Here is a 72,089-nt window from a genome sequence, read left to right on the forward strand (position 1 = left end):
GACACTCACCAACATTCATGCTCAGGTCAGTATTCGAAACCGGAACCCATGGCGTTGCAGGGCGATATGCTACCCACACAGTCAATTTGAGTGTTTTACTAAAGAGTTATTAATCTTCACGTAGGTTGCCATTCTTTAAGAATGATAAAATCCTTATTTTTGAAGCTTATTCAATGCACTTTTCTGCCACCTTAAAGGAATATAGTACTGAGTACTTACTCAGTTCATCGCATATTTAAATATACTAATAAATAGTAATTTATAATATTTTGGTACTTTGGTATTCGGTAGAAAGGTTGTTTTCGAAAATATCTCTTCTATCAAAGAACGTTTACGATATGGTATACAAAATTTGGAAGAATTACATCTGTTTAAAATTTATTGTAGAATATTCACGTCATTATTCGTGTGGTTAGTTTTGCTGCTGTCTAGGTGTCTACGATGAAAATTAGTATTATGTAGCCACGAAACTATTGCTCATATCTAGGCAACGAAAGCAATCTACACGGAAATTCACATGAATTGCTCTAAAAAGAATCAAAAGCAATTCTATTTCTTCAGAATTTCGAATATCATAACCGTTTTTCGAATGGGTATTGGAGGCTAGGTCGAAAACGGTTTCGCGACTCTGGTGCCTCAGAACAAAAACTCAGTGCATTCTTAATACAGATCCTTGAAAATATTTTAACTGTTTTCTGTTACCTGTAGAGGTACGCACTTGAGAATTATTGGAGAGGGCAAAGAAGTTACCAAAGGGTAATTCTCATTTTAAACCCACCGCTTAATCGTAGAACTAATTAAGTTAGGCAGAAGCAACAAGGAGAAAAATGCTAAAAAAGAGAGAGAGAGAATCCATTAGCTTAATGGGCGTCATTCATTATTCTCTTATCTTAAGTGCGTGTTCTCTGGAAGGCAACGCATCACTATCTAATTTCACTTTGGTTTTACAAATTCTTTTCTTCATAACAAGAGGCTCCTTCTGTTTCTTTCTGGATTTAGTTTCTTGTTTCCACCTTAGTCTCCCCTTCTCGATACCTCTCTGTCTTCTTCAGAGAGAGAAACAAAATTTTTGAGTAATCTTTTCTTTTAGAAAGTCTCAATATTGATTCTCCTGTCCTTGTGTTGTAATTACGTTCAGGGACTGTCCTGCTCTTTACTCACAGCGTTATATTTCCTTACGCCTTATCTATAATGGCTTCTTACTTTTCTACCAGTTTTTAATAGCCACGTGTGACTATGGATCCCTTAACCCTAGCGTTATCTACCTAAGTTCTGATTAATGAGATACTTAAGAAAACGCTGCAAAGTAGCCCCTTCACCAATTCCTTCCAACGGAAATATTCCACGTTCCTGAACCTTGCGTTTCAAACACCTTTTAGGGTTGGTTCTATGTGGTGTAACCTTCTGATCTCATTACAAAATAGTCATATTGTAAAGTTTAACAGTGTGTGATGTCAGAAAATGCATTTGATTGGTTAATAATACGCCATGAACGTGCTGTTGAGGAATGTCTTTGCCTGCGTGTCCTCCCGCTTCGCCTATCCTATTTCGCCCTATTGCGTTTTCACCTCCCCCCATACAATTTCAAATGACTTATGTGACACTAACTTTCTAAGGCGAAACGGGACATCCCATTTCGCCTTAGAAAGTTAGTGTTACATAAGTCATTTGAAATTGTATTGGGGGTGAAAACGCAATAAGGCGAAACGGGATAAGGCGAAACGGGATAAGGCGAAACGGGCCGTATGCAAGATTTAACTTCACGTTGTTACCACATAACGAGAGATAGGGATGCATGTAACACTCATGCAGATATTATTCTTTGCTCTTTGTCTATGTTTTAGATGTTATTTTCACTAAAGGATATTTAAGTCTTATTATAACAAAAAATCTTTCCAACGGAAAACTTAGCTGGGGGGGGGGGGGGAGTTTCATGGCAAGGTTGTTTTGGTGGTAGGAAATTCCCCCCATCCCCCTCCGGAATTTCGCACACTGACCCGTTTGATCACCAAGGCTATCGTGGTATTGAAGCTAGGCGTCCAATTCTAGACTTGCAATATTATGGCCCAAAGGATTGGGGAAAAAATCAACTCACCTATAGATCTCCTGACCCGACATTCAATACAGCCGCCCACAAAGACTAAACATTGTCTCATCTATCTTTGGAGCAGGCGAACGAAAACAAGTCTCTGAGCAAGTAGTGACGCGAGACGGCTCCGCCAATGAACACGTGAGAGGGAACGGGATTACGTGGAGTTACCAGCTTTCGTAGCAGCGTGTACTGCTTCGCTCTGGCTACTCGATTCCTTCCCCTTCTCTGGCGCTATGCGCGGCCCTGCTCCCGAGATACTTGGGACAGGGTATAGGTGCTTATATTTTACATTCAATTCTCAGAAATATTCAGTTAGTACTTTATTCCGGAAATTAACAAACAAAGCTTTCAAATTTCCTTTAATTGCATCATACCAGCACCATTGTACAGCCATGTAAAAATCTATGTTTAGAAAATTATATATTTATAATGAAAAATTCTCTCTGGCTATTAACCAGGTGAGTTGTGAAAATAATTCCAAGCTTTCGAGAGCTAACGTCACTCTCATCTTCAGGGAAGAAGTGGTAATTATGTTAATCATGTTAATTAACATTTAACCTCGGTGGTGTAAAAATAACACAAATAAATCAACACAAAGTTTAACACCACTGGGGTTAAACGTTGAATAGCATGTGTGGTAGACCTCCTGGAAACACTGTCCGTGTCGCTTTAAGTGTTTTAAAGTGCACGCCAAATTTGAAAGCATATGGGTTGACCACATCAATAAACCACCAAATGTAGCTAATTGGCCTAAACAAAGTATTCAAAGTCAAAGAGCATTTTAAAATATTAATGTTAATCCTAAACCACAACAAAAAGTGATTTGCGGACAGAGCTTGACCCAAAAGTATGCAAATTTGGTTTTGGTTAACTTTATATACGAGATTTGTTTTTAATTTCAATTAAAAACTCTTGGGTGCGTCAGCACTGAGGCCAATTTGCACCCGTCACACTATACGGGGTCCATCCCCTTATCATAACAAAATAAGAGCGTGTATGAAAACAAATTTCCTTACCTTGGTTAAAAGCTGAAGCTAAAAAGGGCGCTCAGCACAAATAAGGACAAAACATAGGACGACACAGTATTTTACTTGCCATAGGCCAGTCGCCAGAGCATCGTTAGGTGTACTACGTGGAAGCGAGGTTGTTATATACGAGATGAAAGGGGAATGGGCCTAATAAGTAAAGCACAATAAAATTGTTATCCTGCCAAGAATCGAACCAGGTAGCACTTGCTTTAGGCTATTTTAAGTCGCTTTTATTCCTTTTGAGTTAATCGCGGCAATGAACATAAATTGTGATTTGGTGAAATTGGTAGAATAGAAACATAGTGAAACACAAACGTCTTGTAAGGATTCGAACTCTGAACCTTCACGCTTCTCAAAGTATAGATTAGTTAACGAAAAGATATATAATTTGTGATGTCATGTAGTTCCCTTATCAAAGAGAAGATATATTATGGAATTACACAACGATTATATTTAACTTATAATATACACATCCTAAATGTGGTATTTTGTAAACTTTTCTCACATCTTAAGTCTCCTATTATGCCTAGCCATACCGCTGAATATCCTCTGTGGAAACACATTGAACAGTGGCTCTGTTCCGTGGGCCCATTTTAAACTGTCCACATGGTTCATTCCCAAATAGCCGATCTGAACATAACGTTGTTGACATCTTTGAATTGGTCTCCCGGTGTCGTAGTGGAAACTTTAGACTGTGGGCCCAATGCAGATAACCCTATCTGTTCTTGACTTCAGACTACTCAAACATCATTGAAACACTTTCTCTCAATATGCTTAGAAATTTCAATGTTCAGGGAGTGTAACGCACACAAATGTCAACCTCACTTCCACGGGAACTGCTTTTTGAAGGTCAACGAAGCTCTGGCGTCTGAACCTGCGGCCAGGATAATCCTCTGTAGGGCTACGTGTGTGTTGTCCTGTGTTTTATGCTTATATGTGCTGATTGCCCCTTTAGAGCATAAGATTTTAACCCAGGTAAAACTATTTTAGTCCTCAGACACGCGTTTATTTTAGTGATGGTAAGGTGCTGAGCCCCGTATAATGTGCCGGGTACAAAGTAGCCTAAGTGCTGACGCAGCCACAATTTTCGATTCAATCAATCAATTATAATCTCAAACCTTAATTCTAATTCGGCGTAAATAGCAATGAGAAATTGATGGAAAAATGAAAGAAATAAGACATTTTTTTCGAAAAATATCAAATGCGTCATTTTTCTAAACAATTTCGTTGGGTGAAATATATAGAAAAAAAGAAAAACTGGTCCACACAAATGTTTCTTGAATATTCTACACAAAATGTAATTTCTCAGACGTTTCTAGAAAAGCTAAGAGAGGCTAGAGCCAATATGAATCTTAATGACTACTTTACGAGGTCAACTTTAAGTAAACCTAGCCTTACATTTGCCTAAATTTACACGGGCATGATGAAAACGTGTCTACTATAGAAGTGATGGTTAAGGCAGTAACCATGAAGACTGGTGATATAGAACGCTGAGCAAGAAGATGGTGAGATATGCAAGTGGGAGGAAGTAGTGAGGAAGGTAGAAGAATTCTTTAAAAGTCTAATAACTTGTGCAAAATGAAATCTACAACACCCTCCGGAGCTCTCGAAATAGCTTAAATTAAAGCTAGGTGAAAGTTCTCAGGAATGGGAATTCCAGGCTGGGCTCGGATCGCGTATCTGGAACGGGTCCAGGAAGTTCTCAAAAGGGAAGGGTTCTGGAGCGTGAAGACCCTTTGGCTCTCAACACACTGCTTTTTTTACCCATCTCCCCCGCCTTTCCCTTCCTCGGCTTGAGAAATCTTATAGGATTGTTTGCTGAAAATCTCTCTCCTAAACTCATACTTAAAGCGCCATTCCGTGAGTGGAATGACCAACTGGGAGATCGTGAAAGTAAACATACAACCATGCACGATATATATAACAGGCATAATTCACAACGCAATGTTAAATTTCGAGCGTGTTGTGCAAACTTCCATAGTCATATATTTCTTTTTTCTTTCAATCTGCAAGAAATGTAGCTGTAAATCATTATGAACCATGGGCGTACTATTGCAGCTAAGGACGAAGAATGAGTTTTCTTTTCAGACAGCACTCATTCTAATCTGTTAATTTTACTAGCATTTCTTCACTTCTTAACAACCACCAGGTACTTTTCTGTATCTATGATGAGCATCTCTATTACTTTCAATGTTGTGGAAAACTGAACTTACAGAAACAATCTTATGTCATTTACATTCCTAAACCAAGAAGGTTTATTGCCGCAGCAACATATGTTGTCCATCTACCCCTACCCTGGGCAAGATCGATCCACTCCTCATCATATATATTTCATTCGGGTCCATCTTAGTATCATTCCATCGGCGTCTTGGTCTTCCCACAGGAATATTACCATCAGGTTTTCCAACAAGGATCTTATGAACTCTTATATTCTCTCCAATGCGTGCTAAATGACACTCCCATTTCAGTATTTGATGTAATTCTTCTGATAACATCAAGGAATGAATATAGATTATGTATTTCAGTAATACATAACTTCCTCCATTCCCCTGTTGCTTCATTTATTTTAGGATCAGATGTCTAACTTATGAGTTTTTGAAAACAAAATCTTATGTCCCTCTTATAATGTAAGTGACCACGTTTCACATCCAGATTTGTCATTTATCAACTAATTCCGTGGTGGTGGTATTTTTATATAATTCCATTTCAAACTTTCAATTTTTTTGGACGAAAATCTGACAAAATATAATGATTTCCATCAAGTACCAAGAGAATTGTATTTGGTACATGACGCCGCCACCAAATTATGATTGATTGGAAACAAAATGGTCGAAAGCTTTATGTGGCGCCAATGATAGCAATAATTGATCGATTGATTTCGTTAATTTTACTTTGCTCTTCTGCAACTTTTATCTAATCGCGAAGATGATGATGAGTGATGAGTTGATGTGAAACTCACAAAGAACACCATTGGCCAGGTCGCGATTTGAACTCGGAACCCTTGGTACCATAGCGCGCTGTGTTAACCACTCTGTCACGGAGGTCGGCAATAACAACAAGGTTATCAATGTAGTGTTGTCATGTAAAAAATGCTCAAATGACGCCGTTAGATATTCTTCTACATTTACAGAGGTTGATTGAGAAAGAGAAGAAAGAGAGAGAGAAAGAGAGTGATTGATTGTCCTCTACTTGATTTCTGCTTCCTCTCCAACCTCCTCCTCCCATTTTCACAGCCCTCTTCACCACCTTTCCATATTCTTAAAGTCTTTCCCTAGGGTCTTTTTTGCATCTTCACATCAGACACTACTTTGACCTTTCTTGTTCTGACAATTCTCTTTGCAAGTCCGAAGCATCATAGTTTGCTCTATTTAGAATTTTCCTGTATTATTTTAACGTGTCTTCACCGAGTATCGAACAGGGTCCCCATTGATTTCAAGGCGACAATGTTTCCACTATGTCATGGAGGAGAGAATTGAGAAAGCAGCAACTTGAAGATTCCAAGAATCTATCTCAAATCTTTCGTTTCTTACCATAAGAAGATGACGAAGAAAAACACAGCCGAGAGGAGCTAAATATAGCATGACGAGAAGGAGGGAGAAAAAACAAGCGATGGAAAGGGTAAGTTTAGAAGATAAGGGCGTGACAGGATTCAAACTTTGAGGACATGTTCTGCAGCAAAACCACCACCAACTGTGTCGACATCGCAGTGATGTTACTCTCCTCCGGGAAACTGTCACTTAATTCAGTTTTCGAAAGTTATGGTCTCGACTGGCTTCTAGCCAATGGGAGGTATGAAATGTCCCTTTCTCTCTTTATCTCTTACGATCCTCTTGTCTTCTTTTTACGCCATTTATTTGTTTCTGGTGCAAGAGTTGAATGTCTCGTAGCCTTCAAAACCAATTATTAAATTGCAATTAAGCAAGTGTCGTAATCTTGTATTTCGTAGTTTTGGCGTTATTGGTATTTCATTTTTGTATTTCTTTACTATTATAGTATTATATCATACTAAATCTTATTAAATTATTCTAACAAAAAATCCAACAGAAACTATGTGTGGCAATTCTCATAAACAAAACCAATACAGGAATATTGTGAGAAATTATAAAGTTTCATCGATAACTATAAAACATGTGAGCAGGAAGTGTAAGTGGCGCTGGCAGGAGTTTGGGGTGGGGTATGAGCGTCGAAAGTCAAAGTTTATGTCTGCATCTAGAAGATACCCTTGGTCGTCAGGGACCTAGCTCTGCAAGTGAAAGCTAATTTAACACTACTGTTACCAACATTTTACTCAATTATAATAATATGATAACATTTGAACACAAATTAAGGAATTGCGGTATGATTTGTCCTTATATGTGTATACTACGTAAATTCTGTACTGTAAGAAATACAATTTATTAAAAAAAAACTTGAAAATTGGTCGCAAGGATATATGTTTCATCTTTCTTTAATAATAAAATTGTTATTGATACAGTTACACAGTTTGAGAGTTCATCGACAAAATGAATTTCAAGCTATTAGTTATACTTTTATAAAAATGGTGAACAAAAGGTCAATGTTTGTCTTATTGTTACATTCTAGGAAGATTATTCTTCCCATTACTGTTGCAATTTCAGTGTGGTGGCCGCCATATTAGATTGACGCAGTCATTGATTTTAGTGACTTTTGGTATGTTGTCAGTACTGAAAGTACCATTTCCGCCAATTTCAGCTTTACAATATCTTGCGTGGACAAACATTATGCCATAGATTTGTTTGAAGAAAAAATACGTTTGATCATCATAATGAAACTAATTTCATTAGTTACTGTAATGAAGTTGTAAAACATCGCAAGATCCTCATGAATACGCATACTTGCTAGAGATTGACATTACTGTAAGTTTACACAAAATGTTGTAAAATTTAAAATCACATCTTAGTCAAGAAAGTCTCGGAAATGTGATAATTTGAACCAATTTTACCAATTGGTAACGTTGCTGCCACCTTGCGAGAGAGAAATAATAATTTGACGTTCACCGGAAAAGTCCTCAAACCAAAATAATACAGGATGTCCAAATAAAACCTCCCTGATATTCGATTTAGAGCATCGCGGTGTGCAGCATCATGTTAAGCAACTTTTTTTTAATTAGCAACGATGGCGATAGCACAAGAGAACACAGTGTGTAGTGTAGTATGTGGAAACGAAATCGCCAATTTCAGTCCAAATGCATTTCAGACGTGCATTTGAAAGGAAGGCACCAGACTTAAAGACAATTAAGGCTTGTTATGACAAGTTCCTAGCCAGTGGGAGTGTTAACGGACAGCCAGGTTCTAGCAGAAAACGCACATATGATGAAACGGCAGAGGTAGAGGTGATCAGAGAGGCTTTCGAGAGAAGTCCGTCAAAGTCAATTCGCAGAGCGTCATGAGAGTTGAACATCCCACGCTCAACAGTTAACAAGGTGCTGCATAAGCGTCTTCGTCTGTATGCATACAAAGTGCAACTTCTTCAGGTACTCATCTAAAAGACAGACCATAACGTGAACAGTTTGCTATTGAGATGCTGGACCGAATCGAACAAATCCCGACTACCTGAGGAAAGTTATTTTTAGTGACGAAGCAACCTTCCACGCATCTCAGAAGGTCGATCGACGCAATGATCGCATCTGGGGTTTCGCGATATTAAATATCGACTAGATATTTTGCAGGTTATGAAAAGAACACACGTACAGCCAAGTGCGCTAACCTCGAAAAAAATCTTGAGTTGCTTTACATGATGCTGCAAATAGCAAAGCTCTATGTTGAATAGTTGCTACACAATTATAATTTGAAATCATGGAGGTTTGATGTCAAACCGTGCAATGCTATTATCATAATATTTGGCTTAAAAATTCTTATTATGCCAAGCACTTCTGCCTGCATGTTATGACTATCCTAAGCCACTATCGGAATGAGATTGTAATAGGTAAGAATACAATTTCTTGTTTTATATCAACGAATCTATTGTACGTCATGGGACGATAGGTGCAAGATATTATGTTACTTGCATTCCACATTCAAAGTATTAAGCTGCATTAGCGGACTGTTTTCCTAATACAGACTTGAGCAAAGTGCGTGCACTGGTGGAGGCCACCTCAAGTCAGAAACCAGCAGAGCAGGAGTGGGGGAGCCACTTACTGTATTTGTATTTTTGTTATTTCGCGCCACTTTTCTGCAAAAGTTAGGCTAATCGCGAAAATGAGGATGAGTGACGATACGATGAAATTAATGAACACCCATGCACTTGCCGGGATTTGAACACGGTAACTTCGGTGGCGAGATCAGAAGTCGACCACTTAACTCGCCAGCCCACAGAGCTGACTGTAGTAGAGGGGCGAGAGGCGCTTACATCGAGAGGGAAGGCATACTGTGGGGGAAAGGCTCTCTCCATTTCATGGATCCACCTCTTATTTATTCTGTCGTGATTACAATGGCACTGTCGTTCACGAATCAGATGACAAAGAGGCATTCACTGCACTAACGCGATCGACGAAGCCTCCTGCCTCGCTCACTACGTACTTGTCGCATATCTTCCAAAGCTACAGTACTCCTGCTCTGCAGTCCACACGTGCATAAGAGAGCATAATTACAAATAGTAGGTTGAGCTGGCCTCACATAGTGTCTACCTACAAGATCCGTGACGAAATAAAGAAAAGATAGAATTTAAAAACAGAAGCCAAATGACCCGACCTCCGAGCACAGCGGGTTACGACGCCAGGGGTACCTGATTCTAATCGCGGCCTGGGCATAATTCTTTGAGTGTCGCACCATCAATTTAATCATATTATCACTCGTCCTCATCGACGCGATTAGAAAAAAGTTGCAGAAAAACGACGCCAGAAAACCAAAATCAAATCAAGAAGCTAAATTTGAAAGGAACAGACTGTCATGACTGTCAGATAAATTGTGAGATATGATTCTTAAAATGAATGCGATCTAATGCAATGTACAAAGGGTGCCTTAATTATTTTACTAATGCTGTTTTATTAAAATTAGAGTACTAAGTCACGCAATTTAAATTAAAAATTTTCTTTACTTGATGCATGTTTATATATGGTTATATTTACGGATTCATTGTATGGTGTGGGTTGCCTCAGAGATTCCAAAATCATCTTTACATATTAATATGAGACGAATCAACATCATCTCTTTGGTGAATGTCTAAAGGCATCCTTCGAAATCAATAATTACCAAATACTATGTAAAGCAGGCCTACACAAACCCGTCGTATGAGTTTGGATTGCTGAGCGAGCAGCTGTACTGTAACGTATAAAAGGGAGTGAGCGAATACAGTATACCCTTCGAATTGAATTATTCTATTCATAATGTTTATAGCAACCTATTTGTTCGTGCAGTGATTCGTAGGTAACAGTACAGTGTTGCATTGCAATAATAACAGAAGAAACTGAAAGTGCTTCCGTGAAAAGGAGGGTGTTTTTATCCATTCCTACTGTGTCACTTGCTTGTCTTTGGGGTGCAGTGTGCAGGAAGTAACCTCAAATATATTTAGTCCCTCTTATAAGTTTTACAGTCCTAGTTATCCCTAATACATTAAGCCAATGTCGAAACCTTGCACAAGAGGTGCTGCTACCTGGGGGTCGAGACTGAAGACTACGACAAATAATGTGCTACGAAGACTGCAGCACACGAAAAGTTCATCAGAGAATTTCATGAGCCCTACGACTGGAATTCCTTCTCACCAAGATAATTCCAGGAAGACAACTCTCGCAGTCACGCGAACATTTCTTCCAGCATCTCAGATTACGTTCCTCTGGAAGCGTTTCGAGTGGAGCATCATGGGAAAGGAACAAATTACATTTCTAAGATTTGTATGACGTAAATACTTCTATGGCACAATAAGCCGCAAGCCAATTAAGTACAATCCCCCCCGCGGAGTTTGAGGAACCTCTTCAGCCTTTTATTGCTGTTCATTTGGATTCTCCGGATAAAGAATATAGAGACAGAGAGAGATGAAACCGGAGGAGGAGGAGGCTGTTAATGTTCTTATACTATCCACATTTTTGCGAGGAGGAAACTGAAGTTTAGCATCAAGCACAGAAGAGCTGTTTCAGGTTATACGTCCTGCAAGAGGTCTTAGCGCTGCGGGTTGTAGTAATACGAGATCATCTCCTCAGAATCTTAGTTTGGAGAGTCACGTATCAACTAAAATACTAATTTCTTTAGAAGGCTAATCAGAAAGAATGAGCGAAGTTACAATGGACGTGTCTGTTTATTTTACCTGCAATTCATCATAATAGTATCTGAAAAGGTAACGTGTGGCATATTGTGCACCCTAATATCTCTGTGATATGCTACAACTGATATCAGTTGCTTTTCTTTCCTTTAGCTGCTGTTACAAATCCTACATGGAAATCGCTACTGGAATGTGGCTTATGGCAAGACATGAGACAAATGTTCCGCAGTTACTTTCTTGAAGAATGTAATGTGGCAGAACGAGCTAAAGTACAGGGTGAAGCAGTCAAACAAGAAAATTTGAAAAATTCACAAAAAATATAGAGAGCAGATATTAGTTATTTTTTAACATTAATGTACTGTACATGAGTGGAAATTACTAGTGTACCTGAAAAATGTTCATTTGTTGAATATGGTGTTAGTAAGATGGAGTCCTTGGTGGTGCACACATTGTCGGAGTCTCAGAGTAAATCCGCCCATGACGCTTCCTAGCATATCCAACGGAATGTTGTGGATCTCTTGCCGAATTCTCTCCTTCTTGGAGGGTTGTCCTTCAATACTTTGGATTTGAGGTAAGCCCACAGAAATAGGTCAGGAGACAGCAAGTCGGGTTAACGGGCAGGCCACGGAATATCGCCGAATCTGCTGATGAGACGACCATGAAATGAAAGTCTAAGCACATCAATAGACACTCTGGCAGTATGGCTAGTTGCACCATCTTGCTCGAAGAGTGTTTGTTCTCTCGCAACGTCATGGGCGAATTTACTCTGAGACTCCGACAATGTGTGCAAAACCAAGGACGCCATCTTACTGACATTTACAATATTGGAGTGACTGAATACCTCGACTGGGAATCTAACTGTCCCACGTTCGAGTCATTGTAACATTATTTGTAATAGCAGTGTAAAGTAGCTACATTGTTCTGCATCTGGATTTTACTAAAAAAATTAGAGAAATAATAGAATTGTTTCATGTTCAAAGGGATACTTTTACGTATAAAATCGTGAATTATGATACTCTAACGATAATTGTACACTGCTTCCAAGACATTGACAAATATTAATGAAATAACTATTTATATTTGTGATAATTTAGGACATACTAATTTTATCCCTTTAACCACTCTAATTCAATGCAAAAATATATACGCAAATATCGAATGAAAAGTTTTCATCATGTGCAATTTTCCATTAAATGTTTGCGCCAATTCGTACTACCTTCGTTTTCTTTGTTACAAACAAGTATTCTTTGCACATTCCATGTAGGAGGAGTGTTGCGTCTACATTTCACATTGGTTAGCTCCTCCTAGCTATTCTCAAGAACGAAATTTTGTAGGATAGTGGTTACCGTTGTAGATTGTCAACCTGGTGGTCGTAGGTTCAAACCTCTCCGGTATCAGAAAATTTTCGTACGTTTTAGACATATCCCATTGTGTTCATTGTCCACGCAGTGTGAAACGGAATTATTCTGTTTGGAATTAACGATGGGGGGAGGAGAAATGTTAAATAACAAAACCTCCATTTCAACGAACTGAGATGTGGAGAAAAATTGGATAATTCTTATAAATATGAAAATTACATTCATGTTTTTAGTGGTATATTCGCAGGTAGAATCAAAGATCTTACGTGGCAGATTTTATCTCGCTCTTAACTCAGCCAAAAGGCATTTCGCATTTGGCTCTAATTAATGTAATACATTTTCCAATTCATTTTAAAATATTATTGAATGTTTCATGTCGATATTTTGTTCAATGCATCAATTCTTGACGCTTAGAAGATATTTTCTACAAATACCTCATCTCTCCTCTCGTCTCCTTTCTCTTCTCTCCTTCTTCTCTCCCTTGTTCTCCTCTGCTTATATGTCATATCGCCTTCCCTCCTGTTCTCGCCTTTTGTCTCCACCCCATTCTTCTCCACTCCCTCTTCTTCCTCCTCTCCTGTCATAGATTTCCGACTCCACTGCACTCTTCTCCTCTTCTTTTCGTTCTTCTCATGTTCTCTCTTTTACTCTACTCTCAACTCCTTTCTTCTCGTCTCCTTCTCTCCTCTCAAACTTCCTCTTCTTCTCTCCTCTCATCTCTTTCCCTCCTCTCTTCCCCTCTTTGCTCCATTTTCCTCATCTCTCCTCACATCTTTTCACTTTCTCCTTATTACTTCTCCTATCCACATCTGTTCTATCTTTTCTTCCCGCGTTTACTTTTCCTCTTCCCCTTTCGCTCTCTCTTTTCCTCTCTCATTTGTTGTCCCTTTTCGTTTACTCTCTCCTCTTTTCCTTTGTGTAGACTCATCAGCGATGAAATACTAGAAAATCGATTTTCTTTCTTTCAGAAAGTATTTATTATTTGCGACAAATGTAATATTGATATTTTTCAGAGTTTTATGCAATAATACTTGGTTTTATTCCTTTTGCGTATTTCATAAATATCTATTGTGCATATGGCAACCCTAAAACTGAGCCTAACTCTACACGCAACCCACCAAAGCCTTACGTAAATTGGGTTGCCTAGTTTAAAATGTCGTTGTCCTAAAACTTTTGAGAGACACTGTACATTAGCTAAAAGGGAATTGCCTGCTAAGAGACGCACTTGAAGGAATGGTTACGAGAGAAGGTATCCTGGAAGAAAGTAGATAGATAACATTACATTAAGTGGATCCTATGCTGTCGTACAGAATTTACAGGATTCGTGTTGGAAAACCTGATGGTAAGAGACCTGTAGGAAGGTCAAGACGAAGATGGATGCATAACGTTGAGATTGGCCTAACAGAAATCCATAAGGATGGAAAATATTGGATTGATCTTGCCAACGATAGGGATAGATGGAAAGCTTGTCTTGCTGCAGCCATAAACCTTCAGGTTTAAGAAGGCTAGAGAGTTAGTTAGCTATGATGTCATGAAGTGTAAAGCGCCAGATCAGAAAGCCTGAGGTTTACATTGAAAGAAACCTGCCAGTAATGGAATAGAATGATGGATGAATTAATGAATCTTTAAGATTTACCGTAGCATAGATATGATTGTTTAAAGTATTGTTGTACCGTTATGTCTACGCTAGAGATACTGTTTGGAAATAGATCGAAAAATATTCATTAAAGAAGTATTTCCATAATTTTGAGGATCCTCCTACACAGTTGAATAGACGGACGAGGTATCACTCTTGGAGAGAAATCTTAGTTGATGCAAGAGCCCCGTGTTGACTGTTCAGGACAATACCAAGTGGGTGGAGGGGAGGCAAAAAAGAGATGGGGATGGAAGAAACCAGCTCTTCTGGCATTCGATTCCGATGTCGTCCCTATCAGAATTTCCATCTCGTAGTGGGAACCGCATTAAAATTCCATTACATCCTCCCCGATGGAATCGACGCTCCTTCTCCGTCAATAATTCCGCCGACAACCCAATCTTCACACTGCTGGAATCGAGATGGCGAATTCTTAGTGGAATGTTGCTGCTTCTCTGCAAGGCCGCAAAAGTATGCTGTTGTTATTGTGAAAGATTTTCTTTTCGAAATAAGTTTTTTTTGGCACCAGGGGATCGGAGCAACGATGTTCATATTTCTTCATACCTTGCACGTTAGGTGCTTTCGTGAGAGTTCTACCTTATGGGGAAGTGCTTTATTGGTATAAATGGAGTTGATGATTTTTTTTTAAAGTGTGAAAACGTAACATATTGTATACTGTAGTAACAGTGGTTGCCAAAATAGTACAACTTTTAATATCTTGTGTTTGCTTCTATAAATACAAGAGTATTTACAAATATTTATTCATCCACGGTTTCCTACCATAGCGTAGTTGTTAATATTGTCGCCTCTATAATCAAGGGAATCATTCTGGATAGGTGTGCACTGTGGATGGAAATCTTTCTCTGTTGACACCTCTCCCTCTCTGTGTGCACACAACTATCTATTTTCTCTCTCAAACTAATTCTCACCCGACACCCCCTCTCTCTGTGAATATGTGCAAGTGCGAGTATGTTCGTTGTGTGTGTTGATGTATGTTACTCTGTGTAATCTCTCTCTCTCTCTCTCTCGTCTCTTTATGCTGTTCTGTACTTTTCTTTTCTGGCTCCGTGTATAATTTCCGAGAGTTACTGCCCTCTCTTTGTCTTTCTCCCCCTGTTTCTGTATATGCCTTTCCCTCTCTCTGTCCTTGACTGTCTCTCTTCTATATATCTCTGTCTTCTCTCTCTCTCTCTCTCTCTCTATCCTTGTATATTTCTCTCTCTATGCTTCTCTCTGCTTATGCGTTTCTCTTCCTTTCTCTGATCTTGTCTTTCTCTCTCTCTTCCTCTGAGCTTGTTTTTTGTCTCTCTCCTTCTCTTTGTCTTTTCCCATCGTCCCTCACTGTCTTTCACTGTCCTTGTCTTTTCTCTCAGTCTTTCACAGACTTGTCTTTCTCCCTTCCCTCATTGTCCTTTCCTTTCTCTCTCCCTTATCTCTCACTCATTGTCATTGATCTCTCCTCCTCGAAATAATTATCTTTCTCTATATACTTGTTCTTTATCTCTCTCTCCCTTTCTCTATCTCCGTCTGTCTCTCTTTCCCACATCTGTTACTCACTATTGTCTCTCACCCTGTTTTTCTTTACGTTACATTATTCCCTCAGCCCATATCTCTCTATCTCTCTCTCTCTCTCTCTCTCTCTCTCTCTCTCTCTCTCTCTCTCTCTCTCTGTGTGTGTGTGTGTGTGTGTGTGTGTGTGTGTGTGTGTGTGTGCGCGCGCGCGCGCGCGCGTGCGCATTGTCAATATTTGTTTCTGCGTTCTATGTCTTGTTTGTGTATTTTTTTCTGGAATGACGTGAATGCAACCAGAACTTCAAAAATTGAAATAATTTTGGGAAAACATTATTATTCTTTATAAATTCCTAAACAGACCATCGATCATCAAACCACATACATAATGTTGAAATACCCCGAGATGAACAACATAATTCCTCACCAGAGACAATAGTCACCATAGACGTACACAAAGGCTCAGCGGGAGTGCTCCAAATACCGTAAACTACACGGGAAAGACCAAGGAACGCAAGAGAAATTGTTGGGTGGAATCAAGATTAATCATTACTTACCTCTTGGAAGCCGAACCCGAATAAGGACAGGGACAAGCTTATAAATGAGACGAAGATCTTTCCTGCCCAACTTCTATTGTAAATTCCGTTAAGATTAATTAAACCAGGAGCAATTCAATTTTCGGCAGCGATGCGAAGCAAGTTTTGGGTTCATGGTCGCTAATTACAAGCACGACAATCGGGACAGATTCCTTCGACTGCATTACGGCTTCTCAAACCCTCTGCCTTCTCCATCTTGTGACGTCGTCGACTCGTTTTCATCCACTGTCTTTAGTTGCGCCAAGATTCCAAGTCGCAGTTAAGTGTACAGGTCGTAATTTTAGGTCCCTGCCATTAATTTTGTCGAAACTGTTCCCGTACTGAATGCAGCATTAGTACAGGAGTTAAATTATGGTGTGAAAATCGGCACTACTACAGTCTGTCTGAGAAATCTCTGGAGCAAACGAACAAAAACAAGTCTTGACGCGCGACGGCATCACCAATGAACACGTAAGAGAAAACGGCATTGCGTGGAGGGGGAAACAACTGCAGTTACCAGCCTTTGCAGCAGCGTGTAATGCTTCGCTTTGCCCACTCGATTTCACCTCTTCTCTGCAGGTACGTGCGGCCTTGTTTCAGAGATAGATGGGACGGGTATACAGTTATGCGCGGCCGTTAGTGTTAACAAAACACTATCACAATATCTGTACGAAGCTGATTTTCAAACAAAACACGATCGTAGTCTATGCATGACGTTAAATTTCGAACAAAATACGATTACAATACCTTCAACAAGTTGCCCCCGAAACAAAAATCGATCGTAAGCTGTGTAGGTGGGAACGGAAAAAATGTAATTCTGTGGTTTATTCCCATGCTGTAAGACAAACTTTTTATGAATGTAATTATGTACAGGAATGAGTAGAATTAACTTAAGAAATAAGGTAAAAAGTAATAATAAAATATGGCTATACGTATTAATACTTGAGCAGGAATGCTACGTGAACAACCACGCCATCTGGTTTTGAAGCTTCTCAGTAAGTTAATCTTTCAAACACAAAGTTCTCTTTGTCGTCTTGATACATTGAAGATAGTATGCCACTTGCAACGCAACACCGTCTGGTCCTTCGCAAATACAGCAACTATAATTCTCATCCCAAAACACCACCGTCAAGAAACTGACATCGTGTAGGCATCGGAATATCCAGCATCCTCTTCGGTATCCCATTAGCGTATATAACTTCCTAATTGGTCTGCGCTTGGTAGTAGATAGTACGAGAAGGTCACGACTCACGTGCAATATGCTCCCAATTTCTGCATTGTTCCCGCCAGAATCTCCTGACAAAGCTAATCCGACCAGAACCTCATCGTTCCTCTGGATTAAGCAGAGCATTAGTCGCTATCTCCTCCCCCTTGCGATTATCTCTCTGGATAGCGCGAAGCATGAGCCTTGCAAACCCCTTCGTCGCTTAGAATTATGTTTTCGATTATGTTAACTAATCTGACCTTAGATGGAATGGTGTGTTGCTTCCTATGCTTTAAACTTAATATTTGGTTTTGGGATTCTACGATCAAGTTGAGATGCCACAAAAGTGGGAAAACCTCTGATCGAATTGGGTTGAGACTTTTTTGATGTTGAATCTTGACGGAATACAAATCTTCTTATATCAGCATCAGCATCTCTTACAAGAATGGTATTTGAAAAGTTTCCAGTGGCCGAAATTAAGTATACTCTGTCCCAGCTAACTGTAGAGCAGGCAAACGAAATCAAGTCTTTGCCCAAGTACGTAGTGACGCGAGACGGCTCCACCAATGAACACGTGAGAGGAACGGAATTGTGTGGAGTGTGAAAAGCGACTGCCTTCCCAGAAGCGTGTACTGGTTCGTTCTGGTCACTCGATTTCTCTCGCTTCTCTGACGCTATGTTCAACCTTGCTCCAAAGTTAGCTGGGACAGGGTATAACTCATTTTGAAACGTTGGGGTGTCGGCGTAAAAGTACACTGCAAAAAAAAAAAAGGGTGTGTTTGGGGTGAGTTTCGCTCTTTGGAGGCTTCGAAGGTCAGAATACTCGGAATCCTCACCCTTTTGAGTGAGTTTCTCCTCCCTACCCTAGGGTGAGTGCAGATCTGTCGTGAAAACCTTCCCTATACACCTCTTTGGGTGAGTTTCGGCTGCACCGTGATGCCACATATACAAACTTTCCCACTGAAAATCCACTCACAGGCCTTGTCATAGCGAAAGAATTTTGCCGGCATGACAACGTTTGTGGTCCTGGACCCCATGCCAGGCTCTCCGAGCAATTTGTCTACCTACTGAACCCTTTTCCCAACAAATTACCACCATGTAGCAGTTCTCTAAATATTCAACAGAGGCGCTGTACTGCAAGTGGCGCTGGTTCGAGTGACCAACTCATGAAATACTTTCAAAATAGGCCGAAAACCCAAGGTCCGTCGACGTTGTTCCTGCGGGAGATACTAGCGGTCGACGGACCTTGGAATAAACCTATCAGTTTTGAGATCCCTGTGATGTTTTCATAATTAGAAAGTGTACGAAATAAATACCTGTATGTTACATGTAAATTTCAGGAATAATCTATTTGAATAGTCATTTCATATTTTCAAGTACCATTTCACTGCTTTACGTCAGTAATTAACAAAATTTGAGCCTAAAGAAAAATATGATTTTTCCTCTCACATTTCATATTGAGGTTTAGATTTGCTGCTACATTTCTTACTGCACTTAAACAAAGGAAATATATGTTTATATTAATATAATTCTCTGTGCCGAGATGTAAAATAAACTTAATGTTTCAAATGTGACCCCACCACAATTAACAATTTAATATTTCCGAAGTCACTGGGATTATCGTAAAGGATTATGACAATAAGAGAAGGGTTATGCCTTCTTGTTATGAGGCACGTAGCCAGGGGGAGGGCTAAGGAGGCTGAAGCCACCCGAAATCCTACAAATATCTAATTTAAATAGTGCATAGAGGTAATTAATTTTACTTACTTAGCAGGATTAAACATTAGATCGAAAAAAGTTTAGTGTATAATAGAGGAACCAGTTTATATTTTTATATTCTATCATTTTATCCAAAGAATAAATTGATCCACCAGCTCTCAAAAATTGTAGTTTTCTTTGTGACAAGCCATACAATATAAACTTTACGAGTAAAATTTGGGCAAAACTTTTAAAGCCTTTTTCTAACGGAATGTGTAACGGTTAATAACAAAATACAATAACTATGAATTTCAGTACACTAACTGTACAAAATGTAAGAAAAAATGGACAATGTGTTGGATATACACAGTGGATCGAGTAGCAGTCTCTCTCCATTTACACAATAATAATAATAATAATAAATAATTTGGATTAAAATTAATTTATTTTCAATAACTTATAATACTTGTTATTGTAAAATGATAATTATAACCGTAGTAAACTGGTAATAATTATTGTTGTCATTATTCTTTCTACCAATCAAGTTTTATCAATGACCTGTCCCCTTTCTGCAAATATTTCTGGCGACGCCTGTGCTGATAAGAGATGAGCCCCCCCCCCCCGAAATAAAATCCTGGCTACGGGCCTGTGTTATAGTCATGTTCCTACAATTTCCATCCTTCCTGCATTTGAAATTCTTTTTTTTAAAGTTCTCTGCCAAACAACTTATGTACGCCACCAATATGACATGTGACGAATACTTCAATTTGCAATTTGACGAGTGGTTTAATTGTAACGATGAGGAAAACACTGATGAGACAAAGAAAAGGACATATTCAACCTTTACCCAAAATTTGAACCTAGACCCCTCTGCTTCGTAGTTTACTACACCAACGACTATCTTTTGCATTTATTCAAAAGGTATGCCTAAGTGCGGTAACGCCAACAAAAAATAGTCTAGTAGGAAATGTTTCATCCCACTTTGCGTTTTATCCTTGCAAGGGAACGCAACTCCAGAAGACATTCAACTTTCATTATTTTCCCCCCACCCCCTACATCACAGTCAATGTACAACCTAAAATGCTTATCCATATCTTTGAAATCTTTAGAGCAGCACAAACAAAAATCATAAAAGCTTCTAAATTAGTCCGCTTTTCTAAGTATTCAAAAGAAATTCTGGTTAGGCTAATTAATTTCAATGAGCACATAATACCATAAACGTAGTTCCAATTTGTTATTCTTGTTTCATTTCCAAATATACGCTACATTGAATGAGGCAAGTTGGTTCCCTTTCTGAGCCACTGTCTTCAAATAGATGTGGCAACAAATAAATTTTGCAACGACGTGTTGAATACCACACGTGAATATCCACCAAAGTTCCGTTTCTGGACTTTCTCTCCTTTGTAACGAGCAACCCCTTGCTGTGCGCGTCACGCGTCAAAGCACCAAACCTGAAGTCTTCCCTGGAAATGACATTACAAGTCGAAGCAGTGTTTTATTTCGGGTACACGATTATATTCCGCTGATAAACGCTGTGATTAAAATTTCTAACTAGCTTTGAAAGCTTTTTCTTGAACAAATTGTACAAAAGTTAATTGTCCTCGTCCGTGGCAGTGCGGTCTAAGGCGCTGTGCTTTGGGCTCCGACGGCATGGGTTCGAGTCCGCCTGGGTCCAGTCTCTGGGTTCTCAGCCTGTGCATAGGACCGGTGGCAACCCACCATCGTGAGGGAATTGGCGAGCTACGAGTGAGTAGTGTAACCCGGTCACGGATATCTCCTATAACGGTTGGGGGTTCGACGTGCTGACCCCACGTCACCCCATTACTGGTTGAAGATCTCCACACCTCTAGGTAGGATTGTGGGATGGAGACTGGCAGCCGGGAGGTAGGTCAAGGCCCTTCGAGGGCTGTAGAGTCACGGGTTATTATTATTATAGAAGTTAATAACAACATTTAATTACTATATGCATTTCAGTCAAGTTACTGTTGCGCTGGAAATTCATTTATCAAGTGGATCGAGAAGAAAATTCTCCCCAAGGAGGATATAATAATAATAATAGTAATGATAATACTTTTGGAATAAAGTTGGTTTATTTCAATTAGTTTATAACAATAATAATCATAAGCATGATAATTATTATTGTTATTAATATTACTGTTCAAATTTTATTGTTGGCCTGACCACCCCTATAAAGAATTCCTCTTCCTTGTAATCCACGCGCACGTCGCCTACTAAATCAAGAGATTATTATTATTATTATTATTGATTTGTATATATGTGTGGACCTGTTCATAAGCCAACTAATTGATCGTCAAGCATTCTGTAGAATAATCCTTGAGTCTACTATTAAACGTGTTCTGTCACGGCTTACTTATTACAGACAGTTTGCATTACACTGGTACGTAAGATTTCTCAAAATATGGTGAACTGAAGTGAATCAATAGAATTGAACATAGGATTACTTTCACAAAAATTAATAAAAGTGGGACATTAATTTATGTTACAAGCTGAGAGGAGAGTCGGGAGAGTCGTGAATGGAGGAACCTGTCTGGCCTCTTTCGTTCTTCGCAAGACGTCGCGGTAAGCAGACTCGTTCTCGTTGCTCTTTCTTTCCCGAAGGAAAAGCCTCGGTCTCGTTTAGATTATCTCAATGATAAATATATAAGAAATGTTTAAAGACATTTAGTAATAGGACTTAAAAACGAAAGTTTTAGAAAATTAAACATCTTTAAATAAAAAGTAAATCAATTTGCATATTAAAGAAATTTTGATTATAACGAATTCTAAAAATAATTTACACTACGATTTACCAAACCCTTGAACAATACAAGACTTTCGGACAGTATAAGTCTCGATTATACAGACGGCTGTCACTCTCGGTCTTGTCTTCATTTTAAATTGTGCTCGGTTTCAGCCAAAGTGGCACGGCACAAAAGTGAAGTAGAATAAATCAAATCAATCAATCAAAATAATAATAATAATAATAATAAATTTTATACCAACGGCTGATCTTCCTTTAAAAATTTCTGGCGACGCCCATGCTTTAATTCTATTGTTCTAGTCAACAGTCGAAGACAATCGATATATGTAATACCTCGAATGACGTGTCTGCCTGCCAGTGAGAAAGAAAAAAACAGCATTATACCTGCTTACCACTATCTAAAATACAGTTTTATTAGTAGTGCAAGTCCCTGCATTCAACGACTAGTTAAAAAAAAATTGAAGTTACTTATTCTATTTTGGATGATACGTCCTTCATATCTTCACATTAACGCTTGTTATTAACTACCTGGATTTTTTTAAAAAAATGTTATTTTTCGTAAGTTCTCATGTCCATTGGCAATATGTACAAATACAGGAAAATAATTTATCTTATGGGAATGGCAATTTCAACAGTCACTCACCAAGGCTCGAACCTGGACCCCAAGTGGCGAGAGCGTTTCACCACAGCTCTGCACCCTGTCCATGGGGGTCCCCTTATTGAGAAGAACTTTTTATTTTTTTTGCTTACAAATCTCGCAGGAAGAGTACGTTTTCTTTGGTAACGACCACTATATAAGTTATATTTTCTGGAGTTCTTTGTTCCAATCAGTATATTAGGACACTACAGTACATGCAAAGACAATATTTTCAACAATAAGACATTAAATACTCATTTATTATTATACAAATTTTCATTACAGATTATTGTAACGAACTGATAATAACCAGCATTACACAATAAACTCAGTTTGAACCTTTCTTTATATAAAAGCGACAAAAATAACATCCTCATGTTCACATTAGTTTTTTAGGTGGTAAAAATCTAGATTTTTGGTCAACTAATCATGTGTATTCGAAAGTATCAATGTCAACTATTAACTAATAAGTTCTGGGGAAGTTTGAAGTTGAATCAACTGTCCTTATCCTCCCCCCTCCTTCTATAGGGCTGTTTCTGGATGAGAATTACAATATTATATTCTACTTTAATATTATTATGAAGTACTTAACCTTATGAAGGAAAGCCAATTTCCATGGCGGTGTGGGTAGCGCAGCGAATCCAGGCCTGGGGATGTGTTTTCTTTGTGAGTGTTCCTTCATGAATTTAATCATATCATCAATTGATCCTCATCTTCGCGATTAGCCAAAAGTGACACAAAAGCGAAATAAAATAAACCAGCTCAATCAATTTGTGGAGGAAAGAAATTCTGTCCTTTATTTTCTTAGGACTTTGGTATCCACAGAGCGTTTAATTGCCACAAACCAGTGGCGGATCCAGAAGTTACAGTTGGGAGGGGCGAATTTAATTCGAATGCCTCACCTCACCGAACCTCAATTATAACACACACTTGCACTGCTATATATAAACAACATATTATACTGTAAACAGGAACGAAGCTGTTTTTTGTGTTCTAGAAGATAGAGAATTCCTTTGCAAGAATAGAGGTCGAGGAGTGGAATAGGTGGTTATTATTGTATCATAATTCCTCTTGACCTCCTATTGCCACAATGTAAACTGAATTAGGACACATAAGAAATATAGTGAATACGCAGAGAACACAAAAGTCTATTCCCTGAAGGGGTCTCAGTTCGATTTCATTTTGAAGCATATTGCACAGTGATTCAATACAAATTTAAACTGTAGTGTCTTTTCCGATTAGCTTATCTTGATCATAAAGTTGACTTATTTTATAAATATTCTCGAGCCTTTTAAATTTGGGGATAAAAGGCGGAACATCTGAGTCTCAAGCCCGACCCTGTGGCCGAGTGGTGTCAAGGTTACACACATATCACCTCCAATAGTGCGTCAAGGATCGATAGGTTTTATGTCGCACCCAGATTTCAGGAATATATAATTAGTGATCAAAATTTCCCAGTATGCTTTAGTGACCATAGTGTTCCAATTCTCAAAATAAATTTAGATTTGATCAAACCCCGACAAGGTAGCGGATACTGGCTTTTAAATAGCACATTATTACGCAATGGTAGTTATGTCCAGCTAATCAGGGAAACGTGGAACGAACTCAAGGCCTCTCGGCCAGTGCAAAAGACCCTAATCGAGTGGTGGGAAACTCGAGTTAAGCCTAAATTTCGTCAGGTCAGTAAATTCTTCAGTGCAGAGGTTAGTAGAGATCAAAGAAACAAATATAATTTTTTGTATGCAGTCTTGAATGATCTCCATCGTTTAGCATTGCAAAGTAATTTCGATCGTCCCTATGCAAATGAAATAAAAGCGCAATTACTTGCTATACATAGGAAACGAAAATCTGCAGCAATAATAAAGAGCAAGATTCTTCCTATAGACCCTGACGAGCAAGCCACACTAAGTCACATTCTTCAAGAACATAAACACGCCAGGAGTCACGTTATTCATAAATTAACTTTAGATTCCGGTGAAGTTGTCACCAGCCCTCATAGTATACACGACAGGTTTTTGCAATACTATAAAAATCTTCTTGGTCAAGCCTTTAATCCAACAGAAACGCAATGCAATTTTTTGAACTACCTCCCTGCGTCACTGACAGAAAATGAAAGAACTGAGCTCACACAACCGTTTAGTAAAAAGGAGGTTCATGATGCAGTCTTCAAAGCTCCGATGAATAAAACTACAGCCGAAGATGGATTACCATCAGAATTCTATCAATGTTTCTGGGATCTAATAGGAGACGAATTAACGGAATGGGTCAACGAAGTGTTGACAACAGGGACAATAGGGAAGACCAGTAGCACGGGAGTTATAGTGTTAGTTCCCAAAAAGGCAAATCCAAAGTTCGTCACAGATTTTAGGCCAATTTCCATATTGAGTAGCGACATCAAACTTATAAGTAGGTGCATAAATCAGCGTTTAAAAAAATATATGGTTAAACTTATTGGCAATTTACAGTTAGTTCGCTTGTAATACGTCTCAAAGTATACATCACTTGCTGCAAACGATAAGAGACGTAATTATTACCAAACAAAATAAGAATGCATCAGAGGCAATTCTATCTTTAGACTTTTCTCAAGCATATGACAGAGTGAGCCACGAATATCTGTACAAAGTCTTAAAAGCATATGGCTTCGGAGACACTTTTATTAATTGGATAAAAACATTATATAATCATATGCTGCTAAAACTCAAAATAAATGGTTTCTTGACAACAAGTTTTAAAATGCGACGAGGTGTACTACAAGGTAGTCCCTTGAGTAGCACATTGTATGTTCTCACAATAGCCCCCTTTTTGTTTAGTATCCAGCATCATTTACAGGGTATTTCTATGGCTTCCACCACAATACAAGTTGGCAGTTTCATGGACGACGTCACGATTTTTCTCAAGGATGAAAGAGATCTGTACAGTGTTAAAAGCCAAATACATACTTTTGAGCTCACATCAGGAGCAAAACTAAACAATCGAAAGTCATTTATGATGCCCCTTGGCAAGGAGAATCCTTTCACAAACAATACGGAGATCCCTGTAGACAAGAAAATAAAAGTTTTAGGTATAAACTTCTATGCAAATATCGATGAACCGATCGAAGCCAATAGTCAACTCACGTGTGAGAGGGCAATCTACGTCCTCAGAGTGAACAAGCTGCGCTCTCTAAGTTTAAAAGCACGAGTAAGATTTATCAACGTTTTTGCTCTCTCTAAACTTTGGTATGTAGCAAAAATCCTGCCCTTCAAAACACAGCACTTAGCCAAGGTCAACAAAGCTGTTGGCTGCTTTTTGTGGCACGATACAATTTTCCGGGTGGCAATAAATGAGGTCACGTTATCAGAGAAGACAGGTGGGTTGGCACTAATACACGTGAACACACAGGCAAGAGCATTGTTTGTACAGACTGGCCTTCAAACAGCTTTCTCACTGCACGAGTCAACGACCCAAGCATGTATACAGACGATAATACGAAACATTCCATTAGAAGCTCCCATCGATATCCAAAGTATCCCCAAACGGTTTTTGTTTTATAAGGACATCGCTTTACAGGTATGCTACCAGTTATTACGACATGAGACAATTACACCATCTGTTAAAAAGTTATATAGTGAAATCAATAGTTTCAAGCACACAGTACCACGAATAGTCAAGGATTTCAATACACATAATTGGCCACAAATATGGGAAAATGTCTCCGCCAAAAACCTTTCAAAAGCTGGCCAATCAATATGGTACAAAGTGGTTCGTCGTGTTATAGTGACAAGGGATAGGACATACCAATATGGAATCAGTGACTCTCCTAACTGTATATCATGCAACGTGCCTGACTCTTTAGCCCACAGGATAACGAAGTGTCGCAACTCCTCCACGGCGTGGAACAAATTGCGAACAATGCTCAGTCGTATATGCCGCACCTCATTAAAAAAGTTTACGGATACAGATATAGTTTTTCCTGATTTCAATTTTTTTCCACCAACAAAACAACGAGCAGTACAATGGTTGATAACAGAATACTTATTATATATATTTCACAATGACGGGAGCAGTTTTCAGAAACAATTCAGTATCTTCTTGCAAGAACAATATGAAAAAATTCCTCTCCAAGCAAGGAAGAAATGGTATGCAAATTTCTTATTAGTGCTTTATACTTAATTTAGGTCAAACAAAAATGTAAAGGTTAACCAGATAGAAATATAAATTGTAATAGCAATAATACACTTATGTCAAAAACAATGTAATTCCATAACTTGTATATCAGAATGAGACAATAAAAAAAAAAGTGGTTAGCACATCGCGATGCGCACCCAAGGGTCCCGGGTTCGAATCCCGGTCGGGCTTGGTAGTTTGTGTGTGTGTATTGGGGGGCAACCCATTGACTTAACTTAATAGTAGAACAAATATTAACAATAAGAATCATGGTTATGATAATAATTTTACAGTAATAACTATTATAACAAAAAAATAAAATTATATTATTATTATTACTATTATTAAATCCTTTGGGAGGACTACTAGATGAATGAATATATGAACTTTTCCTTATTATTATAATTTATTTTTTTTTACATTTTACACAGTTAGTGTATTGAAATGCACAGTTATTCTGTTTTATCTTTAAGTTTTAACTTTTCAATAAAAGCTTTCTAAACATTATTTATGTTATAACAACTTCTGCTTTTTGTGACTTGAAATGGCCGATGGCAATTCCATCTCCCGACACCGATGTTTCAGCACAAAATATTATCCTAAAGTAATTTCTTACTTTTGAAGATAGTGTGCCATTTCCAGTTATATGCTGTGGCGTGCCCAGTAGTCAGCCCTCATTTCGCTATTTTTTTCCTGCCTGCTTATAGCCCCATCATCACCCTCCTTGTATAGGCCCTTGCTTATGAAATAAAAGCATGCATGTTTATATTACCTCTGCATAACAGGGTGACATAATCTTAGTCCCTCCACCTGTTCATTCAATCAGTGGCGTACGCAAGGGGGGTTACTGGGTTTAACCCCCCTCCTGAGCTTTAAATATTATGGGAAATGCTGTGTAAAATAAATTGCCAATTTAGCGCTACTGCATTCAATGTAGAAACTGATCAGCTTGAGGGCCTCCCCGATGGTGCAGTGGTAGGTCGTTGCCTTGTAATCAAGGGGTCCCGGGTTCGATACCCTGTGGAGGCACATAGTGGTTCGGATCCCACTTTGAACCGCAGGTCCAGTCTCGATTAGCCATACTGTGCATAAAGTGGACTTAAAACACCAACTCAATCTATCAATTGAGCAGCTTGACTGATTGATTTTGTTTATTTTTCTTCGCATTTCTGCCACTTTTGGGCTAATTGCGAAGATGAGGATGAGTGATGATATGATGGAATGGATGAATGGACACTCACAAAGAACACCTGTGCTCAGGCTGGGATTCGAACTCGACACCCCAGGCGTTTTAGCATGCTTTCGTAACCACTCATCCACGAAGGCTGGCTACTCAAGCTTGAATCACTTTGTATGCACACATCACTAGTATACTTTTCAGGGAAGTATTAAGACTCATGAATGTTATAAGTACATTCTAAATTATCACATTCTGACCTAAATGCATTCTTGGTTATATTCTTATTTACTCTTACATTTTTTTCTCCTTTCAGATCATGGACGCCTTTCCATACAGACATTTTAAAGGAATACAGCATGCATATTTTTAGCAATGAAGTAAAATTGGAACTGAAAAATCATTCCTCTTTTTTTGGATAAAATTGTGAGAACTATGTTGAATTATTGCAAGATGAAATGTACGAATATTGTAAATAAAGTTGAATTTTTTGCTAACTGGTAACTTTATTTCTTCAACCTAATCTTTGGGGCGAAAAAAATTAAGCTCTGTATTTGAAATAGAGTGGTTAAAAATTATGTATATGAACATTTATAACTTCTACTAAATTTGCTTTGCCTTCTTAAGAATGTACATTTTCGTTTCTAATTAATTTATTAAAGTACTGAAATAGGTTCTAAAAGAACCAAAAATCACTCACATTGTAATGATTGTGGCATTGAACTGAGTGTGCAGAACCAACAGCAAAGGAGGAAAAACACATATGGGAGGAAAAACACACTCTATAATAGGGTGAGAAAACTCACCCTTATGGGAGGAAAAACACACTCTATACTAGGGTGAGAAAACTCACCCTTATGGGAGGAAAAACACACTATACTAGGGTGAGAAAACTCACCCTTATGGGAGGAAAAACACACTCTATACTAGGGTGAGAAAACTCACCCTTATGGGAGGAAAAACACACTCTATACTAGGGTGAGAAAACTCACCCTTATGTTAGGAAAAACACACTCTATACTAGGGTGAGAAAACTCACCCTTATGGGAGGATAAACACACACTATACTAGGGTGAGAAAACTCACCCTTATGGGAGGAAAAACACGCTCTATACTAGGGTGAGAAAACTCACCCTTATGGGAGGAAAAACGCACTCTATACTAGGGTGAGAAAAACTCACCCCAATATGGGGTGTGGAAACTCACCTTTTGGGGACGTCTATTTGTGACAAGCCAAACTCACCCCAAAAGGTGAGTTTCCACACCTTTATTTTTTTCAGTGTAGGACAAATTCCACATCACGTACAGGACAACTTTTCTCAGTACCATTTTGCGCGTTAAGGCCTCGTTTCGACGCTACGAATCCTCAAGAAAATGCATTTATACTGCTACGTAATACAGCTTCACGGTTACCACTGCGTGTTTCATTTTCTGTCGGGCGGCCTCCCGATGGCGCAGTGGTAGCGCCGTAGCCTTATAATCAAGGGGTTCCTGGTTCGATACCCAGTGGAGGCACACGGCACAGTGGCTCGGATCCCACTTTAAACTGTAAATCCAGTCCCGATTACCCTTACTGTGCATAAAGTGGACTTAAAACACAACATAAATCAATCTTGATATATTTTATTTTACTTTGCTTTCTGCTTATTTTGGTGAAGGTGAGGATGTGTGGTGAGAAGACGAAATTGGTGAAAGTACAAACACGATAGGACAGGACACAATACATGCCACACAAGAGATTTTGCTGGTGTGTACAGTCACCTTCAATAAAAATGGGACACTTACATCCTGAAATTTCGCTTTCCTGCATGTCGTTATGTGTGTTTCACAACTCTATGGTGGTGAACAAACTTACCATTGAAGATTTTTGATTGACGTTTGCTCATCGCCGTAGAGTTAGGCAACACACGCGTCACTCAGGGAAGTAAGTATTTCATGATATAAGTGTCCCATTTTTATTGCACACTGTGGCTGAAAGGGGTCTCTCTCAGTACGTAGAACGACAAAACTAGCTACACATCACACAGCGATACATAGGATTGTCCTAGTACACAGTCCTGGCGCCAGAACCTCGTTATACCGCATGCATGAAGGGAGATTGCTACTTGAATGTTTTCCTAAATGCATCCCAAACACATTAGTATTATAATAGGAAGATATAGTAAACGCAAAGTAAAATACTCGTAACATTAGCAATACATAAAGAATATACCATTTGGACACAAGACAAGAAGTTAACAGGTTGTAAAATTCAGTTAAGTTTTAATTAGGACTTAAATGTTCGTTGCAACTTGTACAGTCACGGACACGTCTGGGATGTAAAGATTCCGTTTAAAGTCAATGAGATTCTTACAAGCCAGAACTGGCCGCATGTATATTATTAAAGCCAACCCTGCGTATTACAACATGCTGTGAAGGAAAGTGGAAGAAGGGCCCCACACATTCACAATCTCTGCCATTTGTAGCGATGATATAATCGGCACCATATTCCGGCTGCCTTTATCTACCTCCTTGGTGCCCATATGCCATAGGTAAACCTCGGAGCCGCTTAATGCAGGAGCAATTGTGGAAATATTATCCACTTAATAAGATTACCCATCCCGGAAATCGAATCCTGGTTAGTCAGACGCCCCAGCAACTGGACCACCTCGATTCATTCACCACCTGTATATAGGCAGGAAAAGTAACACTGACACATATTCATATACTGACATGTTCTTCATCAGCGAAAGTTAGAGGGAGAGAGAAGAGATGGAGATAGAAATAGAGGGATGAATAGAGAGAGATAGAGAGTGAGGGAAATGGATATAGAGAGAGGGAAATGGATATAGAGAGAGGGAAATGGGGAGAGAGAGCATTAGAGGGAGGAGGATGGTAAAAGAGAGAAGGTGATAAGGAAGGAAAATGAGAGAGATGGAGAGAGAAAGATAGAGGGGGAACGGAGAAAGAGAAAAATAGGGGGAGAGAGGGAAGGAGAGAGAGAAATAAAGAAAGAGGAGAGAGGGAGGGGCAGAATGAAAGAAGGGGAGAGAGGCAGAAAGAAAGAAGGGGAGAGAGGGAGGAGGTAGAAAGAAAGAAGGGGAGAGGGAGCGAGAGACAGTGTGCGTGTGTGTGAAATAGTAGAACAGAAAAAACTTGTGGATAGTATACAGAAAGAGACCCGCCCTCTCTCCTTAGAAAAGAAGTGCTTATTCCAAAAACAGCTGTAATGCGCAACATACCCTCAATTCTTTCTAAATTTTTCATCTTATAGGTTTCTTAGCAGTTTCACCATTTTGAACCCTCCGCTCATCCGTTTATCACATGATCCTGCTTCCACTCCAGATCACAGCCGTTCCAAACTCTCGAACAATGTTTACAAACTTCAACATGCAACAGAATGATCCACAAGCCGCACAAGACATCCACAATACGCAGTGGAACACGATACCTGAGTGAAGAGAGAGATAGAGGGAACGAGACTCAGCCAGGCGCTAACGGGATCCGAGAGTACAGGCAACAAAAACCGCCGAACATCAAGCTCGGAAACCATCAAATTAGCCGATGTATCCGCCGTACGAATGGTGAGGGTTCAGCGAGGCGTATAGATCCAGCTAGTGTAACACTAACTACGGCTTCACTGGGTTTTCGAGAGCTTTACCATCAGCAAACTGTCTAAATTGATGCTGGCACATCATTTGCGCGCGCGTGTGTGTAATACGCGTATATATATATTCACACGTACACTAACAACCTGCCCGCTGCTTTATCCACAGAGATACATACCGTATATACACACGGCGCCAGCTGTTGAGAACTTTTGTTTATAAAATAAGTATTTCCATGTTTCTCGAGATGCATAGTATACACAGCTCTATCTGTTGGGGACTTGTGTTTGTAATATAAGTATTTTGATTTGGGCTGTAAACGAATCATAATGAAAAAAGTTTAATACCCCTCCAACCCCCCCCCCCCCATTAGATGTTGAATTTCGGAAAATGTATTATTATTGGGTGCTTACGTCACAGGAAGAAGACCTCTGACCTTTCAAGTTTCTGTGCTCAGAGATTTTGGCAGAAAACTTATCAAAATAAAAGAAGAGTTCTGAGCCCCTCCATACCCCCTTAGATGCTGAATTTGCGAACTTCCTTCTCAGTGGGTGCTTACTTCAACTTTCAGGTTCACGAATCCATTCGTTTGGGCTGTACGTTGATGAGTCACTGAGTGAGAACAAACTCTTCTATATATTAAGATGTATATACACTGATCAAGTTTTAAAATGCGAACAGAACAAGAAAAGTCAAACTTAAGCCTGTATTACACATGTAAGCTTGCAGCTTACAGACCAAATGTTTTTGATAATTTTCTTATGGCAGAACCGCAAGATGGTAAATTTGAATTATTTTCTTATTTTACGTCTTTCTCTGCCTCTATATTTCGCGACGATGAAATGAAATTGATGAACGGACTCGTAAAGGAACAACCATGCCCACGACAGGACTCAAACCTTGGACCGTACTAGGCCACCGAGGCGACTGAAAGTTCATATGCGAAACAGCATGTAGGGTTTTCTGAACTATTGTATTGCGCAAGAACCTAGGTTCTATCCCTGTTCTACTTACTGTACTGCATACCACAATAGTTGCTAGATGTTTATTGTCAGTGCGAGTCTATTGATTTTGTTATCGTAGACGCAAAACTACTATTCAAAATAGTTCTCAACTGATATTATTGAATTGCTGAAAATCATGCCGTGCTTTTTTAAGAAGAAAAAATGCTGGAAATTTTAACTTCCCAAGGATAAAGCATGGAGTTAATTGTACAAGACTACAGCGCAGTATCAAGAACTTTCAGCTCAAAAATTAAAGCTGCAAGATGATGATTTGAATTAAGACTTAATGAGAATTTGATTAATTAATAAAACCTGGGTGTACCCTAAGTAAGTGAGGCTGTTTCGATTTTTTTCTCAGTAAGTCTCTTTGTAATATCGAAACTTAAATTTACGTAGGAAGTCAAAACAACAAATATCGTGGAGACGACTTCCGTATCCAGCACAATCTAAAACGCATGCCTTCGAGAAATGCTGAGTTCAGTAGGGTGACTGAGCACATGTCAAGACAAACACAGAGGGGTGTAAGGGGTGCTCCTTCCACGTAGTGCACCCAATAGTTAACCTCACTTCCACGTAGTACACCCTGGACTGCAGACTAACGAGGCTCTGGCGACTGGCCTCATAGCCAGTATAATTTTGTTTGTGCTGTCCTCTGTTTTGTCCTTATTTGTGCTGAGTGCTCCTTTACAGCTTCAGCTTTTAACGAAAGTCAGAAGATTTTAATATTTTATGATTTTAGGTATGCAATGTTAGAGTTGTTATGAGTAACGATAAATGGCTGGACCCCGTATAATGTGACGGGTGGCAAATAGCCTTAGTGCTGACGCACCCAAAATTTAAATTCAAATCGAATCAAAGACAAACACAGACAACTCACCCTTCTTTATTGGCTGTTGGTCCAGGCGCCAGAGCTTCGTTATTCTCGCATCATAGATTGCTTTTTCAGGATTGCCAGTAGCAGTTAGTTTAAATTTTGACAAAAATATTAAACGTGTTAATTCACTCTGAATACAGGAACATGTTAGCAGTATGTTCTATGTTGAGTTTGAGTTTTGAGCTTTTGTTTTAAGTTTATGCACAAATATGATAATCGGGACTGGATCTACAGATTAAGGTGGAATACAAACTACAATGTACCTCCACCAGGTATCAAACCGGCGACCTTTGATTACAAAGGCGACGACGTTACCACTACGCCATCGGGTAGTGATGAAAGGAGCAAGTAGGAATAAAGAGACGGAAAATTGAAAGTGCGCAAGAAAAACGCGGGAAAAAGAGACATTTTTGAATGAGAAATAAGTGCTTTAGCAAAAATGCTTTAGGATTAAGAATGCATGAAAAGGCAGCAGCACTATAATATTCATCATTAGGCTTGTTCGTAAACATGACTCTCAGCTTCCCACTGTCCACAAAAATAAATATTTTTTTTCTTCTGTAACCTTTTTCAATATTATTTATTTGCAGAACGCGGACGTGCTGAGAGAACTGCGGAAAACACACACATATATACTATATTGTTTCGATGCTGCCTAGTGGATGCGCGGAGAAAGACTGCGCGACAAATGAACCGTTCGTTTAATAACGGCGGACATATCGGAAAGTCTAATCAATAACTGGGAATTCACGTGCGCTGGTAGCTAATTTGCAATATCCGCAAGAAGATAGGATGCAATGGATAAAACGAGCCAGCGGAGAATAATCATCTGATCCTTTGTTTTGTGTTCGTCTCTCTATCACAGGATCAGTAGCTACCAGGCATTGTTCTGTTGTTTCTAAAGGGTGGGGATGGAAACAGATCTGCAAAATCTGCACGATGAATCCTATCGATGCAAATATTTTTAAAAGTTTTTTTCAGCATGCGGGTTTTCCCATTATCAAATAGTTCTGTAGTATCTGATGATATGTTGTTTAAAGCCATTAGGGAAAACTGATGGAAGTTACACACGATTATAGCAATCACTAGAAGTTAAAAACGCGCTGCAAAACAAGTTTATAAAATTGTTTCTTCGCACGTTAGGAATCATTTTTATTTGTTATTTTACGTCGCTTTTCTTCTACTTTTGCGTAATCGCGGCGATGAGGATGAGTGATAATTATATGAAACTCATGAAAGGACACCCAAAATGAACATCCATGTCTTGGCCTAGATTCAAACCCCGTAACTTTGGTGGCTAGCCCGTACGCTCTGAATCATAACTTTCTATTGTTTCCAGACTCTGACTTAGTATAGAAGTCAAGTCTCTCTAACTACTTTGATCTTGAACCACTCCCCTATTTCCACCGCGTGTCAATCCTTTTTTCATCTTAAGGTCTCCACAGTCTTCTCTTTCTACAGACATCGTGGTCATCCTTTCAACCTGTTCTCACTGTCAGTGCAGTGTGTTCTGTAACTGAGAGTCCTTCAGGCCACCACCTCAACAGTGCCTAATCTGATCAGTCCTGTAGATTCGGTATTCACACTCTTTGCAGAACCCTCATCATTCCTTATTTTATCTTCTGGTCTTCCCTAGCACAGTGCATAAGAAATTTTACTCCACTAACTGCATCTTATTTCTGTCTCTCTCTTTAGTTGTTCAAGCTTCTACTCCATACATGATTATAGGTACAGTCACCGTCAATAAAATTAGGACACCTAGTTCTTGAAACACGCACTTTCCTGAAAGATGTCATGTGTGTTGCCTACCTCTACGGTATTGACCTTACTTGTCGATGAAGATTTGTTACTGAAGTTCGCTCATGGACGTAGAGTTTGGCAAAAAAACTCAATGAAATTTTGGGAACAGAGTATAGTAGCTCACGATCTAGGTGTTAATTTTTTATCGCGTCGTACTGCAAATAGTATATGTTGTATTTTATCTTTTTCATTTCATATTTACAGAGCCATATTCAAATTGATTTTCCATGTTTCACTCGATCAAGATATTTTCAAACAGACCATTTCCATAATTCTTTCTCGGGCACGAAAGAAGGATCACCCACGTACAGGGACCTGAAGAAAAAAGCTGACTGTTTTTAAATGTGTATATAAATAAAACAATCAATGTAATGCAAGGTTTAATAATCAAAGTTACTACAAAAATAAATGCCATTTACAGCGCTTACATTATATTTTCTTTGTTTTGAAAATTATGTCCGATAAATGATAAAACTCCATTCCTTACACATTGATGTAGCCTTGCCTTTACGTTGGAAGTCACCCTCACGAGAATTTCATTCGGAATTGCCGCTATTTCGTTGCGAATAGCTAACTTGAGATCACCAATCGTGTGAGGTCTTTCAACATACACTTTTGATTTGAGGTAGCACCAGATGAAATAATCACACATCGTCAGATCCGGGGAGCGAGGAGGCCAGAGAACGTAACAATTTCTTGACACTAGACGTGGATGGCCTGTGGGTTTCTTTTTCAGACTTGACCCTATCTCTCGAAAAGTACTGACCCAAAGCAGTATCGTATTCTGACTTGGTACACGGCCGTGACGATCAACATGGAACTTCCTTCGAAACCATCTTTGGGTTTGGACAACGGACTCACCATTTTTAAAATATGCTTCTAATTGTTTTATTTTTATACACATTTCAAAACAGGCAAATATTTCTGCACTCCACACTGATTTGTAGTAATACAATAAAATAACTGGCCTAGAAATTATATTATAAACTGAAAATATACAAAACCTTTCCGGAAATATCCGTAGACCTTGAATTTTTTTAACTAACTACAGTTATGAAAATCGGTCCAGAGAAATGTTAATGGTGTCAGTTTTCTGTTGCACGATTAATAACCGAACGGCTATAGCTAATGAACATTACACAAATATAATATTTTATGGTTTTTGGACATTCTATCATCCGAATTTACCTACCTACTGCAGTCGTGAGGTCAGTACGGCGTCTAACACACATGGACAATCTGGTTTCGATTCCATGGATAGTTTAATTTCAGGTGGAAACTTATCCGACACTGCCCCTGCAAAAATGTTCTCTGGAGCTCAGTCAGCTTCAAATCAAGGTAACACCCTGCGTAGGAAAGGTAACAGGAACACGGTACTGACCACATCACCTTCACTATGGCCGAGTTCGAGTTCATCACTATGAGCCTTCATGAATTACGATTCGTTTCCATGATTTCTGTACACACATAAGCATAACGTAAATTCATTCTTGGTGCTCTTTAACGAAAGAGCAGAAATACATTTGCGATTACCAGACCGATCTGTACACCATATTATTCTGGAAAATAGATGATCCGTGCAGAAGTAATAAAAGACACAGCTCGCATGAGAGGTTGTGTGGGTGCGTCTATGTGCGTGTGAGAAATGCGTGCCAGTGTAAAATGAATGAGCAACTCCTCGTTCCGTTGCTTCACAACAAGACGCGAGCACAAATGAAAATTTATTGTGGAGCCGAGAGAGATTCGCTGGGAAACTTAATTTTCCTGTTTCCAACGCTCGGGAGCGACACCAGCGCGAATTTGCACGACTACTGGAACAGGCTTGTGGAGAGAGCTGGGCACGAGATTATATCGTGTGAAGTACGAGCGGATGCTTCCCTTTGAAAGATTGAGGTAGCATTTTTTCTGTGGAATTGTGACCCAAAACTATCATTCGTAACTTCCTTGGTGATGCTGCATCGATCAAAAGAATGTTCAATTTAACACTTTTTGCTTCGGAAAAATATGGTTCAAGGACTCTTGGAAAGTAAGGTTTAAAATTTATATAGGTAAGGTAGTAAGGTAAAGTTCCCCGTGTATATAGCACCATGGCATGAAAGCACATTTAGGGGACGTAGGGGTAGGGCCCCACACATTCTCGATCTCGACCAGTTTGGTGATGTGATAATCATCACGCTTCTGCCGCCTTTATCCCTCAGGGTTGCCCCCAAGTACGCACTGATATGAGGCTGGGTGAGCCCTGGAGCCACTTTATGCGGGGAGTCTTCCGCGTGATAGTCAGGCACCTTACCGAATAGACAACCGTGGCTGAAGATTATATAGGGTGAGCCAAAATAGTAGGTTTACATTATCCCATCAATACAAATATACTATATACCAACTCCATACCAGGGATCTCCAAACCGTCGATTGCAAGCTACCGGTAGCTCATAGCGTAATTTACAGTAGCTCGTGGGAAAGGGGGTCTAGAATAGACTGTAGATATGAGCGGCAATATTTGAGTGATATGCTTTTGCCGATAGATGGTCATCTGGATAACTCATACAATTATCTGTCACAACCTATTCACTCAAGCTAACATATATTGTGTATGAAAGTAAGTGTCATCCTTCCCATTAACATGGTAAGAGGCGAGGTGATAATGATTAGGGGATATTTTCTAAATTTTAATGTGTTTGTGAGAAACATATTTCCATGTTTTGAACTCTTTTTAAGAAATGACAGCCTCTGTATAGTACCGATAAATTAGAAATAATAATTCGATGTGATTTTATTTGATTTAAGTTTTGCGTTGGTTTTCTGCAACTTGTGGCTAACGGCAACAATGAGGATGAGTGATGCTATGATAAGCTTAACGAAGGGACACTCACAAAGAAAACACATGCTCATGCTTTTGGCGTCTCAGTGCTGTAAAAAAATATTATATATCTTAAAGTTTGTATAAACCAACTAAGGATCATAAAGAAATAAATCCACACTTGGAATTAAAATTATCAGACTTCTTAGTTACATTGTCAACGTGTCAATTGTGGTCAAGTCTTCCCATCTATCGTTTAACAATCTGCTGAAATACAACAGACATTGTTCCGACTTCTTTGGCGGAGTGGTTAGCGTGCTACGACGCCAGGATTCCCGGATTCGAATTCCGGCCTGCGCATGGGTATTCTTTGTGAGAGTTCTTTTATCGATTTCATCATGTCATCGCTCATGCACATCTTCGAGGGTGCCAGAAAGTGGCTGAAAACAGAAGCGAAATAAACCAAATCAAAATTCACACAACAGATATTGTAAACTTTATCCTTCCGCACTTAATTTACTCTTGGATTTTTAGTTGGCTTCTTAGTTTGGCGTTAATAGTTTTCTAAATGTGTGTGATGCTGTTTACATGCAATAAATAGGTTTGAACTTGTGGAGGCCAGTGAGGGCTACGTCTGATAAGAGTTTACAGCCGTCACATTACACATCAAGGACAGCAGATAGCAAAGGAAAAGTGTAGGAGCTCCCTTTCACGATACAACCTTCTGTTTCTTCTGTCACGATTACTGTACTGTTACTAACGAATAAGATGGAGAGAGATTCACACTACATGATAGCGGCGGACGAAACCTCCTGCCTCGCTCACTCCCTTTTACAACGCTACAGTAGCGCCGCTCGCTCTGCAGTCCACGCGTGCCTACAAGTGTGCTCTTCTATACATTTGACAGCTTCAACATAACTGGGATGATGTTAAAACTACCATTGCCCATATGTGAGGGTAGAACACGCTGTTGCATGCCAAAAAGGTATTAAAGTAACTGCATCAAATGTGCATGAGATAAACGTGCTAAGAGAATCTTTGAGGTGGCGATGATGAATCCTAACGGAAATTATGATGAAGTACAAAAATTACGTAGAAAAATAAAATATGGCGCCTAAAGTAGACGTTCTGAAAGTATTCTGAACATAAGAGTAGTCACGATTTTTCTCCGGCAATGCTGGAGGTGGAGGGCCCAGGAATGGGCGGCTTTGAGGATGCAGATAGGAAGGCAGATGTGATGAAAACATGTGGTTCCAATTTAGAAAATCTGTTAAAGTGATCAAAGAATGACACTACAAAGGAAATGGACAGATGGTATATGTCATCCAAACAGGTTCCATTGAAGATATGCACTGCTACGGTCCAATGAGAATCATCATCCACCCATACGAAAGCGGTAGAGCGTAAGGAGGCGGATCAATGGTAGTGGAAGAAGGCGTATTCTCTGGCGTCCTGTTTCTCAGTGTAGTGCCTGTTACGTCTTCTGAATGGAATCTGTTCGGATGAACGCCTTCACTGCCACTATTCTTGTCTGAACCTGTCAACGTTCCCTGGCAGACTAATTGTGAGCCTTGCAGCTGCTTAAGCACGGAAGTTTCCTGAGCATGCGCGTCTGCTTTCGGACAACTGTCATTGGTAGGTTCAACATGCATCACCCTGTACTTATAGTCACTACCTTAAACGAACTGCTGATTTAACTTGATGCGGGTGCTCGGAAAATTTAGAGACCGAATGAAGAAAATTCTCGAAGCACAAAATTTTGGTCATAACCAGAATTTATTAGTCCGCATTTTACAGCCATAGAGAGAACGTTTTTAGGAAAATTATCTCCAGCGTTAATAGGAGCGCTGTAATAATTACAAGTTCCAGTACGTTACGTTGAAATTGGTTAATGACTGTAAGGAAAGTGTAATTCTGGCATCTGTTTCATTTAATTAAGCACCTTTGAATCCATAAATGTAGCCTGAATGTCCTAAATAAAAGTGTGTAGAAGAACGAACACTTCTTATCTGACTTTCGACAGAAGTGTTGTACCCAGTCCTCACTACCACAGCCAAGAACCGAGTCTTGATTTAATATGAACCAAGACCTTTATTAAAAGTCGGTTATATCTGCCACATTAGGTTCCCTTTTTAATCTCCATAATAAACGACAGGAGGGTGAGAGAGGATGAACGTAGCCCTGACGGGGCAATGGCTTGTGAGCTAACCATTACCGTGTGTTCTTGACATGTTAAGGCGATATTAATTAGCCTAAGGCTAAAATTTAATGCGGAGTTCAGGCCGGTTCATCACACTACGTCCATAGCAGCCACCAGTCCATGGTACGTGGGGCAGTTACCGCGTGCCGAGTCCTCTCTACTGATTTTCTACCTCATTAAGCTGTGCTGGTCCGGTGCCTCTGAGCCTAACATGGCGTTGATGTAGCACTAATGATGCTGATGCTAATATCCACCAAATCTCCATCACTCGGACGCAAACTTGAAAGTGTCGTGCTCGGCTGTGCAAGAAGTGCAGTCGTTTCACCCTTGCGATAATTGTGGTCTTAAATATGTGCGAAGGAGTTGACTTTCTTTAAAAAGTGCTTTAGAAAAGTCTAGTTCTTGTTTCGATTGGCCTATCGGGACAGAACCACAGTTTATAGAAGAATACGTACCACTGACTGTGCTTCCACCGGGATTGAACCTGGGACCAATTAATTACAAGGTGATAGCGTCACCACAATGCCATTTAGCGTATTTATAGCTTGATAATCCTTAAGACATCCATAGAAAATAAAATATTAATTGCTGCCTACAACAGGCACATACGGGAGCTGCTGGAAATATTTTTTAAAGTTAATCTATTATTTCTGGGTCAACGAATCTCTTAATTTCATCTTTATTTGTATAATGGTTACAGGTATATAGACCAAACAAACCTGCTTAAAAAGCAAGCTCATCAGGTCTTTTAAAAAAATGGTTTCCTGATTGTTATGCAGCCCAACTAACCTTACTGCTTGTCGGGTTGTGTGCATGCCAGGATGAAACATTACCGACGTTAAAGAATATCATTGCGCCAACTGGTAAGAATGTGTTGTTTCTTCCACGATATCTTCCAGTCCAAACGGTTGTGTCTGTGCTGACTATATCTCAAGAACATAGCGTCCCAGAGATAAAAGGTATCTCAGAATGAATACTTTTGAGTAAAACGTTACATATAGGTTTATACGTTTCGTCAGTATTACTTCTATGCTAATAGGGAAAACATAACAAATGTTCGTTGCTCCGTTTACCATGTTAAATGTTTATACTTTTGCAACCATAAAACTTAATACATATTAATGGTGCATGAGAAACAAAGACATAGTTTCATTAATTGGTGTGTGTAGCAAAATTATAACTGACAAGAAATCCATCAATAGCATCAAAACTTTTTCAGTAGATTCCGAAAGTCTTCTTCTAAGTCCACAAATTGGGACCTGACTTTTTCCTGATTATATAGAGGTGTATACCTGAATACGCTCGTTACAAATAATCTCTAATATTAATAACACTATAAAAATGCCGCGTTTTTATCTCTATCATGCCATGGGATATATTTTTTTTAAATCTGTTTATTCAACAATGGACAGTGATTTCATTGAATTTTCATTGGAAGTATAAAAGTTCGCAAACTTTCCAGAGGTCTACGGAGAAAGTCATGGGAAGATCTGCGGGCCAAAGGTTAGGAACTGCACTGTGCAAAAATTGTATCCACGGAAGGTTGCATGAATGATTTCGCATACTAGACACGATCGACAATCTCTTAAGTGCTGATTTCTCGAGCGGAACTTTAGAGAGATAAGACGTACCGTACCAAAGAGAGAGAGATTGAGAGAGGACTGGAGAAATCCGCGTACAGATTCTGTCAGATGTTGAGCAGAAATTGCCCATTTCTGCATCCTATCCGAAAGCAAACGCAGCATCCCTCTCTCCGCACTCCCTTTACGGAAGAAGCTCTCAGCAACATCTTCTGAAGTAAGCATCCCTCTTCAACGCATCTCGTTACAGGGAAGGGAGGGCGGATGGTGGGGATTTCAAAAACCTTGCACCCTCCTTGCATGCCGTCTAGAAACTCACCCTTCTCTAACCCCATGTGACCTTGTGAGCCCCGAGTGTCGGTCCATCCACTTCCGTTGAGTCAAAGGGAAAGTGAGGATGCATTTTTTTACACAAGGCATCTCCCTGGAGTTTCGTTTGATCTTTAGTTTCCCAAGCACTCGCAACCTTCTCTTGCACAAGATGGAGTTCCAATGTTTCTTACCTGGTCAGGTTCTCGGCGCTTTCGAATAATGTTCAACCAAACGTGTATAAATACACTAACTAGTAAATGTTCAGGAAATAAAGATAATCAGTATGCAATTGGACCGTTATATGAAAGACTCGTGTACTTTCGACGTGGCCTTTGGCCACGTCTTGTACGCTCACATGCGTGACTTTCGGCCACGTTGTGGGCGTAATCATATTATAGATGGGGTAAAATATCTGCATGTTGTATTGGATGAAGGGGAACAAGTGTATAAGTTCGCTAATTTGAAAAGTTTCGAAAGTTCCTTTATGTGCGTATGGGCTCTAATAAGGTACAAATATTCGAGAGAATATTGTCTCATTTCTTAATAATAAACTGAGTAAGTAATAACCGTTTCAATATAATTAGTTGGATGTTTTTGCATAAACTAATTGAATAGCGACACTAAATTGAAAATGCAATATTTACGCCTTTTGTCATTATCACATTTTTCAACGTAATTGGATAATAACTGTTTTCCCTCATTCTCCCCAAATTCCTACCTTGCGTCTATAATAAATTCTGACGCTCGTATTTTGAAATACGAAATGTCTAGTATAATTTACTTACAGTAGTTTTTGGGGTGGAAATAAACTTTCTTTACGTTCCCTAGAAACGTCCGTTTCCATGGTGAACAACAATCACGGCAAACTCTCTACATAATTGTTTGTTATTATACCTCTAAACATTTAGTTAAAACAACCACGATGTAGATATTTTCGCATTTAGTTTACCAATATATACGTAATTGTATCTGGGCTGAAACTCCTTATTATGTAGATGTCACCCTTGTTTGAGCCACCTTTTTGAAAGCCAGGAGTTGATTCATCTGTATGTTGTACAGCTGTGAGAAATATAATGTATCTCGATAATTAAGAATTTAAAGGAAACAATGTGAGCTGCAAAAAATCTCCGTGGCAACGGTTGCTAAGGACGTGAAAAAATTGCAATTGAGCGATTTTTAAATTTTCTCGGCCTTTTGGGACGATTTCATGGGGGGTCGTAATCAGGCATTTTTCGCCTCCGGGGCTTCCTTCATGGAGAACATGTATGTCAGTGAGTCATTGAGTCAGTGGTGGGATTGAGGCTATATATATATTGGAGATGTGGATTTTATACAAAATTCAGATGTTGTGATCAGCACCGCGCTCTGGTAATCTCCACACCGGTTAAAGTCGAGTGGGATCCATATCTGCTTGGATAAAGTGGTAAAACGCTTCACCTAGGATCCCCACTCTTGAAATCGTATCATGGTCCCTCGTGTGGATGACAGACGCCAAATCGACAGAACTCTACTGATTGTAAACCTGATTGTAAACCTGATGGTAAGAGACCTGTAGGAAGTCCAAGACAAAGATGGAGGGATAACATTGAGACCGATCTAAAGGAAATCGGTAAGGACGGAAAAGATTGATCTTGGCCAGGATAGAGACATATGGAAGACTTGTGCTGCTGCAAACATAAGCAAACATAAACCTTCGGGTTTAAGAATGTTGGAGAGTTAGTTATTTAGATTTTTATATTATAGACACATCAGCACATAAGCTACTTTTGACCGTCACGCAAAACGGAGATAAGCACATTAACTAAATCAAAATTGAAGACACGTCCCTAACAAGAAAATAAAATAGTTATCTTAAAAACTATTGGCAATTTTTAAAACTAATTCATTCATTACTTAACAAGAACTAACACCAAACTGTCTCTGAGGACTAAATTCTCCTTACCTACGTTTAAAACTGAGGCTGTTAAGAGGCACTCAGCATATATGTAGAAACACACAGGACAAAACAATCTCGCTAACGATTACCCTGACCGTTAGTCCAAGCGTCAGAGCCTCTTTCATTGCAAGAAGCAGTTACTGAGGTGTTCTATGTGAAATGAGGTTGACGTTTTGGTGCATTATCAGAAGCTCGCCCCTTACACTCAATAATCTCTCTTGAAAGAACGTACTAGAAACAAAATAACCAATTCTTTATTAAAATAGGCTTTAAGCAGAGTTTTAACCTTCAACTTTTCATCATCCATGTTGGACGATGATAATGTTTCAAGAAATGTTTTGAGGTTTTTGTCCCTTTACAATCTTGCACATTTACCCCAAGGGTAATTTCAAACCCCATTTTTAACTTTTCAGCAATCATGTTAGATAAAGGGATATTTCTTGGTGTACATTGAAGGGTGCAATGTGGCCACATGTGCGGAAGCACCCAACAAATTTATCTCAATCAATACTTTTATCAAACGAAAGCTAACGTAAACTACTATGTCTTACCCAGTTGTCCACAATACCGAGTCAGCAGCGAAATGTTAGCGCAAATGTATTGAACTCTGATAAGCTCGCACCAAACGCGAGAGCGCTGCCCTACAACAAAATTGCGAAGGAAAGCAGTGGTGTAATTTGAACACTGAGTGCCTGGTTGAATGAAAATGCCTTGCCCATTATTGCATAGAACGCAATAATCTAGAGTGAGTATTAAATCCTTCATGACTCGAAGCATCATCCTCAAATTTATTAATAATGGAACAGTAGTTGGGGAAATAATTACCTCAATCCTCCAGCTCGTGCTTCAGACTTGAATGAAGTGACCATTTATCAAGGGTTTCTGAATAATTGAGGCATCTCATCGGCAACTTCATACTCGACATGAGGGGATGGAAATTAAACGAAAATGAAGGGAAACGCTTGCCTTAGTCTTCCGCGTGTGAAGATAGTGGAGAGACAAGGATTATTTGCTGCTTTGCGTACTTCTGGAATTACTGTAGTTGGGCAAATTTTTGAGTTCAGTTAGTGGTGTAATTGTAGCGCTTCGCTTATAGTTCCTGTCATTATTAAACGTCCCCACGCCATACTTCTTCCTGTAGAAATCACAGCGTATGCTACGAAACCGTTGACGTATATTTTCCTCTTATACAATGTCACTTGAAATGATCGATTTTACCTTTCCGCGTCACTGTACTTTAGCATGATTTATGAACAAGCGGAATATTGTTTATTGCTTTGCTTTATTTTACATCGCTTTTGTGCCACTTTTGGCTAATTTGCGAAGATGGGGATGAGTTAAGATGTAATGCAATTGATGAATGGACACTCACAAACATCCACGTCCAGTCCGGGATTCGAACCCGGGACGCCTGTCGTCGTAGAGCGATGTGCTAACCACTCGGCCGCATGGCCCGAACAAGCAGGATATGTCCACAAGTTCCACACTTCTATTGTCCAACAAGTGAAACGAAAGATAAGACTGTGTCGTCAAACCCTGTCACTAAACATATACAGGGTGTTCCAAAATAGTGGTTACGCTCTTTGAACGTTAATGATAGAGAAACTATTAAAGTTAACTTGACTGAACGTTTATGTGTTTGAAGCTGGAATATCTACGTTCAGTGTGTGTGAGCGTGTGTAGGCATCCTCTTATTTTTAGTTCAGTCACAGTCCGCCAAGCGGTAAGCATTATTGTACACAAAATGACAAGAGATGGAGCAGCAACATAAGAAGTGTCAAATATGACCCCGGATATAACACTGTTAGATATATTCCTGGTGGACACTGTGAAGAACGATTTGTAAGCCACAAAGCCAAGGATAATATGCTAAGGAAATGCTGACTTCAATCACAGCAGCTTTCAATAAAATTGTATATTAGAAATATGAAAACATAAAAACAAATTCTGACATCCTTCAGGAACTTACATTGTAGACTGATTGCTTTAAGCAATAACTACTACAGTAGGATTATTACTGATCCAAATTGATGCATTTAATATAGATGTTAGATGATGAACCAGATTGATATGTCCTCTCAGCTATCCTCATTCATCATCATTACTGGCCGCGACACTGAAGCACCCTTTAACCGGTGCTGCAATGTAGCAGTTCGAGGTCAGTGGCGACTCCACGATAGTAGCTGCGTCATTTTAATTTTTTGTTCGAAATTTGATTTATGTGTGTGCGAAGTGCAATAAAGACATCTGTTAATCTCATTCTCATCTACTGCCTTTCTCTAACGACTGTACGTATCAAGAAAGTAGATTTATTGTCAATAATATCATAGCCTACACTCTGTTCTTTACATCTATGGAGCAACGAATGAAAACAATACTCTGAGCAAGTAGTGCCTCGAGAGGGATTGACCAATGAACACGTGGAGGGGAAACTGAGCTTCAGCTACCAGCCGTTTGCAGCAGAGCCTTGCTCCGGTCACTCACTTTATTCCCTTTTCTACAGTCATGTGCGGCCTTTCTCCATAGATACCCAATACAGAGTATAGCTTTGGGCAACTCGCTTGCACTTGTGGAAGACAGCGAACGCTCCGTTTTGTTCGCGCTTCTCGTCTGCACCTCAAGTTCAGTAAGCAACAGATCACGAGGAGGGAGCCGTTTGCGTTGGGATGTAGCTAAAGTTAATGGGGTCAGGGCACCTTTCCTCTCACAAAACAACCTCCTGTTTCTTCAGCTATGAGTATAGTGCCACACTGCACTGTTACTCACGAATCAGATGACGAGAGGTGTTCCTACTGTACGAACGCAACCGACGCAGCCTCCTACCTTGCTCACTGTAACGTACTTACGAAAGCGCTCTACCACAAATGCGGCCTGATCTACAGGTTTGTCCATAAGCGCTTTGTGGAAGTACAAAATTGCGTAATTTACTAGAATTAACGCCGCAACACATGAAAGATATTCCGTTTTAATCCCAACATTTTTAATATCAGATCCGAGTGGGTACAACAAGCTTGACCATGTTATTACGCAACAAATACTGAATACGTGACGATGTTTTTACCACCATTATCAAAACTCGAAAGAAGAATCACACTTCTGTTCATGTTAATGATTTAACCATATATTCACTAACAGTCCTACCGACAGAGAGCGCATGTGGCGAAATAATCTGGGGCTAATTTACCTTTGTTTGACTCAAATTTGGCGAGATTTATGCGCGTAACGTTTGACAGGCGATCATTTTCGCTGTTTGTTTCCGTCTCCGATTTGCATAGGAGGGGATGGTCGTTGATAGCACACAATGTTTATGCGTTTATTGTTTGTTTGTTTCAAGTTGATTTAACCGTTGTTGCCATGGTCGGCGCGCGCAAACACAAAGGATTAAACAGCAAATATCCAAGTTCCAAATCTGAACAGGAAATTATACATATGCATTGAGGAAAGTGGCCGGAAAATGATAGCAGACTGATTGTGAGGAGAGCATGGATTCCCTCGCAGGAATCCCCATCGTTCCGATTATACTAAGAAAACCGTAAATAAGAAAAATAAAAAGATCTGAGTATTGCGCTCTGGGGATAAAAACCGGCTGGGTGTGGGTGGGTTCTACCCGCCATGAAAGGGTGTTAACGAACGCGCACACAATAGGTTTATGGGCCTCCCCGATGGTGCAGTGGTAGCATCCTCGCCTTGTAATCAAGGGGTCCTGGTTTCTATTCACTGTGGAGGCACATAGTGGTTCGGATCCCACTTTAAAACTGTACGTCAAGTCCCGATTAGCCTTACTGTGCATAAAGTGGACTTAAAACACAAACTCAATAAAGAAAAAGGTTTATGTACGAACGCGCACACAATAGGTCAGTGATCAAAGTTCTATTTTCACCACTAGATGGCAGGAAATCAGTGCTTTGGTTCTTGGATATTTTTGATATGGAAGCCATCTACCACAGCAAGGAAGATCAAGTACAGCGGATACAGGCGATGTGGTGAATTGATGGATTGATCTGGGTCATTATGGACCCACCAGCACATCGGCTAATTGTTCCCGTCACTCAGTACGGGCGAGCCACGATGATCCAGTTGGTATGGCAACTGAATGCTACGATGGAGACCTGGGTTCGAGTCTGGTTCTTTTTTACCTTGTCACTGAACATGGAAACTCTGGGTGTTCACCTAGCCTCTAATATATGGGTACCTGGACGAAACCCATAGGGTAAAGCGTGGTGCTGATCACAATATCTTCATGAGAAGATAAAATAAAATTGTGAAATTTACATAATTTTCTGTAAAAATGTAATACTCCGACATACCCATTAACGAAAATTAAAGACAGGCCATTAGCAAGATAATGAAATATGTATCAAATTAAAATTAGTTCACCCTCCTGTAATGAGATCAACTCGAGAATTAAAACTAAACCTTAATGCGAGGATACCAAAGGCTGAGACTGTAAATATGTACTCTGCATATGCTAAGACAAACACAGAACACCACACAACCCAACAGAGTATTGTACTGAGCCTAGGTCCAAGCAACAGAACCTCAGCCAACAAGAAATGCGGTCCAGGGTGTATTACAGTTGGGAATTGAGGCTAATAGCGCGTCGTTTCGTGCACCATATCGCAGAAAGCTATCATGGAGCTTGCATACAGTTTCATGTAGCTCCGTTACCCCCCTCCGCGACCATCGCCGAATCAGTCGAAACTTTGCGTGCCATATGTGCTCCTTATGTGCGTTTATGTGCGCCAAAAATTTCCATTTGTGCGCGCTTAATAAGAGCGCAATAAGATGTCAAAATCCGCGGAGCAGGGTAACGCCTCTCCGCGACTTTCAGATAATGAGCTTAAACTTCGTCCCCCATATGTGCTCCTTATGTGCGTTTATGTGCGCCAAAAAATTCCATTTGTGCGCGCTTAATAAGAACGCAATAAGAACACAAAATAGCTTCGCGGAGCAGGGTAACGCTCTCCGCGACTTTCAGATAATGAGCTCAAACTTCGTCCCCCATATGTGCTCCTTATGTGCGTTTATGTGCGCCAAAAATTTCCATTTGTGCGCGTTTAATAAGAGCGCAATAAGATGTCAAAATCCGCGGAGCAGGGTAACGCCTCTCCGCGACTTTCAGATAATGAGCTTAAACTTCGTCCCCCATATGTGCTCCTTATGTGCGTTTATGTGCGCCAAAAATTTCCATTTGTGCGCGCTTAATAAGAACGCAATAAGAACACAAAATAGCTTCGCGGAGCAGGGTAACGCTCTCCGCGACTTTCAGATAATGAGCTCAAACTTCGTCCCCCATATGTGCTCCTTATGTGCGTTTATGTGCGCCAAAAATTTCCATTTGTGCGCGCTTAATAAGAACGCAATAAGAACACAAAATAGCTTCGCGGAGCAGGGTAACGCTCTCCGCGACTTTCAGATAATGAGCTCAAACTTCGTCCCCCATATGTGCTCCTTATGTGCGTTTATGTGCGCCAAAAATTTCCATTTGTGCGCGTTTAATAAGAGCGCAATAAGATGTCAAAATCCGCGGAGCAGGGTAACGCCTCTCCGAGACTTTCAGATAATGATCTCAAACTTCGTCCCCCATATGTGCTCCTTATGTGCGTTTATGTGCGCCAAAAATTTCCATTTGTGCGCGCTTAATAAGAACGCAATAAGATGTCAAAATCCGCGGAGCAGGGTAACGCCTCTCCGCGACTTTCAGATAATGAGCTCAAACTTCGTCCCCCATATGTGCTCCTTATGTGCGTTTATGTGCGCCAAAAATTTCCATTTGTGCGCGCTTAATAAGAACGCAATAAGATGTCAAAATCCGCGGAGCAGGGTAACGCCTCTCCGCGACTTTCAGATAATGAGCTTAAACTTCGTCCCCCATATGTGCTCCTTATGTGCGTTTATGTGCGCCAAAAATTTCCATTTGTGCGCGCTTAATAAGAACGCAATAAGATGTCAAAATCCGCGGAGCAGGGTAACGCCTCTCCGCGACTTTCAGATAATGATCTCAAACTTCGTCCCCCATATGTGCTCCTTATGTGCGTTTATGTGCGCCAAAAATTTCCATTTGTGCGCGCTTAATAAGAACGCAATAAGATGTCAAAATCCGCGGAGCAGGGTAACGCCTCTCCGCGACTTTCAGATAATGAGCTCAAACTTCGTCCCCCATATGTGCTCCTTATGTGCGTTTATGTGCGCCAAAAATTTCCATTTGTGCGCGCTTAATAAGAACGCAATAAGAACACAAAATAGCTTCGCGGAGCAGGGTAACGCTCTCCGCGACTTTCAGATAATGAGCTCAAACTTCGTCCCCCATATGTGCTCCTTATGTGCGTTTATGTGCGCCAAAAATTTCCATTTGTGCGCGTTTAATAAGAGCGCAATAAGATGTCAAAATCCGCGGAGCAGGGTAACGCCTCTCCGCGACTTTCAGATAATGATCTCAAACTTCGTCCCCCATATGTGCTCCTTATGTGCGTTTATGTGCGCCAAAAATTTCCATTTGTGCGCGCTTAATAAGAACGCAATAAGATGTCAAAATCCGCGGAGCAGGGTAACGCCTCTCCGCGACTTTCAGATAATGAGCTCAAACTTCGTCCCCCATATGTGCTCCTTATGTGCGTTTATGTGCGCCAAAAATTTCCATTTGTGCGCGCTTAATAAGAACGCAATAAGAACACAAAATAGCTTCGCGGAGCAGGGTAACGCTCTCCGCGACTTTCAGATAATGAGCTCAAACTTCGTCCCCCATATGTGCTCCTTATGTGCGTTTATGTGCGCCAAAAATTTCCATTTGTGCGCGTTTAATAAGAGCGCAATAAGATGTCAAAATCCGCGGAGCAGGGTAACGCCTCTCCGCGACTTTCAGATAATGAGCTCAAACTTCGTCCCCCATATGTGCTCCTTATGTGCGTTTATGTGCGCCAAAAATTTCCATTTGTGCGCGCTTAATAAGAACGCAATAAGAACACAAAATAGCTTCGCGGAGCAGGGTAACGCTCTCCGCGACTTTCAGATAATGAGCTCAAACTTCGTCCCCCATATGTGCTCCTTATGTGCGTTTATGTGCGCCAAAAATTTCCATTTGTGCGCGTTTAATAAGAGCGCAATAAGATGTCAAAATCCGCGGAGCAGGGTAACGCCTCTCCGCGACTTTCAGATAATGAGCTCAAACTTCGTCCCTCATATGTGCTCCTTATGTGCGTTTATGTGCGCCAAAAAATTCCATTTGTGCGCGCTTAATAAGAACGCAATAAGAACACAAAATAGCTTCGCGAAGCAGGGTAACGCTCTCCGCGACTTTCAGATAATGAGCTTAAACTTCGTCCCTCATATGTGCTCCTTATGTGCGTTTATGTGCGCCAAAAAATTCCATTTGTGCGCGCTTAATAAGAACGCAATAAGAACACAAAATAGCTTCGCGAAGCAGGGTAACGCTCTCCGCGACTTTGAGATAATGATCTCAAACTTCGTCCCCCATATGTGCTCCTTATGTGCGTTTATTTGCGCCCAAAATTTCCATTTGTGCGCGCTTAATAAGAACGCGATAAGATGTCAAAATCCGCGGAGCAGGGTAACGCCTCTCCGCGACTTTCAGATAATGAGCTCAAACTTCGTCCCCCATATGTGCTGCTTATGTGTGTTTATGTGCGCCAAAATTTTTCATTTGTTTGGTTTGAGTTGCTGCTTTAAGTCCACTTTGTGCACAGTAAGGCTAATTGGGACTGGACCTACAGTTTAAAGTGGGATCCGAACCACTTGTGTCTGTCTCCATCGGGTATCGAACCCAGCACCCTTTCATTACAAGGCAATGACGCTACCACTGCGCCATGGGGGAGGCCCAAATTTTCATTTGTGCGCGCTTAATAAGAGCGCAATAAAATGTCAAAATCCGCGGAGCAGGGTAACGCCTTTTCGCGACTTTCAGATAATGAGCTCAAACTTCGTCCCCCATATGTGCTTCTTATGTGCGTTTATGTGCGCCAAAATTTTCCATTTGTGCGCGCTTAATAAGAACGCAATAAGAACATAAAGTAGCTTCGCGGAGAAGGGTATCGCTCTCCGCGACTCTCAGATAATGATCTCAAACTTCGTCCCCCATATGTGCTTCTTATGTGCGTTTATGTGCGCCAAAAGTTTCCATTTGTGCGCGCTTAATAAGAACGCAATAAGAACATAAAGTAGCTTCGCGGAGTTCTTTTGGTCCTCTTTTTTTTATACTGGAGTGAATGGAGAGAATTTTAATCAGAAGATTTGGTGAACGGATAACCCGTGTGATGTGTGTGTGTGTTAAAACAGAGAGAGAGGGAGAGAGAAAGAGAGAGAAAGAGAGAGAGAGAGAAAGAGAGAGAAAGAGTGGGAGGAATTAAAGGGGATACAAGCAGAGGAAAATGATGGAAATGATAAATAAGGCGTAAAGGAGTTTTCCTTATCGCATAACGCCAGGACAACCATGCGTTCTTACGTCAGACGAAGAATACCCGCTGAAGGCAAAAGTGGTTCGGATTCCACTTTGAGCTGTAGGTCCAGTCCCGACTAGCGTTTTTGTGCATAAAGTAGACTTAAAAAGCAACCAATCAATCAAGCCAGACGAAGAATGCCTACATTGTTAAGTTATGACAGTTATGTTTGATTGTTTTAGAATAAATGCATTCTAAATGTATTTTTTATGCTAGGAGAACTAAACCTAACAAGCCTAACCCAACAACTTAGGCATTTAGCCTAATAATGAAAGGACTCCACGGTGACGTCAGAACACAAAGTTGTCCTCGTGTTGTCCGATAAGGGAGACCCAAGGCACGAAAGCAAAGAGAAAGGTCGTTGGGAAATATCAAGTAGTTCGGGAGAGGGCGAGAAAATACTTGTTTGTGATACTCTTAAACTTTATACCTGCCAACTGTAATTTATCAGCATTTGGCTCCTGTCCACCCGGTCAAAATAGAAGCCGACTGCGCTTAGTACGTAATACAGTAGATACTGAATGTTTTTTGCACGTATGATATAACTGCAAGAAAATTTTGGTCGAAAGCAGAAGGAAATAAGCATTTTGGGTTGCATACGATTTCATTGTTCGAGCTCCGAAGCACGTAATCTCAGGAAGCAGGTGGAAATGATCATATTATTTTGGCGTCAGAAGGTGCTTGCTCATTGAACTAAAGCGCGAACTTCTCAACCTATCAAAATCCCGCTGTTGTGCAACTGCTATTGCCACCGAGCAGTATGGGTATGTTTGGCCGAAACAAAGAACTGCTGTAGCTTTACAATACTGCTGCAACAACACTTATCCCGAATCGAACAGGTGATCTCATGTTACCAGCCAGGTTAAATCGGCGTTAGCTTCCAACGCTTCGAGCGCATCTTCAGGCGAGAGCAATGCAACCTGGTTGGTTGATGGATTGATTGAATTTATTTTACTTCGCGTTTTGTGCCTCTTGGCTAATTTGCGAAGATGTGGATGAGTGATGAAAGGATGAAACTGATGAATGGACATTCGCAAACAACCAAGCCCGAACGGGATTCGAACCCGGGACCCTTGGCCTCGCAGCGCGATGTGCTAACCACTCAGCCACAGGGCCCGGCTTAACCTGGTTGGCAACACGAGAAGACCTGTTCCAATCACATGGCCAGGAGAGCTACAATTCAAAATACTTGTCCCATCGCTTTTGCCTTTCAGATAGCCAACAACTCCTCTTTATCACTTTGAAATTACCTGCAAAACATTTTCAGTAAGACTTATTTAAGTGATATTAAACTTATTATTTAAAATATGGGTGAGCCAGGATGGGTCGAATTAGAAATCCGGATTCCCTCCGAAATTTGTATTCCTTCGGAAGTCCAGATTGCCTCCGAAATCCGGATTGCCTCCAATATCCAGATTCCCTCCGAAATCCGGATTCTCCGTTTTTACTATCCGAATCCCGGAAATAAAAAAAATCCTGATTTGGCCATCCCTTGTATGGAACTCCTTCAATAATGATTGCACTATTTACTTGTAAATCATTTTCTGAAAATACAATTAAAAATGCCGACCGCCCCCTCCGAGTCCCTTGAGGGGACATCGTGGCGACTTCCACCGAGAACCTTTTTTATTTTTTCACGTATTGATAAATAATTTACACAGTTGGAATAAAATATAATGCACATAGTGTCAGTTAAGAAACATACATCTCATCTCATAAATCTCATAAAAAGTGGGCACTTGTACCCTGAAGATGAGAGTGACATTAGCTCTCGAAAGCTTAGAATCGTTTCCATAACTCACCTGGTTGATAGTCCGAGAGAATATTTTCATTGCTATTGAGGTTTGAAGCTACACAATGTTTCTTTCAATCAAAGAAATACACAGCCTTAACTGTTATAAAAATACGTCGCTGCTACCACATATATCTTTGTAACGTAATTAACAACAAATTATGAGTCAGTTGATTTGCATTCTTCTTCTTGAGGAATGAATGAATGAGTGAATGATTTAGTTGATTTTAATTCCCGTTTTGTGCCTCTTTGCTAATTTGCGAAGATGGGGATGAGGGATGAAATGGTGAATGGACATTTACAAACAACCAAGCCCGAGCGGAATTCGAACCCGGGACCCCTAGCGTCGCAGCGCGACGTGTTAACCATTCGGCCACGGGGTCCGGCTCATTTTGAGGAGCTGGCGCCTTTGGCGAAGTGTTTAGCACATCGAACTACGACGCCGAGGGTCCCCAATTCGAATCTTGCTGGCCATGGATGTTTGTGAGTGTCCATTCATCAATTTCATCATATCATCACTTATCCCCATCTTCACAATCAGCCATAAGTAGCAGAAGAGGGGAAAGTAAAATAACAGTAACAAATCAATAACAATAAACCATACTTTTGCAGGTTTATGAATAAAGAGCATTCGAACTGGACAACAGCTGACACTGAACAATGTAACGTTTGCATGCTTGCTTCTTAAATGCCTTCATATGAGCATTGCGACACAGCGGAAAAATCGTTTTAAAGGCCCGAAAGCAGTTGTAGACACACGGAAGGTTATACAACCTTCTTTTTGTCAATACTTACAGACACTGAGCTTCGCAAAGAACCTGAAAAATGTGAAAACATTTCCAAACCTTAATTTCTGTCACAAATATTAGAAGTTATGTGAAACTCAAGATAATAGACATGATGTGAAAGAGCTGGCTCATCTCATTGTGTGTGCAACATAGCTTATTGACATCCAGTTATCCTGTTGTGCTCATGGCTTGTTTCGTGTACAGTCACCGGCAATAAAAATGGAACACCTAGATCCTGAAACACTGCTACCATGCAATGCTCAATTCTTCCGCGACTTCAATAACAAATTTTCTAATGGAAAGTTCTGCTATCGTCGTAGAGTTAGTCAACACACAACGCATTACAGGGGAGCCAGTATATCTAGGTGTTCCATTTCTATTGCCGGTGACATACTGTTCCTCTCACAGTAGCAAAGGCAGCGAGACCGTTCTTGAAATTTAAAATTATAAAAACCTATTTACGCAGTTTTATAAATGGGTCAAGAACGTCTTAGTGGTCTGGTTTTACCTTCAACTGAAAATGGCAGCAAAAAGAATAAAGTTGTTAAACTTTAAAAAAAAATACTTAAAAGAAAGTAATCAATGTTTTTACATAAATTCGAATAAATTAGTCTACAATGTAGCATGTAATAATGTAAGCATTGCAATTAATCGTTAATCTTAATTTGATAGAGAAATAATGCATTTCACAGTATCTACTTTATTAGTTATTTTGTACTCGTCTCTAGCATTTATAAAAAACACACAACTTTAATCATAATTAAGATATATTCTAAAATTACGCATTTTTGTATTCGTAGGTCCAGCCACTATAAGTTGTAACTGTAATTAGTCAGCCTCGGAACACCCACGAGTCTCCTTACGTCCCTGCTACACATTGCATTTGCTTGCAAACTTGCATTTCAGACCTATCCTAACGTGAGGCCCAATGTGCAATTTACTAATGATTGTTGTTTTTCTTCAAAAAAAGGAAACGTGAAATGGTTTAGTTTAACTATGTTGACTCGTAATTAAGGAGTCTTGCATTCTGTTCCCGATAAGGTACTTTGCACCGTGGTTCAAAATTCATTTTAAAGGGTATACGTCTAGTCCAGATTATCCGCTCTAAGCATAAGACGGACTTAAAGTTTAAAATAAAGTATTGAAACTTAAAGGAAATAATTAAATTTATCGTCAGATATGTTGCTGTACAGTGGGATTCATAAGTGTTACCGTGCAAATTGTCCATGGCAATTTTCATTTATTTTTCTCTTACATCATATGTGTTTTTAAGCGATGGATTTTTATGTATGCTGGTGCAGAAGTTGTCAAAAGCTTGTTTTGAGTTTTCTTTTAATTCTTGAAGCTCTTATTGGGTCAAATAAAGTTCACGAACATGGTGATGGACAATTTACACGGTAATACTCATGGAACCAAGTGTACGTTGATAGTACACAGTGAGTAAACATTATCTCCTCCGGAACAAAAACACATGATAAAGTACTTGACAAATATATATTTTGTACTTTAGTAATTACATATTAGTACATGGATTAGGTTGCAACGAAAATTTATTGCAAAACAAGACGAATGCAAAATATTTACCTTAAAAATGATTATATTGTAGGGTTTGTGAGTCAAATGAATTAAATGTACAGCTTATAAGTAAACCTCGGATTTTAGGTTATTAACCTACTTTTTCCTCTAATAAGAAATAACAAGTTACGTCAACGTTTCATTAAAAAAATCAACAACTGATGAAGTGTTATAGTAACCTAAATAACATATTTTGTTTGTTAGAGCCTATTTTAGGTTTATGCTCCTAAATCATAACTTTTTAGGCATTTATGTATTTTTAAAGTTTTTCAGGATTTTTGTATCACACAGAGATATTTGCTCTATTTGGTTTCGAAAAATTCAATCACTGACTATCGTGAAACATACTCTACGTTGCTTTCCCTCTCTTCAAGTCCATGATGATTTTCCAAAGCTCTAACCTAAGCAAAATGTCTGGTGCCACTGTTACCTGCACAGTCCAAACTGTAAACTTCTGATCCGTGTGGTCTTGCTTACTTTCGCATCAATTTGGTGCTTTGTGGTATTCACGCCTTGCGAAGTAAAGTTTCAGTATTCAAATTTTAATCACAGACTGTTTCTGTTGAATCATAATTTTCGGCATATAAGATGATCCTCACAAACGAATGGCACAGTTTGACTGTGGATAACATGAAAAATATTGTTCTCTATTGAGGGTGGCCACTCTAACATAAAAATTAACTATAATTCCCGGTTTCCAAGGCGAACTTCCAAACATTCAAGGGTACAAGCAGATATTTTCTCTATTTCAACTCTACGTATTACCGCCTCTCACCACACACACGAATATATTAATAATATAAAGGATCCAGTGGCGAAGCGTCCAATGAGGCCCGGAGGCCGGGCCTACCCTAATATATTTGTCTATTACGGATTATTTTATTACTTATAAATTTCATTAAACAACGCTTAATAAAAGAAAACTGAAATTCTAGGTCTTCCGATAATTACCGCAAGTTTGCAACCCTGCCTGGAACCGTATCTGCGCATTCAGCGAGGCCCGCCTGAGAGTGCCTCAGCTGGTCCCATAACAACCTATGTGATTCGTGCGGGAAAGAATAATTTCAGGGGCGCGTTCGCCTGTAATGTAACCTGAGAGGCCGGCCTCTTTTCTCTCTCTCACCCTCTCTCCCTGACTTCCGAAGAGTGCCGATCGTGTACGAGCGCGTGACGAAGCAGGCAGTGGACGTACAGAGCTTGTTGAGAAGCAGCGTTTCCATGAAGATTCAGAGCTGTGCCGGGTGCGGAGCACACCCAGCTGCTAACATGTAACGAAAATGTGTTGCTAACACCTCTAAGCCTGGCCTCCTAACCTATCAAAGTAGGCATTATTAGAATTGTAACTGCAAATAATGCATGCAAGTTGGTTACCAGTGTTAAGTTTGGTGCTTTCAGCTCTTTTGAGGAACCGCTTTTCGCGTAGTGTTAGCTGCTGGATGTGCCCCACACCAATCTCGATTCAGAGAGGGAAAGTATTTTATTTCTTTGAGGAAAGGGATATTGAGGCGAAATTTCCTTTCATGATTAGTGACATAACTGAAAACGCGCTACTTTTAAAATGGGGCAAAGTACGTACAATGAAAACGTATAGAGAAAATCCATGTTACTGAAATTTTCTGGTCGGTGTGTTACACAAAAAGGTGTCCGTGTTCTCATTTAGCATTTCATCATTTTCTAAATCATATTATATATATTTTTAAAAAGTCGCGTGTTGAAGAAGAATTATATGCATAAAATAAAAGAGTTAAAAAGAAATAATTGATTGATAGATTTAGTTTATTTTACTTGGCTTTCTGCAATTTTTGGCTAATTGGGAAGGTGAGAATGAGCGATAATATGATGACATTGACGAAGGGACACTCACAAAGAACACCTATGCCCAGGTGGGGATTCGAACCTGAGGCCCTTGTCGTAGCACGCTGTTATAACCAATCCACCGCGGAGGTCAGCATTAAAAGAAATAAACGCTAAGTGACGATGAAGTGAACCAACCATTTCTGTAATGCGAGAAACATTTACAATACTGTTATTGAAGTAACAAATAATTTTTACGAGCAGCTTTAATCTAACAAATGTAAGATGACTAGGGCCTGACAGAACGGCTTTTTCATTGGGTGACGCGTGGTCAGAACATCGAGTCCCATTGTCACTGTTTTCTGACCTTCGAGATAGAAACGCCTTTATTCTTAGATATCTAATCGAGACTAGATTAAAGTAGAATCTGAACCAATGCCTCCAGGGGGAATCGAACCTTCTACTTCTTGATTATAAGGCGAGAGCGTTAATCACTACATTATCCTTTACAATCACTATCCCGACTTTTTCGAACAGTAAAAAAAGGTAAAGTGTTCCCCTGTGCATAGCACCACGCCATGAAGGCGTATAGGAGGTGTGGGGGTAACGCCCCACACTTTCTTGATCCGGTCGTGAGTGAGGGTGATGTGATCAGCATCACGCCCCTGGGGGTAAAGGCGGTATTCAGGCAATATGTTATCTTTTATTTTCTAGGGGCTATATTTTAACATACTACTGTTAAAAAAAATCACATCTTCCCCTCCCCCCAATCCCTGCTCCGTCCTGTGCCTACCCTTCCAGAGACAGCACGCTTCGCCACTGAAAGGATCTACGATTCCAATTAAACGGTAATTTTTAAAATATTTAATTTAAGGTGCGGAGTCTACATTTGCCTTTTCACATACTCAGACTAGAAATACATCTACAGACACAAGTCACAAATGTTGAGAGATAAGAAAATGTTAACTGTACAAGAATTTCAAAATCATATTTATCTAATCAACTTCAAGATATCTTGTAATAAACTTCACGTCTGTGAGATTGTTCTGCAAATATCATTAACAAAATAAACAGATTGAAAGAATTATGTTTAATTTTCAACGCAGCTTCCTTATCCTTCCTCGATATAAATATAAAAGCAAACTGTGAAAAACTTGCATCAAGACATTAATAAATATATATAAATACAATGGGATTTGGATTAATAAAAGTTACAATTTTTCAGTTTTATGGAGAAAAATTCATGTATAATTTCCGGAGCCAATCATTCAAGCATACTTACCGGAATTCAAGGAATTCTGAATGAGTGGTCACCCAGGTATTGAGCAGCAAATTATACGTAACTCATTCTTCGTATGAAGAAAGTATCTTTTGCTAAAAGCACAAGTATATTTGTTTATATGCCTAGTAACATTTCTTACGGTTGGTTTGAAATTTTGTTTTTCACGATTGTACCTAATCAGATTTTTCAGAAATTTTGAACCGTTATCAGTGTTTTGATACTTACTTCAGGATTTTTTTTAGCCTAATTTCAAAATTTTAGAACCTATTTTGGAATTTTTGGAACATATAACGCGATATTATAGCCTATATTAGGAACCAAAAATTACAGTTTTTAGAACTTGAAATCCGAGGTCTGCTTAAAAGCTGAAAGGGTTGGTGTTATTATATGAAGGAATGCATAAATATAGTCTACTATTATAATAAAATATTATGCAATATCTCAATGGAAGACACTATTTAGTTTCAACCTGAGGTTAATCACATTCTGAAATATATTCTACACACACAAAGATTTCTACACTTCATATTTCAACAACCCTGTCTTTCAATTGCTTGCAAGTGAAAAACTGCAGGAAGATTCACTGACAGAATTCATTAATAAATATTTACAAAATTGCATCACATAATTTAAAATGTAAGTGTTGGTGTTATTAAATGTAGGAATGCATAAACATAGTCTACTATTATAATAAAATATTATGCAATATCTCAATGGAAAACACTAATTAGTTTCAACCTGAGATTAATAATATTCTGAAATATATTCGACACACACAAAGATTTGTACACTGCATATTTCAACAACCCTGTCTTTCAATTGCTTGAAAGTGAAAAGCTGCAGGAAGATTCACTGACAGAATTCATTAATAAATATTTACAAAATTGCATCACATAATTTAAAATGTAAGTGTTGGTGTTATTAAATGTAGGAATGCATAAATATAGTTTACTATTATTATAAAATATTATGCAATATCTCAATGGAAGACACTATTTAGTTTCAACCTGAGGTTAATCACATTCTGAAATATATTCTACACACACAAAGATTTCTACACTTCATATTTCAACAACCCTGTGTTTCATTTGCTTGCAAGTGAAAAATGCAGAAAGATTCACTGAAAAATTCATTAATAAATATTTACAAAATTGCATCACATAATTTAAACTGTAAGTGTTGGTGTTATTAAATGTAGGAATGCATAAATATAGTCTACTATTATTATAAAATATTATGCAATATCTCAATGGAAGACACTATTTAGTTTCAACCTGAGGTTAATCACATTCTGAAATATATTCTACACACACAAAGATTTCTACACTTCATATTTCAACAACCGTGTCTTTCAATTGCTTGCAAGTGAAAAAATGCAGGAAGATTCATTGCAAGAATTCATTATTACAAATTACAAATTTACATATTTACCTTGCATATTTTTAAATGTACCTTATTTTGCATAACGTTGAAAACCCACATGTATTAATAAATATTTCTAGTTGCAATCTCCTTAAAAAATAGATAATAAATAACGTTAATTTTAACATTGTGATTTTTGAGGATACAGTAATTATGTCAGTATAATCAAAATTATATTGTATAGAGTAACATATGAACTATGACTTCTTTGTTTTCGTTTACACCTTTCACTTTGTCGACAAGATCATTATATATCTCCCATGATCCATTGTGTCGATAGCAATATGCAACATAGTGTCCCATTCCTACTGCACCACCAATGAAAGCCACAGCACCACGTAGGTTGTACACTTTATCTCCCAAATTTATAGATTTTGGAATTGCATGGAGACGAGTGTTGTATTGTACTCTCTTCAATAAATTAGAGCCATCTATTAGTTCCACAAGTAAATGATAACCTCCTAGAGTAGCGGCAGTACATTTTGTTCCATTACAAATTTCATCCTCTCCTTTACCTATTTTTTGGGTGCATACAAAATACTTGACACTTATCTTTTCCTGTAATAATTTCTCCAATAGAGTTAAATCGTTGCATCCTGTTGGTAATTGCACCGATATTAAATACCATTTCGACAATCTGTGAGCACGTGGACATTGGCTGTTATCACAATCTGTGGAAACGGACACTGAAGGAAAACCTCCAAACACCAATGGGAGAAGTTCAGATATGGATGTTTCACAATCTATTTGATATAGATCACATGGAAGGGAAGACAGTGACTTGTTGTTTGCCATGAACTGTGCTCTTTCTCGGTAAGTTTTGCTTGTTATGCCTTTGATTAGGTCCAAACAAAACGTCCCTAAGAAAAAAATCCCTTTAAAATCTAAAGCGAATTGATTGTACAATTCACTGTCGCATATTGCAGCAGCTAAAAGTTGAGCAATTGTATCGAATGCGCAGGTATTGGTTAGTTGAACCTTTGCTCTCACAGTCTCTGTGTTAGACGTTTCTCTAGGTTCCTCACTCATAGCTGTGGGTGCTATGTTTATCATTTGGGGCTTTAAGCCAGGTCGAAAGCCATTTTTTAACACTCCTATCGGCACAACCCTTCTCTTATCGCTTAGATCCATTTGAATTAGTTCCAAATTTGGTTCAAGATACGAACTTCGCTTTCTCTTTGGAGGCAGCGGATTCAAGCCTCTCCACTGTTCCTCTGCATGGATTTCTTCGATTTCCTCTCTTTCTTTAATTGATTTTCCGACGCATGCAGTACACACAGTTCTCCCAGTTTCATCACAGCAAAAACAAGAACTGTGATCATGAAGTGAGATTTTACAGTAGGAGCATATAATATTCCTGCTTGGTGGGATACCTGCAATACAAAGTGGACACTTATAATTATTTCGGCTTTCGTTTCGTTCTGTGATAGTTTTTAGCTTCTCTTGTTTTTGATCACCGCGCACTTCAGGTCTAGTAGTCACTGTTGCGGTAGACGGCTCTGACAAAAAATCTACTGTCAGTGCACTTTCGTCAATCGCCCATCCCGTTTCACTAGAAACACATGCATTCTTTTCATCCTCGGATCTTTCATTGTTAGTAGTTGCCTGGTTTGCCGCTGCTAATTTCATAGAACCTGAAAGAGTGGGTATGTGGTGAAAAATAAACTCATCCAGGCGTGTGGGAAGCGTAATATGTTGAAACAGCCTGTTTTTTATATCGTTGAATGTGTTCTCTGCACTTGTGCTGCTGGCCGTTTTACCTCCGAATCCAAAGTACGGCACCATAAGAGCAGTCCAGAAAGGTATAATTGAAGCAGAACGTACTATATCATCCACAATTCCTTCAAGATATTGTTGGTTCCCGCGGGAACCCTCTTCTTCGGCAATGCTTTCTTTTACTTTCTGGACAATTCCCTTAACCCATGCTGTAAAAGGATTTTCGTCTGTTTGGGCTGCATCCTCAACAATTTCCGGAAAGCTATATTGTGAATCTGTGTCTTCTGTTATTCCTTCAGGGAAACCAGTTGCAATTCGGGTTTGAAGGCGCACTTTACTTTTCTCACAAGAAGTGGCATCACCCGTGTGCACATCCTTACCTTCCGTTTCCGAAAGTGCAACAGTAATAATGTCTGTTAGAATACATTCAAGATCGTCTATTGCGGTAGTTTGTACACATTGGGCCAGGCTTCTAACATAAAAGATCTTTGTCCGACGTAACACATCTCTTAGGCTCTTCCAACCAACTATCAGCTTAATAAAATGTGCAACATCATTTCTTACAAAGCACCGTGGCAGATTGTGTGGATCAGCGCCATTTAGAAGTATTTCTGCACATTTATCTACATAACTACGCAAAGATGAAAATCCTGTAAATGACAGAATACAAGCTGTCATTAACGCAGGGCTCATATCGATGACACACTGTTGCGGAACCAGTGCGCCGTCACGGATCCAGTTTGCCAGCCAATTTCTTATTGTCTCTGTATCATGAGCGTCTGTTACCATGCTGCTTACAGTGTATATTTTGTTTGACTCTACATCGCGCACAGTCACGTTATATAGAAAAGGATGGCCACCCCTCTCACCAAACCGAATAACTGGTTTCACCATTTTGCCACTGGCATCAATGCTCACTTCAGATATGTCGTTATTATTGAGGACATAGTTACGATACACTGTCACCTGCGTTTGAGAGTAATATCGAACATTCAAGGGGTTATACGATACGTTTCGTATTGTCCCTCTGTAAGGAGTAAGGAGCATTCCCTTTGCAACTGACAAAATTGGATCATCGTGAAGTCTTAACTTTTTGAGATGTCGGTGTTTTGCGGTACGTAGAACGTTTAAGGAATGTAAATGACTTGGTTGAGGGTCACCCACATCCATTAAGCGGTCCGCCTCCAATTTTTGTATGCAACTCGCTGACATATTTCTCTCAATCATCTGATTTACTAACTTTAGGGATGCACTCCCGGCTAATTTCCTCCTTTGAGTACCGGGGTGCTCTTCACCGAATGTTCCTTCAAAAGTGCAATCGATGAGTACCCTGCGACCAGCATAGGGTTCTTCTTTAATATATCCAGTGAGGATAGACCCACAAAACGAGCACACGCCTTTAAAGGAAACATAATTTGAATCAGACTGAGATTCAGTAACATTTCCTCCAGTGTACACTATAGAACAGGGTGCTTTTGTATGCTGCCAGAAATGTTCGTGTATTACGTTGGTCCATACTTTCCTCTTCAGTGTCTTGTATTTGCGGCCTTTGTAATATACCACTTCCGGGGATATATCAACCCATTCTTGATCTGATAGTGTTATGGTGAACTTCTTACTCTTCAGAGAAGATCCTTTGAAGATCTCCGACTTTCCCTCCCAATATGGCGAATCACTGATGCAATCTTCGTCTTCAGAAATGCAGGGTGAATCGAAATCTGACTCCAATTCTGTTTTATTTTGCTCTTCATATCCCAGATACTCGAGGAGTCCATGTCGATTTCCAGTGACGTACGTATATATATTGTTGGCAGTGGTAATGTAGTTATTTTTTTCTGCTAGAATATTTACTCTGTCACAGATTTGCTGCCAAACTGATGCAGTTTTCGGAGCCAGTCTATCACCTCTCAAAATATCGTTTCTATGAAGTTGCAGAAGTTCTTTTACATCATCCACCGGAAACTTCAATTTCGGAGGCATTTCACCTACAAAAAAGGAACAATCCATTTATTATTCAAAAATTGAGAATTTTTTTCACAAAATAATACATATGGTTTATATTTTAATTTCCTAAACGTATATTTGTATTTATAAATAACCTTACTATTCTCTGACCCGGGAATATCTGTAGCGAGCGAACGAAAGCTGGTGTCTGCGGAAGCAGTTACTCCAGATAGCTCGACCAATAACACGTCCGAGGAAGCGACTGCCTTTGCAACAGTGTGTAAAGCTTCGCTCCGCCCACCCGGTTTCTCACCTTCTCTATCGATATGCGCGGCCTTGCTTCACAGATTCCCAGTTATAGTATGAAGTAAAATATGTCTAAAAAACAATAAAGGATTTATAAGTAATTAGATCCGTTGCTAATGTGTTCACACGATATTCAGTAACCAGTAGTGGCGTCGTGATTTTATGTGATGAAATATGAGAGAAAAAAAGAGGATTATATTTCTTTATTTGCTAGACAGTGCTTACGTCATCTTTTCACACATCCGGTGTTGCATTTTTATGCGAAATACGTATGCAATATGTGATATAGCCCTATCAAATTATTCTCCCTCCTGGCCAGGTCACTAACTCCCCACTTATTTAGGCATACAAAGATGGAAATTAATTAATTTGGTTCGTTTTTCTTCCACTTTTGGCTAATCGCGATGATGAGGATGAGTCACGATTAGATTAATTTGATGATGGGATATTTTCGAAGAATACCCATGCTCAGCTGTGGCCTGAAGCCGAGAACTTCGGTGGTGAGATTGAAAGCAGACCACATAACACGGTCGGCTACCGAGTCGGCTGGGAAGAATTAGTGGCCGAATAAGAAGGGAGGGAACGCATTTCAGCACATATTTTCTATGAAAGAAAGAAACCAGTGCCAACTGGTTACTGAATAATATGTGAACTCATTAATGCGAATTATTTACTACAAATCCGCCATTGTTATCGTAATATTTCAGTTTTTGATTTAGAGATATATTAACGTTGTACCATTTTCATTGAAAAAACCGAGCATATCAGTTTTTCTCTAGACTGGGTAATGAAGTGATCTACCGTAAAAATTTGGAAATGCATGCATCATATTGGATATGGATGCATTCACATATTAAAAAAAGTACGTCATATATTAGATATTTTGTACTTAGAAGGAACTCGAATTTAGAGTTTCCTCTTAATGATAAAATATCGAATTGACAAGAAATGCTTCCTGATAATTGATATGTGTTCTTAAGAGTTATTTCTAAATACAGCCATTCTCAACCCTTTATGACTGACTTATTCTTATTATAGTGGAATCTTGTGACTAAGGACGGACGAAATTAATAAAAATATAAATGTAAGCCAATATTGGAACTGATTTTGAAATAATGTTGTGTAAACATGATCGTGTTAGATGTTGTGTTTAATAAATCGTATTAATAGTTGTAGGTAACGAGACATAGAAATAGAAACAACCTGCAAATAGAAACAACGATATAAACCTAATGTAATGGTTCCATTATTTCTTAGCAAGTTCTTATTTCTGTACCCCACCATGAATGACAATACCGAAATAATTAGAAAAATAAGAATGACCATTAGCATTACCCACAACTATACATTTACATAATCACAACGTTGTGTAACTCAGAAGTGTCTCCATCAAAAACGAGTAATGAAGTGGGGGGCAATATCATTTGAAGATATATTCATATTTATTAAAGGGGTCCCGGGTTCGATACCCGGTGGAGGCACATAGGGGTGCGTATCCTACTTTAAACTGTACGTCCAGTCTCGATTAACCTTTCTGTGTACAAAGTGGACTTAAAAACAACAAATCAATCAAATCAATCATATTTATTATACTCGTACAGTGAGATGCACAAGTATTGCTCAAGGGGGGGAGTATTGCCCTAGCTAGTAACATTATTGCAAAGCATCGCCCCAGCTCTGTCATTGTCACCATCTTAAACCAGGCTCGACCAAACATCCACCCTCTCCCCACCTCCAGCTAACACAAAGGCTCGACTAAACATCCCCACAGCTAACATTTTCCACTTCAAAATATATTATTTTTAATTTAATGCATAATTACAGCGATATGAAAAATAAATGGAAAGAACGTAAAAAGTTAACTTTGGAGATGTTTGAAAACAAAACATATTTGATTTGTTTTTCTTATGGCCTTTAAAGTTTTTCGCTGCAATTTTGAATGTAATATGGGAGGTATTGACTAAGGATGCCAGAGACGGCATCCAATCTAGGACAATTGTGACCTCGGACAATTCCGATCAAGGAAACGGATAATGGTTGGATGGAAAATGGTTTTATAGAAGGTTCTCATGGTGCAATTGCTATCAGGTTGACTAGTCTTGGGTGAAATAAGAAACGTAACTGCAATTCCCACACCCGCACAAGGACAGAAATTTGTTTGGCTGTAGAGAAAAAATCAAAAAATGGAACTCGCGTAAAAAGAACGTGTCAGTAATTAACTATTCAGATATATGCAGCCAGAAATACAAAGAAATTATGAATTAAAATCTAGAGAAATGGTAAAACATACGGTAATATTTTAAACTATGTATTGAAAGAGCATGTAATCTTTTAGTTGAAAGGAACATTTTTGTATTCAGTGCCGAATCTAAAAATTTTGGGCTCTCCCACAAAATATTACTATACTCTGTCACAGCTAACTGTAGAGCAAGCAAACGAAATCAAGTATCTGCGCAAGTACTGACGCAAGACGGCTCCACCAATGAACACATGAGAGAAACGGAATTGCGTGAAATGGGAGAAAGTTAGCTGGGACAGGGTATAAAGGCCCCTTATAATATACGTACTTGTGTAAGCAAATGACAAACCTTCCGCTTTAATTCAGTTTCTTCAGTGTATGTGTGTGTGTGTGTGTGTGTGTGTGTGTGTAAACCTCTGGAAAGATTTGATTTCATTTTATTAATGTCCTTTTCCTGACACTTGTGGCTAATTGCGACGATGAAGATTCGAATCTGATCTGGTACCTCCGTCGTACCACTCCGTTGCAGAGAGCGGCACACTTCTGGAGATTTAGGTACAAGTGTATTGTACTTTTCACAGTACAGCGGTTGAATTGCCGGAAAATATTTTACTTCCGGTGGAGAACGCGCCCTTTGGGGCTGCGGATACTACATTCATTCCTGAACCTAAAACGCTCCAGAAGAGCCCAAGTTTTTATGCCCTCATTTGTCTGAAATGGCGTCATCAAAATGTCGGTCGTGACGAATGTTATATTCCTCTAACCTGTTACTTCATTGCAGTTATTTTTCATTCATGGCATCTTATTTTTTATTCATGGCATCTTATTTTCAGATAATTTGAGGTTTATAACACTTTATCACATAATATTAGATATGGCGGCCAACATGGCAGTGAAAATTCTAACAATAACCCTTTGAGCTATGCGATAATGGTTGGGATCAAACCGTATGTGTTGGAGGTTCCAGAACTCAATGGGCCTCCCCGACGGCGCAGTGGTAGCGTCGTTGCCTTGTAATCAAGGGGTCCCGGGTTCGATACTCGGTGGAGGCACATAGTGGTTCGGATTCCATTTTAAACTGTAGGTCCAGTCCCGATTAACCTTAGTGTGCATAAAGTGGACTTAAAACACCAACTCAAAAAACAAATCAACCAATCAACGGTGGCATCTCAAATACTGTCAGACTAAACTCATAAAATTATATATTTCAATTTTTAACAATCTGTGTATATACAGAAGGTAAAGGTAATAAGGCCGATTCTGCGGGCACTTAAAATCCTACTTTTGTTTTGGCCAATTGCCTACACTTGAAAAGTATAATGTTGATTGCCAAATATCAATGCCCACACTAGGCAGCCCCCTCTTCTTGTTCAGGATTTATGATTTTGATACTTAGTGTCACTTAAAAAATCCTACTTTTGTTTTGGCCAACTGCTTACAATTGAAAAAAGTATAATGTTGATTGCCAAACACCAATGACCACACTAGGCAGCCCCTCTTCTTGTTCAGGATTTGTGATTTACACTTACACTTGTGCGTGGGTGTGTGTGGGTGGCGTGGGTGTGCGGGGGTGGCGTGGGTGGTGTGGGTGTGTGTGGGTGGCGTGGGTGTGTGTGGGTGTGCGTGGGTGTGCGTGGGTGGTGTGGGTGTGCGTGGGTGTGTGTGGGTGGCGTGGGTATTGTGGGTGTGTGTGGGTGTGTGTGGGTGGCGTGTGTGTGTGTGGGTGTGTGTGGGTGGCGTGGGTGTGTGTGGGTGGCGTGGGTGTGTGTGGGTGTGTGTGGGTGGCGTGGGTGGCGTGGGTGTGCGGGGGTGGCGTGGGTGGTGTGGGTGTGCGTGGGTGTGTGTGGGTGGCGTGGGTGTGTGTGGGTGTGTGTGTCACTTGTGTGTCACTTGTGTGTAAGTGTCACTTGTGTGTCACTAAGTGTGGACTCTAGTACAGACCCGATATAATATATTTATTGGGGAAGTTTATTATATATAATAAACCCCCAAGAAACTAGGTGTGTAAGTGTCATTCGTGTGTCACTAAGTGTGTATGTGTCACTAACTGTCACTGTGTGGATTTCTTCTAGTACAGACAGATATAATATATTTTGTCCCCCCCAAAAATATATATAATAAACAACCCAAAATAATATGAAACCAACTAGAACAGCATTTAATGGCCTGATTGTTGATTATGACTTGATGTCAGAATCAGGCCTTGGTATCAGCAGTTGCTTAAATGGGCTTAAGTCAGATGTTTTAAATATTCTACAGGCCGAGATTCAAAAACTTAAGTCAGTCAAGTTTAATATTGTCCTGGCTTCAGAATATATGAAACCAGATGGTACAAAGTACACACATTACTATTCTACAAAAACCCGGCCTTGCTATGCTGGTGGCAATTTAGAAGCAATCTATGCCGATCTTACAGATACCATACTGAATAAACATGATTATATTCAGGATAGGGGTTCAGGTATGATGCTTTGTCTCACGCCACATAAATTATATATAAAAATTGCCAAATTTAATCCACTAGTTGATACCACATAGGCCACAGATTTTTTTATGGGGGTGATTGTTATATAAATACCCATAAAATAAATTACAAAGATGGATGTTACAGCACTGAAGCAAATATTGAATTCTACTATACAGTATACAAAAATGGATGAACTAGAATTAGACAAGCATTATTCCATCACATCAGGTGATATTATTGCCACCAAATCTGGCGACAAAGTCCGGTTAATTCTTGATGACCATTATAAGATATTTCTGCCCGACAGGTATGTTCATATGTTAAATCTAGATATGTTGAATATTTTGATACAGAATAATACTCAACTGGTGTATCATGGTAAAAAGGATATTGGTGCCGGCAAAACCATGCACATGATAGAGTTTGTTTAGAACTGTTCAGTAACCCGCTCATTTCTTATATCAAATAAATATGATTTCTCGGTTATCAGAATAACACTACAAGTTGTATCATCTGCCAGAGGGCTATGAAATTCACAGACTATCTTGATGTTGGTTCGGTCATTAACAACCACTTGTTTGCGTTTGCTTGTATTAATAATAAACATAGGCCTTTGTGTTTGGAATTCATCTGGACTGTAATATACATCTGTATTTCCGGCTGTAACACGCTTGTATGCTGTATAAGCTTCATATAGCTTAAGAAAATCATTTTTAGCCATGTCTATATTGTAGCTTTCTCTTGGAAATATCTCATTACGGCCATTTTTTAGATAAATATTCTTAATATTGCAGTGTTCAAATTTACTACAATTTTTTAATTGATTGTTGTCCCTGCCTGTTTGAAATAGTACTGCCACAAAGTCCGGCATGTCATATTGTATACTTGAAAAAGAGTTCATAATAATGTGACATATTACACGAGTTGTCTATAGGGATCCAAGAAAATAACATTGTATAAAAATAAATTTTTTGTAGTAAAAGTATCAAATTTGAGTTCAAGCAATGCGAGAAAATACAAGAACACAAGAACAACATTTTAGAAAGAAATTTAAATATAAAATTTGCATGTAAAGATCAGTAGATCAGTCCGAACTCAAGCCTTGTTTTCTTGTATGAATGCAAGGTAAGGACACTGTGGCAGAATACCAAGGAATGATCGAATTTTAACTTCAACTGTGTTTCTCGCATCCTCATGAAAATAAAACCTTTGCTTCACTAGATCAATATATAGCAAATATTAGTACAAGCAGTGATAATTTCCGAAATGTTACTGTCAAGGTGGCCGCTGTTGCTCAGTCGGTAACGCGTCTGACTGCCATGCTAAAGGTGCCGGGTTCGATCCCCGGACGGTTGGAACTTTTCTAACGTTGGAAGCGGCCCCGGCGCCTACACAGCGTCGAATGACATGGGTACCTGGGAATAAAGTTGGTCAGGGGCGTGATGCTGATCACATCACCCCCACTCACGACCGGATCAAGAAAGTGTGGGGCGTTACCCTCCACCCCCCCTATACGCCTTCATGGAGTGGTGCTAAACACAGGGGAGCACTTTACCTTTCTTTTTACTGTCAAGAAGAAGTTGAAAATATTCCAGTTCAGACGGTTTTTCTTGCTTTTCCTTTTGCCCGGGCTAGTGCAAAACCATGACATGACACAAATAGGCGAGCGCGCTGTAGCTCAGACCATAACAACACAGAGATCTTAACACTTAGAAGTGTGTAAGCACATTTAACACCTAGGAGAGGAGGCAGGAAGGTACTGAGAGCCATGCCCCCGGCTCACCTGATGGTGTCGAGTGGCACTGCCGGTTTCATGTATTCAGGATAAATTTATGCATTTCGACAGTTTAGAGGGTCGATACGAGGCGTTAAGCAGGAAAACGTTATTGAGAAAATTGTTACAGCAAATTCCATTATAAATAACTGCTTTGTCAAATATTTACCAATCCGTTAAACGTAGACCTCCTACGAGTCGATTGTAGACCATCTAGACTTATTTAAAAAAGAAGAAAAAAAAACGCTATAGATCCCAACAAGCTTTCGAACATAATTGAACGACGAAGCGATCCCAACATATACCGGCTGAGTCACCTAAAATTACCACCGGAAATACTTCGTGAAGAACAATAAATATTGGAAAACTGCTTTCGCAGATATAAAGGTATGAGAGAGGCTCATGAAATTAGCGGTCA

Source organism: Lepisma saccharinum, chromosome 3 (genome assembly GCF_977018435.1).
Source record: "Lepisma saccharinum chromosome 3, izLepSacc3.1, whole genome shotgun sequence".
In the NCBI taxonomy this organism is placed as follows: domain Eukaryota; kingdom Metazoa; phylum Arthropoda; class Insecta; order Zygentoma; family Lepismatidae; genus Lepisma; species Lepisma saccharinum.